General features: G+C 45.2%; 2 protein-coding genes and 2 pseudogenes across 2 annotated transcripts; 1 reads left to right on the top strand and 3 right to left on the bottom strand.

Annotated features, from left to right (window-relative positions):
- Positions 1–12,468: 12,468 nt before the first annotated feature.
- LOC147977583 (uncharacterized) lies at positions 12,469–13,749 on the bottom strand (annotated as a pseudogene).
- A 12,537-nt stretch (positions 13,750–26,286) lies between these two features.
- Positions 26,287–30,076, bottom strand: LOC125542245 (disease resistance protein Pik-2). Its single transcript, XM_048705202.2, has 3 exons — positions 29,252–30,076; positions 27,400–29,130; positions 26,287–27,298 (listed from the first exon to the last, which is right to left on the bottom strand). Exons 1-3 carry the CDS (start codon positions 30,037–30,039, stop codon positions 26,584–26,586), a joined length of 3,234 nt encoding a protein of 1,077 aa, XP_048561159.2. The 5' UTR covers positions 30,040–30,076; the 3' UTR covers positions 26,287–26,583.
- A 6,040-nt stretch (positions 30,077–36,116) lies between these two features.
- Positions 36,117–47,815, top strand: LOC125542246 (disease resistance protein RGA4). The gene is made up of 3 exons (XM_048705203.2): positions 36,117–37,282; positions 43,559–45,597; positions 47,406–47,815. Exons 1-2 carry the CDS (start codon positions 36,483–36,485, stop codon positions 45,585–45,587), a joined length of 2,829 nt encoding a protein of 942 aa, XP_048561160.1. The 5' UTR covers positions 36,117–36,482; the 3' UTR covers positions 45,588–45,597; positions 47,406–47,815.
- A 3,112-nt stretch (positions 47,816–50,927) lies between these two features.
- On the bottom strand, positions 50,928–52,417 carry LOC147977582 (uncharacterized; annotated as a pseudogene).
- Positions 52,418–72,089: the final 19,672 nt, after the last annotated feature.

Below are 72,089 nucleotides of genomic sequence, written 5' to 3'. Positions count from 1 at the left end.
ACACGTTCTTCGTGATATGCATGGCATCAATGAAGGAAATATGCCCTAGAGGCAATAATAAAGTTATTATTTATTTCCTTATATCATGATAAATGTTTATTATTCATGCTAGAATTGTATTAACTGGAAACATAATACATGTGTGAATACATAGACAAACAGAGTGTCACTAGTATGCCTCTACTTGACTAGCTCGTTAATCAAAGATGGTTATGTTTCCTAACCATGAACAAAAGAGTTGTTATGTGATTAACGAGGTCACATCATTAGTTGAATGATCTGATTGACATGACCCATTCCATTAGCTTAGCACCCGATCGTTTAGTATGTTGCTATTGCTTTCTTCATGACTTATACATGTTCCTATGACTATGAGATTATGCAACTCCCGTTTGCCGTAGGAACACTTTGTGTGCTACCAAACGTCACAACGTAAATGGGTGATTATAAAGGAGCTCTACAGGTGTCTCCAAAGGTAGATGTTGGGTTGGCGTATTTCGAGATTAGGATTTGTCACTCCGATTGTCGGAGAGGTATCTCTGGGCCCTCTCAGTAATGCACATCACATAAGCGTTGCAAGCATTGCAACTAATAAAGTTTGTTGCGAGATGATGTATTACGGAACGAGTAAAGAGACTTGCCGGTAACGAGATTGAACAAGGTATTGGATACCGACGATCGAATCTCGGGCAAGTAACATACCGATGACAAAGGGAACAACGTATGTTGTTATGCGGTCTGACCGATAAAGATCTTCGTAGAATATGTAGGAGCCAATATGGGCATCCAGGTCCCGCTATTGGTTATTGACCGGAGATTTGTCTCAGTCATGTCTGCATTGTTCTCGAACCATAGGGTCCGCACGCTTAACGTTACGATGACAGTTATTATGAGTTTATGCATTTTGATGTACCGAAGTTAGTTCGGAGTCCCGGATGTGATCATGGACATGACGAGGAGTCTCGAAATGGTCGAGACATAAAGATCGATATATTGGAAGCCTATATTTGGACATCGGAATCGTTCCGGGTGAAATCGGCATTTTTCCGGAGTACTGGGGGGTTACCGGAACCCCCCCGGGGGTTATTGGGCCTACATGGGCCTTAAGGGAGAAGAGGATAGGAGGCAAGAGGTGGCCGCGCGCCCCTCCCCTTCCTAGTCCGAATAGGACAAGGGAAGGGGGGCGGCGCCCCCCCTTTCCTTCCTCTCTTCCTGCTATTTCCCCCCTCTCTCTCTCCTTGTCCAACTAGGAGTCCTACTCCCGGTGGGAGTAGGACTCCCCTTGGCGCGCCACACCCTGGCCGGCCGCCTCCTCCCCTTGCTCCTTTATATACGGGGGCAGGGGGGCACCCCTAGACACACAAGTTGATCCTTGAGATCGTTCCTTAGCCGTGTGCGGTGCCCCCCTCCACCATATTCCACCTCGGTCATACCGTTGTAGTGCTTAGGCGAAGCCCTGCGTCGGTAGAACATCATCATCGTCATCACGCCGTCGTGCTGACGAAACTCTTCCCCGACGCTTTGCTGGATCGGAGCCCGGGGAATGTCATCGAGCTGTACGTGTGCTAAGAACTCGGAGGTGCCGGAGTAACGGTGCTTGGATCGGTCGGATCGGGAAGACGTACGACTACTTCCTCTACGTTGCGTCACCGCTTCCGTTGCGGTCTACGAGGGTACGTAGACAACACTCTCCCTCTCGTTGCTATGCATCACCATGATCTTGCGTGTGCGTAGGAAATTTTTTGAAATTACTACGAAACCCAACAGTGGCATCCGAGCCTAGGTTTTATGGTTTGATGTTATATGCACGAGTAGAACACAAGTGAGTTGTGGCCGATATAAGTCATACTGCCTACCAGCATGTCATACTTTGGTTTGGCGGTATTGTTGGACGAGGCGACCTGGACCGACATTACGCGTACGCTTACACGAGACCGGTTCTCCCGACGTGCTTTGCACATAGGTGGCTTGCGGGCGACAGTCTCTCCAACTTTAGTTGAACCGAGTGTGGCTACGCCCGGTCCTTGCGAAGGTTAAAACGGCATCAACTTGACAAACTATCGTTGTGGTTTTGATGCGTAGGTGAGATTGGTTCTTGCTTAAGCCCGTAGCAGCCACGTAAAACTTGCAACAACAAAGTAGAGGACGTCTAACTTGTTTTTGCAGGGCATGTTGTGATGTGATATGGTCAAGGCATGATGCTGAATTTTATTGTATGAGATGATCATGTTTTGTAACCGAGTTATCGGCAACTGGCAGGAGCCATATGATTGTCGCTTTATTGTATGCAATGCAATCGCGATGTAATGCTTTACTTTATCCCTAAGCGGTAGCGATAGTCGTAGAAGCATAAGATTGGCGAGACGACAACGATGCTACGATGGAGATCAAGGTGTCGCGCCGGTGACGATGGTGATCATGACAGTGCTTCGGAGATGGAGATCACAAGCACAAGATGATGATAGCCATATCATATCACTTATATTTATTGCATGTGATGTTTATCTTTTTATGCATCTTATCTTGCTTTGATTGACGGTAGCATTATAAGATGATCTCTCACTAAATTATCAAGAAGTGTTCTCCCTGAGTATGCACCGTTGCGAAAGTTCTTCGTGCTGAGACACCACGTGATGATCGGGTGTGATAGGCTCTACGTTCAAATACAACGGGTGCAAAACAGTTGCACACGCAGAATACTCAGGTTATACTTGACGAGCCAAGCATATACAGATATGGCCTCGGAACACGGAGACCGAAAGGTCGAGCGTGAATCATATAGTAGATATGATCAACATAATGATGTTCACCGATGAAACTACTCCATCTCACATGATGATCGTACATGGTTTAGTTGATTTGGATCACGTGATCACTTAGAGGATTAGAGGGATGTCTATCTAAGTGGGAGTTCTTAAGTAATATGATTAATTGAACTTAAATTTATCATGAACTTAGTACCTGATAGTATCTTGCTTGTTTATGTTTGATTCTAGATAGATGGCTCGTGCTGTTGTTCAGTTGAATTTTAATGCGTTCCTTGAGAAAGCAAAGTTGAAAGATGATGGTAGCAATTACACGGACTGGGTCCGTAACTTGAGGATTATCCTCATTGCTGCACAGAAGAATTACGTCCTAGAAGCACCGCTGGGTGCCAGGCCTGCTGCTGGAGCAACACCAGATGTTATGAACGTCTGGCAGAGCAAAGCTAATGACTACTCGATAGTTCAGTGTGCCATGCTTTACGGCTTAGAATCGGGACTTCAACGACGTTTTGAACGTCATGGAGCATATGAGATGTTCCAGGAGTTGAAGTTAATATTTCAAGCAAATCCCCGGATTGAGAGATATGAAGTCTCCAATAAGTTCTATAGCTGCAAGATGGAGGAGAACAGTTCTGTCAGTGAGCATATACTCAAAATGTCTGGGTATAATAATCACTTGATTCAATTGGGAGTTAATCTTCCAGATGATTGCGTCATTGACAGAATTCTCCAATCACTGCCACCAAGCTACAAGAGCTTCGTGATGAACTATAATATGCAAGGGAGGAATAAGACTATTCCCGAGCTCTTCGCAATGCTGAAAGCTGCGGAGGTAGAAATCAAGAAGGAGCATCAAGTGTTGATGGTCAACAAGACCACTAGTTTCAAGAAAAAGGGCAAAGGGAAGAAGGGGAACTTCAAGAAGAACGGCAAGCAAGTTGCTGCTCAAGAGAAGAAACCCAAGTCTGGACCTAAGCCTGAAACTGAGTGCTTCTACTGCAAGCAGACTGGTCACTGGAAGCGGAACTGCCCCAAGTATTTGGCAGATAAGAAGGATGGCAAGGTGAACAAAGGTATATGTGATATACATGTTATTGATGTGTACCTTACTAATGCTCGTAGTAGCACCTGGGTATTTGATACTGGTTCTGTTGCTAATATCTGCAACTCGAAACAGGGACTACGGATTAAGCGAAGATTGGCTAAGGACGAGGTGACGATGCGCGTGGGAAACGGTTCCAAAGTCGATGTGATCGCGGTCGGCACACTACCTCTACATCTACCTTTGGGATTAGTATTATACCTAAATAATTGTTATTTGGTGCCAGCGTTGAGCATGAACATTATATCTGGATCTTGTTTAATGCGAGACGGTTATTCATTTAAATCAGAGAATAATGGTTGTTCTATTTATATGAGTAATATATTTTATGGTCATGCACCCTTGAAGAGTGGTCTATTCTTATTAAATCTCGATAGTAGTGATACACATATTCATAATGTTGAAGCCAAAAGATGCAGAGTTGATAATGATGGTGCAACTTATTTGTGGCACTGCGGTTTAGGTCATATCGGTGTAAAGCGCATGAAGAAACTCCATACTGATGGACTTTTGGAACCTCTTGATTATGAATCACTTGGTACTTGCGAACCGTGCCTCATGGGCAAGATGACTAAAACACCGTTCTCCGGTACTATGGAGAGAGCAACAGATTTGTTGGAAATCATACATACAGATGTATGTGGTCCGATGAATATTGAGGCTCATGGCGGATATCGTTATTTTCTCACCTTCATAGATGACTTAAGCAGATATGGGCATATCTACTTAATGAAACATAAGTCTGAAACATTTGAAAAGTTCAAAGAATTTCAGAGTGAAGTTGAAAATCATCGTAACAAGAAAATAAAGTTTCTACGATCTCATCGTGGAGGAGAATATTTGAGTTACGAGTTTGGTGTACATTTGAAAATTTGTGGAATAGTTTCGCAACTCGCCACCCGGAACACCACAGCGTAATGGTGTGTCCGAACGTCGTAATCGTACTTTACTAGATATGGTGTGATCTATGATGTCTCTTACTGATTTACCGCTATCGTTTTGGGGATACGCTCTAGAGACGGCCGCATTCACGTTAAATAGGGCACCATCAAAATCCGTTGAGACGACGACTTATGAACTGTGGTTTGGCAAGAAACCAAAGTTGTCGTTTCTGAAAGTTTGGGGCTGCGATGCTTATGTGAAAAAGCTGCAACCTGATAAGCTCGAACCCAAATCGGAGAAATGTGTCTTCATAGGATATCCAAAGGAAACTATTGGATACACCTTCTATCACAGATCCGAAGGCAAGACTTTTGTTGCTAAATTCGGAAACTTTCCGGAGACGGAGTTTCTCTCGAAAGAAGTGAGTGGGAGGAAAGTAGAACTTGACGAGGTAACTGTACCTGCTCCCTTATTGGAAAGTAGTACATCACAGAAAACTGTTTCAGTGACACCTACACCAGTTAGTGAGGAAGCTAATGATAATGATCATGAAACTTCAGATCAAGATACTACTGAACCTCGTAGATCAACCAGAGTGAGATCCGCACCAGAGTGGTACGGTAATCCTGTTCTGGAAGTCATGCTACTAGATCATGATGAACCTACGAACTATGAAGAAGTGATGGTGAGCCCAGATTCCACAAAATGGCTTGAAGCCATGAAATCTGAGATGGGATCCATGTATGAGAACAAAGTATGGACTTTGGTTGACTTGCCTGATGATCGGCAAGCAATTGAGAATAAATGGATCTTCAAGAAGAAGACTGACGCTGACGGTAATATTACTGTCTACAAAGCTCGACTTGTCGCAAAAGGTTTTTGACAAGTTCAACGGGTTGACTACGATGAGACCTTCTCACCCGTAGCGATGCTTAAGTCTGTCCGAATCATGTTAGCAATTGCCGCATTTTATAATTATGAAATTTGGCAAATGGATGTCAAAACTGCATTCCTGAATGGATTACTGAGCTGTATATGATGCAACCAGAAGGTTTTGTCGATCCAAAGGGAGCTAACAAAGTGTGCAAGCTCCAGCGATCCATTTATGGACTGGTGCAAGCCTCTCGGAGTTGGAATAAACGCTTTGATAGTGTGATCAAAGCATTTGGTTTTATACAGACTTTCGGAGAAGCCTGTATTTACAAGAAAGTGAGTGGGAGCTCTGTAGCGTTTCTGATATTATATGTGGATGACATATTACTGATTGGAAATGATATAGAATTTCTGAATAGCATAAAGGGATACTTGAATAAGAGTTTTTCAATGAAAGACCTCGGTGAAGCTGCTTACATATTAGGCATAAAGATCTATAGAGATAGATCAAGACGCTTAATTGGACTTTCACAAAGCACATACCTTGACAAGATTTTGAAAAAGTTCAAAATGGATCAAGCAAAGAAAGGGTTCTTGCCTGTGTTACAAGGTGTGAAGTTGAGTCAGACTCAATGCCCGACCACTGCAGAAGATAGAGAGAAAATGAAATATGTTCCCTATGCTTCAGCCATAGGCTCTATCATGTATGCAATGCTGTGTACCAGACCTGATGTGTGCCTTGCTATAAGTTTAGCAGGGAGGTACCAAAGTAATCCAGGAGTGGATCACTGGACAGCGGTCAAGAACATCCTGAAATACCTGAAGAGGACTAAGGATATGTTTCTCGTATATGGAGGTGACAAAGAGCTCATTGTAAACGGTTACGTTGATGCAAGCTTTGACACTGATCCGGACGATTCTAAATCGCAAACCGGATACGTGTTTACATTAAACGGTGGAGCTGTCAGTTGGTGCAGTTCTAAACAAAGCGTCGTAGCGGGATCTACATGTGAAGCGGAGTACATAGCTGCTTCAGAAGCAGCAAATGAAGGAGTCTGGATGAAGGAGTTCATATCCGATCTAGGTGTCATACCTAGTGCATCGGGTCCAATGAAAATCTTTTGTGACAATACTGGTGCAATTGCCTTGGCAAAGGAATCCAGATTTCACAAGAGAACCAAGCACATCAAGAGACGCTTCAATTCCATCCGGGATTTAGTCCAGGTGGGAGACATAGAGATTTGCAAGATACATACGGATCTGAATGTAACAGACCCATTGACTAAGCCTCTTCCAAGAGCAAAACATGATCAGCACCAAAACTCCATGGGTGTTAGAATCATGACTATGTAATCTAGATTATTGACTCTAGTGCAAGTGGGAGACTGAAGGAAATATGCCCTAGAGGTAATAATAAAGTTATTATTTATTTCCTTATATCATGATAAATGTTTATTGTTCATGCTAGAATTGTATTAACTGGAAACATAATACATGTGTGAATACATAGACAAACAGAGTGTCACTAGTATGCCTCTACTTGACTAGCTCGTTAATCAAAGATGGTTATGTTTCCTAACCATGAACAAAAGAGTTGTTATTTGATTAACGAGGTCACATCATTAGTTGAATGATCTGATTGACATGACCCATTCCATTAGCTTAGCACCCGATCGTTTAGTATGTTGATATTGCTTTCTTCATGACTTATACATGTTCCTATGACTATGAGATTATGCAACTCCCGTTTGCCGGAGGAACACTTTGTGTGCTACCAAACGTCACAACGTAAATGGGTGATTATAAAGGAGCTCTACAGGTGTCTCCAAAGGTAGATGTTGGGTTGGCGTATTTCGAGATTAGGATTTGTCACTCCGATTGTCGGAGAGGTATCTCTAGGCCCTCTCGGTAATGCACATCACATAAGCCTTGCAAGCATTGCAACTAATAAAGTTTGTTGCGAGATGATGTATTACGGAACGAGTAAAGAGACTTGCCGGTAACGAGATTGAACAAGGTATTGGATACCGACGATCGAATCTCGGGCAAGTAACATACCGATGACAAAGGGAACAACGTATGTTGTTATGCGGTCTGACCGATAAAGATCTTCGTAGAATATGTAGGAGCCAATATGGGCATCCAGGTCCCGCTATTGGTTATTGACCGGAGATTTGTCTCAGTCATGTCTGCATTGTTCTCGAACCGTAGGGTCCGCACGCTTAACGTTACGATGACAGTTATTATGAGTTTATGCATTTTGATGTACAGAAGTTAGTTCGGAGTCCCGGATGTGATCACGGACATGACGAGGAGTCTCGAAATGGTCGAGACATAAAGATCGATATATTGGAAGCCTATATTTGGACATCGGAATCGTTCCGGGTGAAATCGGCATTTTTCCGGAGTACCGGGTGGTTACCGGAACCCCCCCGGGGGTTATTGGGCCTACATGGGCCTTAAGGGAGAAGAGGAGAGGAGGCAAGAGGTGGTCGCGTGCCGCTCCCCTTCCTAGTCCGAATAGGACAAGGGAAGGGGGCGGCGCCCCCCCCCCCCTTTCCTTCCTCTCTTCCTCCTATTTTCCCCCTCTCTCTCTCCTTGTCCAACTAGGAGTCCTACTCCCGGTGGGAGTAGGACTCCCCTTGGCGCGCCACACCCTGGCCGGCCGCCTCCTCCCCTTGCTCCTTTATATACGGGGGCAGGGGGGCACCCCTAGACACACAAGTTGATCCTTGAGATCGTTCCTTAGCCGTGTGTGGTGCCCCCCTCCACCATATTCCACCTCGGTCATACTGTTGTAGTGCTTAGGCGAAGCCCTGCGTCGGTAGAACATCATCATCGTCATCACGCCGTCGTGCTGACGAAACTCTTCCCCGATGCTTTGCTGGATCGCAGCCTGGGGAATGTCATCGAGCTGTATGTGTGCTAAGAACTCGGAGGTGCCGGAATAACGGTGCTTGGATCGGTCGGATCGGGAAGACGTACGACTACTTCCTCTACGTTGCGTCACCGCTTCCGTTGCGGTCTACGAGGGTACGTAGACAACACTCTCCCCTCTCGTTGCTATGCATCACCATGATCTTGCGTGTGCGTAGGAAATTTTTTGAAATTACTACGAAACCCAACAATCAAGGCTGTGAGGCACACGGTGGATCTTCCAGTACGGCAAGTCCCAGAAAACAGACCTCGTTTTCCATACCTTCAGCAGCAGCTCTGGCGCCTTTTGTTTCTTTCCCGGCTCTGGCGCCTTTTGCTTCTTTCCCGGCAGTGGGCAATCTTTCCAATTTTTCAACAGCTCGTCTATTTCCTCGCCGCTCCTCGTACGCGGGCGTTTTCGGGGTTCGGTTTCACCATCGAACAGATCCTTGCATTTCCTCCACGGGTCATCGTCGCGAAGCCACCTTCGATGTCCCATGAACATGGTTTTCGAAGACCCGGGATCTCTATCTAGCTGGCGATACGTTGTGTCATCCATGCACCTTACGCATCCAGAAAATCCGTGGACTACCTGCCCCGCGAGATATCCGTAACCGAGATAGTCGTGCACCATCGTGAGCAGTGCGGCTCTCATAGGGAAATATTCTTTCTCTGCGGCGTCCCACGTATTGGCTGGCGTTTTCCACAGCGTGTCTAGCTCCTCTTTCAGCAGCCCCAGATACAGATTGATGTCGTTCCCTGGTTGTTTCGGCCCTTCAATTAGCATACTCATGTGAATGTACTTCCTCTTCATGCACAACCAGGGGGGAAGGTTGTACATCCACACAAACACAGGCCACGTGCTATGTGTGCTTCTCTGGCTGCCAAACGGATTGACTCCATCGGTGCTCACGCCTAGCACGATGTTCCTTGGATCCTTCCCAAATTCTGGGTATTCGAAGTTCAACGCTTGCCACTGGCTCGCATCCTTAGGGTGACTCAGCATCTTGTCTTTTTTATTTATCTCCGGATCATTTTCATCATCTTCCCGCTTCTTCTCCTTCCTATCCGCGTGCCAACGCAGGAGCTTTGCTACCTTAGGGTCCGCGAAATAACGTTGCAGACGAGGAGTGATTGGTAAGTACCACACCGATTTTCAAGGAGCTTTCTTCCTCTTCTTGTATCGAGTGACGCCGCACACCGGACATATGGTAGACTCCGCGTGCTCGTCCCGATAAATGATGCAATTGTTCATGCACACATGGTATTTCACGTGCGGTAAATCCAGAGGACACACGATTTTCTTCGCCTCCTCGAAACTGGTCGGGCACTTGTTCCCCTTGGGAAGACGTTCGTGCCAGAATGACATGTTCTCGTCGAAGCATGCGTCGGTCATTTTGTGTTTTACCTTAATCTCCAGAGCCATGAGTGTTACTTTCAGGCGGGTATCCTCGGGCCTGCATCCTTCATACAATGGAGTAACCGCGTCTATCTCCAGTTGATCCAGCTTGGCTTTCTCTCGGGCGGCAGCTCTTGCGTTATTTGTCTGCTTGAGAAGCAACTCTTGAATATGAGGGTCCTGCACCCAGCCTCCATCGTCGTCTGCTCCGGCATCTTCATCTTCATGATCATGCCCTTCGTCTTGATCTTCCTCATCATCATGTACGACATCTTCTACATGATGACTATGTACAGCATCACCGTCGTGATCATGTCCTGGAGATTCTTCGTCTTCTCGCCCGCCCTCGCCGCGGTGGTACTTGTCTTGTTGCCCTTCCTCATTTCTTGCCCGGCCCCCATGGATGACTTCATAGTCATCTTCATCACCTTGCCACCGATAGCCATCCATGAAACCACGCAAGAGCAGGTGGTCCCGCACCTGCCCGGAATCCGGGTCCGCAATAAGGCTCTTCAGCTTGCATCTTCGACACGGACATCTTATCTCTGTCTCGTTCTTTTGAAGCATCTCGGCCTTCGCGAAGCTCAAAAACCTATTCACGATGCCTTCGGTCATCGTGCGGACCATGGTCGCCTGCGGGGTAGAGCAAAACGATATTTTAGAACCAAGAAAAAATTTGGCATGACCTTCCCTAAAAATAGGACCAAAAAGAATGCATAGTGCCAAAATTCTCGCCGAAATGGAAATGAATCAACATTCCGGCAAAATATTGGCAACTATCGCATTTCAAATACCGGTACCTGCAAACACAAACATATATGCAACACCACAAACACATGCAACACCACAAACATACATAGATCTAGCTAGGCCACAAAAAGTGCATGTGCACGTTGTTGGAGCGAGCTAGGGAGAAAAAAAGTAGATCTACATCATGAAGATAGCTTTCCCCTTACTTACCTATCAAAAAAAGATAATTTCACCACTTAATTTTGATGAATCTATGGTGGAAATGAGGTGAGGAGGAGGAGGCAGCCGAAAGCTTGGAGCAGGAGGTGGAGGGAATGAAGTGAGGAAAATGAGTGGGTAGGTGTGGGGCTGTCCAAAATATCTTGTTGGGGTCCCAGGTTACTAATGGCGCACCACCTGCAGGTGGTGCGTTGCAGAAAAATAAATAAATATATATATATTTATATATATATATATATATATATATATATACTAATGGCGCACTTTTACAGGGTGTGCCATTAGTAGTTTAAACTAGTAATGGCGCACTGTGAGATGGTGCGCCATTAGTAATTTTGCAAAAAAAAGAATAAAAAAAATTCAGTACTGGCGCACTCCATGTCTGGTGCGCCATTACTAGTTAGAACTAGTAATGGCGCACTTTGGTAGGATGCGCCATTAGCATGTATGTAAAAATAAAAAAAATTATCACTAGTGGCGCACCTATTTTCTGGTGCGCCATTAGTGTCTTCCACAGTAATGGCGCGTCACCAACTGGTGCGTCATTCGTATATAGTAGTGGCGCACTACTTCCCTGGTGCGCCATTAGTGTCAATCCTATTTATAGCCCTTTTCCTAGTAGTGAGAAGGGATAAGAGAGAGGAAGGATTCGGTTATATCCACCGAAACCATTTAAACATCTATCCCTAGTCTATCTCTACAATGCTACGTTTAACACTAACTATTCAAGAAACATTGAAGAAATTTATGATCAAAGCTTGAACTTGGTCTTATAATTAAATTCAGAGCACATCTTGCCTTTTTGAACTTCTGAAAGCATTCCTGATTACTTCTAAAGTATGAAAGCAAAGGCTCTTCCTTTTTTTAAGCCATCCAACAATTCGAAAGAGCAGCAGGGCAAGCTTCAAGAATCCACTATTTCTGGACAGTTCTAATCCGGCAAAAATAACCCAGAGGGTGTTATTGTTATCTCCCTCAATAACCATCTAGACATGCAAAAGGCCATCATATTAAACTGAGGGTGTTATTGTTATTGTTATTTCCAAAAACTTGTTCCATATCATTAAACTAAACTGTATGTTATTGGCACTTTACATGATGTATCATTCGGAGTTTAATTGATAGCATAGGCCATCAGATTACCAGAAGCTTTTGTGAACTATATAGTACTTGCTGGGTTAAGACTTGAGAGTCTACTTGTTAGATTTTTAACGATTAGTTAATGCATCAGTAGTATGTATAATAACACCCCCAAACTGCTACCTAAAACAAGAGAACAAAACACTAGTTCCAGATAATACATTCAGAATACAAAAATCGTGCCAAACAGTTCACAGGTGGCTCGATCAATGTCATTCATACACAGAGGAGACTGGTAAATTCAACAGCCAGCACACACGTATAGCTTTGCTGCTGCTTTTTTTTCAAAAAAAAAAATCATCACAAAGAAAGGAAAGAGGCAGCAAAGGTCGATTAATGCATGCAGGCACATACAACCGGCCGAGCTGCTTCTTGGTTCAGATAGTACATGGCAAACACACCCAAACAAGTCACACTCGTAATCACAAGTAGTTATCCATGTAGATGCACACAGGCACACATAAGCAGGCAGCCTTTACAATTCCACACAGGTACTAACAACCAAGCACTCATCAATGTCACACACAGATATGCAACCTGGTCGACGCTGCAATCGCAGACCACACACAAACGCATCGGCCAGGTTTGTGTACGTAGGCACAAACCTTTCCGCTTCTTATTTGAAAGCCACAGTGTATGGTGAGAGCCACCATAAGCTCGCACCTGAGGCATTGGCAACAATAACACACAATAAAAATCCAAGCAAGCACTACACTCCTGGGCCACCTACAGTACTGCCCTCCTGGGCTCTTAAGTACAAGAGTCTGAAGGCTGCTAGGTTTTGATAGGCTTGTTGGAGGCTTTTTCATGTCAGTGTTCCCTGACAAATCAAGTATTTCCACATTTGGCTTATCTATAAAGGAGTTATCAAACATGCCTTGATGTCTCCATTTACATGTTGGTTTTATTAGTTGGAGCCTCTGGAGGTTAGGTAGTCCCCTTGTAGGTCAGCAGCGTACTGCCAGCCCTGGACTCCCTCTATATTTAGCTCTCTGGTATTTGTCATGAGATCCATCTTTTCTTCAGTCAAGATTCCATTCCATTCAGTGTAACGTAGATCTAGGACCTGCAAGCTACACAAATATAACCACTCTGCATGATTCTCTGCTAAAATTTTTCCCCCAATGTACATTGGTCCAGTTCAAGGAATCTTAGTTCATGACACTTCAGGAAAGGAGGTGGCGCAAAATTGAAGGCACAACAACAGAGAACTAGCACATCAAGCTTATTGGAATGCTCAAACAAGCCAATTGGTAATGTTGGTGGGTAACTGGATGCTTCAAATGTCAAGGAGAATGATGATGCCGCTGCAGGTATTGTTTTCGTACGGTATGCTTCTGCATCTCTCGACGTGACCGAAATCCGGTGGTATGGGCCTTCTTCATACACATCATCATCTTTAATTACCAGAAAAGGAGACTCTGAATGTTTCATGAACATTTTAAGAACATGATCAAGCAGAGAAGCATCACACTTTCAATTTATCCCCAGATGCAATGCATTATTGATATCCCTTGCTCCCCCACCTTGTATGGTTACATCTCATATCCAAAGTGCTTAACTTGATGGCCGATAACAGCAGCTCACGAAAACACAAGTGTTTACATTGTAATCTCTGAAGTACATTCTGATCTGAAATATTTCTTCTGCAATGACTGCTGCCAATCCAGCCCAAAACCGGAGCAGTAGTGCAAGATATGCATGCAGGAGCAGGAGGCTTTGCGCTCAGAAGCTTCAGACAGCAGCAGCAAGTTACCTCCTCCTCCTCTCAGCTGTATCTAAAGGGCGCATGGTCCGTTGCTTCTTGTCTCTTTTCTAGTGAGGGAGTATTTGCCAAAGTATGAAGCAACGTATGTGCCCTGATTTGCTTTTTCTTTTGCTTTTCCTAAAGATGCGTGCTGCATTTGATTTTTCACGCTACCCAGTGGGGATATAAAGCCTTTGCCAATCAAAGTGCAGCAATTCATCCTCCTCTGTTTAAAGGTTTATAAAAAAAAGTAGGAGTAGTAGCATAGCAAACCCCAACAACAAAGTCGGTGTAGCCTCGCCGGACGCCTCACCTAGATGGATCTGCCGGAGAGTTGTTTGGTCCGAGGCTCCGGCTCCGGCCAGATGTGAGCAAGCACCCCAGGCCGCTTGATTCCTACCCTCCGTCTCCATCCTACGCCCCCCGTCGCGGTCGCCCTCCTCTGTTCCGCGCCGCCGACAGGAACTCCGGGCCCGTCCGTGGCATGGCGCCGAGTGGGGATGCGAAGGTTGAGGAGGAATGAGCGATGGATTTTTGGTGGTCTCGGATGAAATGGGGATCCATTCTTCAGACCAACAGCGCCAGATTTGGGGATTGAATCCACCGTTTTCATTCGGCAAACGTAACGAGCGAACGTGCGTTCCATAAGTGTGAGAGCAACTCTGGTACTCTACTGATCCAAAAAAAGAACTCTAATACTCTACTGATCCAAAAATAAATAAATAAAGCCAGCCTTAAAAAATCCCTTTTTTATTTTTTTTATTTTAACCATAAGAAAAACAAAGGATTCCTTATATGATGGAGTGGCTGCAAAATTTCGTTTGAAATGTAGTGTGGTAGATTTCTTATAAAAATTCCCGCATGATTCAATCCTATGAATCGAATAACCAACATAAAAAAAATTCATAACCCTCCACTATTCTATGAAAATCCTTTAAATCAAAGAGGCCCTAAAAGGGCGCAAATAATCTAAACCCGCACTGACAATACCCAATACCACTTTAGTGCCCATTTTTTTAACCAAAGGCAGACTCTCAGTCCCAAAGATTGGGAAGAAAACTCACCGCGGTGGGTAAGAAAACTAAAGAGGTAAATACACTAGGGGTGCCTCAACTTGTTTTGCACGGTCAGTTTAGTGCCTAAAGTTACAAAATACACGAAATTGGTGCTTAAACTTGTCCGGCTATGCAAACACGGTGCCACCTTCTGTATCTGGGCGTATGGTCTGCCCACGTGGCGTGACAACCCCACATGTCAGTGCCAGAGAGCGGGGAACGTGCTGGGTGGCCTGCGCTTGAGATTGTTTTTGCAGGAAACTCCTCATATTTAATTTAATCACGTAGGAAAAACCTATGTCAGTATAAGCGTATGACAGACAAAAACTAAAAAAAACGTGTGAGTCCACGCCAAACTCTGCTGAATAGGCAATCATGAAGTCGAACTGTACATATTGCGTTGTTATGCATAAGGTAATTCTTCTATAAAAATATAAAGGGGGCGCTTGCCTCTGGGATCTCGCCTTTTTTGTAACTTTGCAACACGGGCATATTGTGCCCGTTTTTTGAACTTCAAAGAAACGGATTTTTACAGTGCAAAAAATTCTGAATTCTTTTATATGTGCACATATAGAAGTGTAATACATCGTGTGAATTTTCATCAAAATCTGTGCTTGTATGTGAGAGATAAGAAAAAGACAAATACATGCAAAAATCAGCTCTTTTTTTCGCCGGATTTTTGTCTTTATTGCAGAGTATAATATAACATCATTTCAGACGAAATTTGACAGTCACTTATAGCACATGCATATGTTTTTATCAAATAAATAAATAAATGGTAACTTTTAAGTGACGGTTTTTACCCTTTCAAAAAAAAAAGTGCTCAGTGGCCACCGTGCTCCAAAAATCCGTTCTGGTCGCTATGTACCTCTTCAAGCGATTTTGTTTCCATATGGCGCTCGTCTAGGTCCACACAAGTTCTACTTCTACTTTTTCAAGCTCGTGGTTATAATTTTTTTTACTATTTTAAAAAATAAATGTTCGAAAAAAGTACAAACTGCCATAAACTTAGAAGAAAGTTTTAGTGCATTTGAAAAATGTTCAACATGTTTTGGGAAAAGTTTTCACATGTATTAACAAATTATAAGTGTTTTTGAAAAATATTTGCCATGCATTAAAAATGACAATGTGTATTTTACAAAAGGCTCAACATGTTTTTAGAAAATGTTCAACGCTTATTAAAATTGTTTTGAATATCCTTATATTTCTACAAACATGGTTGACATGTTTGGATACATTGTAGAATTTAATATTATTAGAAAATAATTTTTAATACATGTTGAATAGTTTACAAAATACAAAGTTGTCAATTTTTTAATAATTGGGTATTCTAGAAATAGAGTGAAGATACACAATAATTGTGTGTGCTTCTGATGCAGAATGAAGATATATGAATTTACACAATAGTATTTAATATGGGTTCAACTATTTAACTCAACATAAAATTCTGAAAAAGTTCATTTTACCTCTTCAAAGTACACACAAAAAGAAGAAAAAAGATTTGAAAATACAAAGTAATTTAATATTGGTAATTATTGTATTTTTATATGGGAAAAATTGTGTGTCATAAAACTAAACATGAACTTGGAAAAAATAAAAAATAACCAGTGGTAATAAATAAATAAATAAATGATGGATAAACGCATCAATCAGTCTACAATAGCTTTATTGCTAACATTCTTATGGAAAGCAAAGTTCAGCTGCATGGCTAGATCATGCCGGTAGTTGACCAGGAGGTGCCTCGTTCGAAACTCCTCTGTGTTTTTTTTTTCATTTTATTTCTATCTAGCATACCCTATACTTCAAGACTTTCCTGCATGATTAAATAAAATTCGAGTTTGGTTTCTGTAAAATAATTCCTCACGAGCGGGCACATGGGCCACTGCCACACTAGCATGCCACGCTGACAGCACGTACGTTGGAATACGGATGAAGGCACCGTATTTGCACGATCGGACAAGTTTGAGCACCAGTTTCATGTATTTTACAACTTTAGGCACCAAACTGACCACAAAGGACAAGTTTAGGCACCTCTGATGTATTTAACTCAAAACTAAATATGAGAGCAACCCTACTGGTCCATCCAAAAAAACACGCCCAGCCGAAAAATTGATTTTCTTTCTCCTTCTATGAAATTCAGCCTAACTAGAATCCAATTTTTTCGAGACGGACAAAGGACATGCCCCTCGGTCCCAAAACTTTAGGGAAGAAAACTCATGGCGGTGAGAAAGGAAACTCATGGTGGTGGGGGAGGAAAATACGAAGGAGAACCTGGGTTCCAGCGCATCCTATATGCAAAAAAAAATTAGTAATTCAAAAAAAGTTCAAAAAATTCCAAAAAAATTTTGGTATCAAACATGATCAAGTATTGTAGTCATATAAAAAGATTCGTTGGAGAATGACTTTTATTGCATCCTAGGTCGAAGATTTGGCAAAAAAACGCTATATACAAGCACTATACACGCTATATTGTCGTCATAAACTTGTCTTTTTTGCCCTGAAGTCAATATAAATCATTTCTTGTCCAAACTTTTTATACGAGTACAATACCTGATCATCTTTGATTCCAAACAAGATTTGGAATTTTTTGAACTTTTTTTGAATTACTAATTTTTTTGTGCATATAGAGTGCGCGGGTACCCGAGAGCATCAAGTTCCCGTCCCACCTGATATCCCTATATCTATTTTAATTATGGCCAACTGGATGATTCATATTGGATGAAATGACCACAATAGCCCTAGGAGGAAAGCCATTTTTGTGTATCGTCAGAACTACCAATCATTTTGTTCCTTTGAGTCAAGTTTCCTTTGAAACCATCTCTCGTAGCTCTGGCACCCCCGAGCATAACTGTTTTTTTTTGGCACTTCCAAGTGTTCTTTATCTAGTTGCGATATAGGTCTGATACTCCGAAGCAAATTCTTCCGCTACCTTCGAACTGTGGCTTTGGCATTTCTATAATTTCAATTGAGAGCTACTATATTTTCTCCGGGACTACCGAGCAATTTGTTTTACCCGCACTTCCAAGCAGTTTCTTTTTTGCAGTAAAAGAAACATATATTAGATTAAAGTGGATGGATTCAAGTGACCAATGTCGGTGTCAAAACCGGCAGATTTCGGGTAGGGGTCCCAAGCTGTTAGATCGGATCGATCGACAACAAGAGAGAACGCACACAAACTTTACCCAGGTTCTGGCCCTCTCTATGAAGGTAAAACCCTACGTCCTGCTCTTGCTTATGCTCTTGCTTATATTATGGAAGTATCAAGGTACAGTGTTGATCTACCTCGAGATCGTGAGTTGTGGTCTAAACCCTAGGGTATGGTGAATGTATGAATGGGTGTATGGATGGTCATCGTCTATCGACTAACCTGGCCTCGGCTTATATAATGTACCGGAAGCCTAGGGTAACAAGAGTCCTAGTTGGCTACGTCGGTGGAGAGGAGTTCTTATCTTGATCACTAATGGGCTGCCCGAACTGGCCCATTAGTGAACCGCCATGGGGGTCCTCGGTCCAACCCACCTGGTCGGGAGATGATGTGGTGAGTACCCCCTAGTTCAGGACGCCGTTAGTAGCTCTCTGAACCGGTCTTCACATTGGGGACGCTTGCTTGGTTCTTTCGAGTTGTTCTCCGTCTTCGGCGAACGGTCTTGAAAACTGGTTCAATAAATTCTTCCCATCTCTAATCTTGAGGATCGGCAAGGTGCATCCAAAGAGTTCACACGTCGGGCATCCGAGGATCCCCTTTAAGTTCTCGGCCTCTATCAATGCCTTGTTGTTTTTACGCCACACCTCGGGTTCAAAGTTTATCCCGTGCGACGGTGTTCTATTGCATTCGAGCTCCAATGTCAGACTGCATCCAAGGTGTATTTTTGCTACCGAGCTCCAACGTCGATCTACATCCGAGATGTCATAGATCATTGATGATCCACAAGTATAGGGGATCAATTGTAGCTCTTTTCGATAAGTAAGAGTGTCGAACCCAAAGAGGAGCAGAAGGAAATGACAAGTAGTTTTCAGTAAGGTAATGTATGCAAGTGCTGAAATTGTAAGTAGCAGAGTAGTTTGATAGCAAGATAATTTGTAACGAGCAAGTTACAATAGTAGTAGCAAAACTGCAGCAAAGTAGCCAAATCATTTTGAGGCAAAGGACAGGCCAAAACGGTCTCTTATGATAAGCAAAGCGTTCTTGAGGGTACACGGGATTTTCATCTAGTCACTTTCACCATGTTGGTTTAATTCGTGTTCGGTACTTTGATAATTTGATATGTGGGTGGACCAGTGCTTAGGTGTTGTTCTTACTTGAATGAACCTCCTACTTATGATTAACCCTCCCGCAAGCATCCGCAACTACGAGAAAAGTATTAAGAATAAATTCTAACCATAGTATTAAACTTTTGGATCCAATCGGTCCCTTGCTGGGGTTTAAGCTTCTTCACTCTCGCAACCCATCATCTTATTGATACTCCATAATGCATTCCCTTAGGCCCAAAATATGGTTAAGTTTCATGTAGTCGACGTTCACATGACACCACTAAGGGAATCACAACATACATACTATCAAAATATCGAACACGTATTAAATTCACATGATTACTTGCAACATGAGATTTCTCCCGTGACCTCAAGAACGAAAGTAACTACTCACAAATGATAATAATGCTCAAGATCAGAGGAGTTTTAAATAGCATAATGGATCTGAACATATAATCTTCCACCAAATAAACCATATAGTACTCAACTACAAGATGTAATGAACACTACTAGTCACCCACAAGCACCAATATATAGTTCCGGTAACAAGATTGAATACAAGAAATGAACTAGGGTTTGAGATGAGATGGTGTTGTTGAAGATGTTAATGGAGATTGCCCTCCCCAAGATGGGAGAGTTGTTGGTGATGATGATGATGATGATCCGGGAGGGAAGTTCCCCCGGCAGAATCGCTCTGCCGGAGGGCAAAAGTGCTCCTACCCAAGTTCCGCCTCAAGACGGTGGCGCTCCGTCTCAAAAGTTCTCTCCTTCTTTTTTTTCTAGGTCAAAATGACCTATATACCAGAAGATGGGCACCGGAGGTGGGATTGGGTGAGCACAACCCACCAGGGCGCGCCTGGGCTGCCTAGCGCGCCGAGGTGGGTTGTGCCCACCTGATGGCCCCCCTCTGGTAGTTATTTGCTCCAATATTCCTCAAATATTCCACAAAAATTCTCCGTGAAGTTTCAACTTGTTTGGAGTTGTGCAGAATAGGTAGCCTGACATAACTTTTCCAGGTCTAGATTTTCAGCTGCTGGAATTCTCCCCCTTGGTGTGTACCTTGCAAATTATGAGAGAGAAGGCATTAGAATTACTCCAAAAAGCATTATTATGGATAAGAACATCATAAATAATAGTAAGAAAACATGATGCAAAATGGACGTATCAATCACCTTGGTTTGAAAAAGTTGGAGGTGTTCAGCCGAGCTTAATACCGGAAATGCCTTCTATGGAGCCAGCCACTTGCATCCGAACTTTATGTTGGACTGTTTCTGAGATGGTGCACCACCTCGGCCGTGAGCTTATTTTTTGTGGATTTTTTTATTGGTGTAATTTATTCTCTTCCGAGATGTATAACCAGTAGCCCTCAAGGTGCGTGTCGGCCTAAAATCCAGGGTGCACCTGAAGGATAAAACAAAACCCCTGATCCCAGCAGCCCCTGAGACTCAGGTCGATTCGCGAAATCGGCCTAAGGATCAACTCCTAGCTCGGCAACATACTTAGGAACGGAAACATAGTGTACATACTCCTCCAGACACAGGTTGAGTGCGGTCAACCAACATGAGGATCCTAATCTCCTCGAAAACTGTTTTGCACTTTTTAAATTGTCTACATTGAATCGTCAATGCAGTAGCCCCGAGAGTTGGGTTGGCAATATGGCCGACCCTAGGATCGTAACTCCTTGGGAACTAGTTCAACTGTCGTGTAGATTTTGACAACACTAAGGTGCAGCTCGGTAGGAAAGATGCCAAACTGTGGGTCAGAAAAGATATCCTGAGCAAGACCATCACGCAGAACACCTCGATCAAGAGGATGTCCCGCCTCCTGAAAGGAAAACATAAAACGGGTTAACGGTTTTATAAGCTTGAAAAACCAAAAAAAAACTTATGTGAAAACTTCACGCCTGAATGAAATCAAGTTTTTTGGTGCCAATCCAAGTATTGGTCTTAAAATCAATATGTCTTCCGTTGTACTTTAACATGACACATCCCATCTCTAAACTTCAAGTAGGCTAGCCTTTGGCTTCAACCTGCTTATCCCAAAGGTTGAGTGCTTCTCAGAGGGCAGTTTAGCAAACTAAACTCTAGCGGCTTTAAAGAGAAACTAGGCTATCCGGCTATTGACCATACACTCTAATCGAGAAAGGAGTGGTGGAAAAGGACTTTGCAACAACTAAGAAGAAAACACATTTATTATAAAATGGCTCCTATGAATTTAAGAGCCCCCAGTTAACATGGGAAAAGGAAGTGTTTTTAACAAACTAAGTTTTAATAAAAAAAGTTTTTTGTTTAACACAAATATAATGCTTGGTCAAACCGAACCAAAATTGAAAATTTGAAGAAAAAAATGAGCATGAAAGCAACTTAGCTGGCTAATGTGATCAGTTTTGATGGCGCGGTCTCGGCTTTTGTCGAACGAAGACACAGTCCTCGACCTGGCCGAGGTCCTAGCCCCCAAGCCCGAGATGAACGAGCGAGGAGCTCGGCTTGACGAAGTGGCGACGCAGCACGGTCGATGCGTTGAGGTGAAGCACCCTGTCCAGCTAACATGATGAAGTTGGTCGGCAGGTGACACCGAGGTCCCCGTAGTAGGTTGATGAAGAGATGGCAAAGCCCCCGGTCCAACCGAGGTAACGAAGCAGATCGGCAAGGTGACGTTGCGGCCCCCATGGCAGCCGAGGTGCCGAAGCAGATCGGTGTGGTGGACACCACCCCCCCTCCACAGCCCCCCACCCGACCCCTCCCGCCCCTCAAACCCTAGCTCGTCGTCGTCGCCGCCGCCGCCAACCCCTGCTGGTATGTCCGTTCCTCCTAGCTTAGATAATAAAGTTCATGTTACCCAATGATTCCCATATCGTCGCCGTTCGCCCCGACCTGTCGATCCCGGAGCAACACCTCGCTGCGGAAGCCGCGCGAAGACATTGACTATGTTGCCATGCCGAAGGCTTCATGTCAGTGGGGTAGCATATTACTGTATCTCTTCGACGGCCCTGCCGCTGATCTCCTCCATCACGTGATCAAGGATTTGTGATCCTCGTATGCAATCGAGCTCATTTTGTCATTTATGAAGGACATGTTTTACGGCGGCGGCTTGGAATCCTCAATTGCCAAGTCAAATCTCATCGACCACGACCACGAGGAGGGCACCCACAAAGGTTCTTCCAAAGTGAAACAACCCATATGTGACATCAGAGAGCGCACCATGGGTCTGAGTTCTTCCAACTGGAAGGATCCCATCCATGACATGTGAGGCAACATCCTATCTCAGCAAATCTTATCTTTTCTAGCTTGCCAACCAGTACCCTTTGTTGTTGTAGCATTTTCCATGCGGTGTTTTAATTGTGCCGTTTTAATTATTTCAGTTATAAAAAAATGTATTGTTCAATAGGGCTATATGATGTTTAAGTATGAATTGTCCACTTTAGTTTCACGAATGGCTATATTTGGTTGTTTATAGTGAGTAGATGCCATGTTTATCTGTATTTGGTTGTTAGGTTGGTTGCAGTGAGCATTTTTCTAGTTATCGAGCAGATGCCTTGTTTATCTATATCTGGTTCTTAGGTTGGTTGAAGTGAGCATTTGTCGAGTTATCAAGCAGATGCCTTGTTTATTGTATTTGGTTGTTAGGTTGGTTGCAGTGAGCATTTGTCCAGTTTTCAAGCAGATGCCTTGTTTATCTGTATTTTCTTGTTAGGTTGGTTGCAGTGAGCATTTATCCAATTTTCAAGCATATGCCCTGTTTATCTGTATTTGCTTGTTAGGTTGGTTGCAGTGAGACTCTGTCCAGTTTTGAATGGCTATATTTGATTGTTATACTGATCATTTATGCCTTGTTTATTTCAATCATTCATAATGTGATGTTCATTATGTGCAAGTCGGAACTGTGCCACTCGATTGCATCAATACAAGTTTAAACGGCTATATTTGGTTCTAGTTATGCCTAGTGTAGTTAACACATGCCCTTTATTTCAGTTTTACACATTTATCCAGTGTGATTTTTAAGCATTACCTACGTTCTATTCATTTTCAACAATACCAGTTTGAATTACAATATTTGATGGCTGTTAAGCCTGTTGTATGTAACATTGCCTTCCATTTTATATCTTCTTTAACAGCATGCTGAAAGCAACACATTCAAGTTATCATTTGGAGATGATGTTGTTTATCTTTGCTATATTTTTTTGATGTTAAGGTTGATGTATTGATCATGCTTTTCCACTACTTATGCAGGACAACAACGGGTGTGCCCACCATTTTCTGCCGAGGTTAGTTTCATTCCTCGGCTTGTACTCCCCCCGTCGTTCCATAATGTAGTGCATATGAATCCATGCATGGACACTTGTTAGCTTCTAATATTGACTTATTGCTTGTAGGTACATATGCCCTTGGCAAGGATCCACGCATATACCATTTTTGCGTGTGGGCAATGAGATATTCATGAACAAGCATCAAGTGAGGAAACTGATAAGGATTATTAGCAAAAAGATACGAATGATGGCAAGAAAATTATTTTTTATGCTCTATCCAACACAATAGTGAGCTGTATGATGATAACTACAAACTCTGCAGCCTTCTCTTTTTACTGCCCATAATGAGTTGTTAGACAACAATGTCTGAAACTTTTTCGTTCGCAATGGTTTCCGAAGCAGTTCACTCAAGATTACCTCAGAAAATACGTGATTGGTGGACATGCAATGAAGGTTAAAGTATTTCATCCAGACTACAATGAGCATCGAGAAGTCCTCATGAAGACAGTGAAGGATGGATGGGCAGCCATCAAAAGGGGTTGGCCTAGAGTCGTGCACGCATCACGCACGGAGGAGGGCACAATATGGGCATTCCGCTTCACCTTCTCCAGCAACCAGAATGTCTTTCACCTTTCTCCTTACAGTCTTTAGTATAACTATGGTTCATCATTCTTTACTTGGTGCTTCCGTAGTTCTTCAGTATACGTACATGTCCATCGAATTATGCATTCGTGGTTGAACCTATATTTGTAATAAACATGGTTGGATATGAAATAAGTGATTACCTACTTACAAATTCAAAATACGTGATTTTTAAATTTGGGATTAAATTAGGAATTACACTGCACACGGTTTGCAAAAGCGAAACGTCTACGATAGACGTGGAGATCAGACACGTTTCTCGGATCCACTACGTGTGCAATCAATCTCTACTGCACACATGATCAGCCAAGAAAAATGCGTGCGATTAACAACAGCATCGCACATAGTTCTTTCATATTAAATGTTTGCGAAAGTCACCTTATCACACAGGCTACACAATTATGGACTGTTTATGATGTTGTGCGCATCATAAACGTTTGATCATAGAAGAACACGTGCGATAGGTCTTCATCTGATGCGGGTACGACGGATGAATCGTGTGGGATGTATTCAAGCTTCACATACAGTTTTATAGGGACAACCATATGCGCTCTTACATCGAATCGCATATAGTCGAGGAAAAGTAAATGTGTGTGATTATCTGCTTCTATAATCGTGAACTGTTTGTGATGGACCGCGCATCGTAAATGTAGCACCATAGAATACCGAGTGTGATGGCAATGTAAGCACAAACGAGTTGCAAGGATGAAGCCTTTCGGATATTCAAGATATCAGAAACAGTTTTATAGGGATAATTGTATGCATCAAGGCTCCCTATCTCCGACAATTTCTAGATCGTGTGGGAAGGATCCCCTATCGCAGTCACTCACTTGGCGATAGTTCAAAACACCGTCGCAAAAAGAGGTTAAAAACCGTTTGTATAGCAGCTCGCTGTAGCAGTGTGGGTTCTTGAGAGTGGGGATCTTTGTGGATTTCAAGCAAGTGACTTTGCTTTACTTGTTACTCTTGGATGGTGTGCGCTTGCTAGATGGTTAGGAGTCACTCAGAGAGCCTTCAACCATTATATTGTTAATGAATCAAGAGTTTAGAAATGAAGATTCCCTACTTCATGAAAATCTACCTCAAGTGCGGCTTCACCTTTGTGGTCGATAAGCCATGGTGGAACAGGTTGGCTTGCACTTGGTTGGCCATTTATGGTCTTATGGTCTTTGTGATTTGAAGCCTCCACCAACGTGGAGTAGGATATGGCCTAATTATCCGAATCTGGGTAAAATGTCATCGAGCCCTTCTATGTTTGCATCCATGAACTCTACTTCGTGCTACAATCAGTGGCGGAGCCAGGACTTTCAACATGGGTATATAGAGTAAAAAAATTGTTGCCAACAATGCAAAAAATAAAAAAGTTCATAATAATAATAATAATAGTGAAACTATAAATTATTCTTTGTAGCAACCGTGTCTCTACTAATTCAGTTACATTGCAACAACAAGGAGAAATGATGGTGTTTTCCTTTACTTGCATGAAAGATTTACCCTCAAGAAAAGTAACCAAGCAAGCACATTTAAATATTGTTCCTCAATGGTGGAAAATCTTTCAAACTTCTATATGCCCACGAGGCTATTGTCTTCCTTGCCAGCCTGATACCTGAGTTTCTTTACACGGGTCACCATCGACTAGCTACTTTTCCAGTACTATATACATACCCCCTCCGTTCACAACCTAAGGAGCTTTTCAAGGGTGGAGTGATTGTGCAGGTCGTATTTGAGATGCACCATGTAGTGACTTTGGGTTTGGGTGCTCTCGTTTCTGGATCAGATGATGTTCCTTAGGTTGTTTTTTCTAGTTTTCTAGACCTCATAACCCTACCTCCCAGCTCTGGTGTTTTTTTGTGTTTTTTCTCTCTTCGGTTTTCGACCCAGTTTCCCTTATAAACGGGCCACTTCTTCCACGGTCGAATTCTGTTCGGCCGTTCTTTGGCAATAAATACCCCGCTAATGGTTGTTTCGTAAAAAAAAACCTCGCAACCAATCACTATGGTTTATTGATGCCTAGGGCGATCTCGACAACATGCCAAATAGTTTTAGCAAGAAAACAGTCAGAGAAGCGATGTTGCATAGTGCTCATTACGGTTACAAAAACTGCATTTGAGGCTTCCTATCCAAGTCTGTACAGATGCATATGAGCGAGATATATATCAGATGAACCGTAATAAATCTTTCAGGAAATTTAGCTACAAAACAGATGTATATGAGCGAGGGGCGAATTCTGTACAGATTCAGATATATCTGCATTCTTTTTTTTTAGGGGGGTGGGTGGGTTGTTTTGAGTAAATAGCAGTACAACATATGCACGATGGTTTATACGTACGTAGCATACAGGAGGCCTTAATATGCCACAGACACAAACAATGTCGGGGCTTACAGTATTATTAGGACTATTAATCATCACTGCTGTCTGACTGACACACATTGTAAGGAATCAAATGGCCTCATTAGGCAATAATTTGTCCTAAAGATGAAATCCAAATCAAACAAGCGAAAGAAAGGATCAAATCAGCTCACGGAACAGTGTACGCCGGATGCATGATACAGCCGGCGACCAAGGATATGAATGCCGGGGGGAGCAAGCGCCGTATCATTTGTCCACAAGCAGGGCCATCTGCAGCTGAATCTTCTGAAGCAGCTCTTCCTTGTGTGCGCCACGAAGCGTGTCCTTAACCTCTCGCTTGTTCATGAACAGGAACATCGGCGCACCATCAACTTCGTATGCCTCGGCAATATACTTCATATCATCAATATCAACCTCGAGAAAAATGGCATCTGGAAACCTGTTGGCGAGATGAGCAAAAAAGGGAGCTATGATGCTGGATGCCCCGCACCAGCTCGCGGTGAACTCAATCACGAGCAGCTTGTTGTCCTGCTCGATCATCATGGTCCAGTCATCCAGGCTGCGGATCTTAATCACCGCCGATGGCTGCTCCTTCACATTAGAGAGCGGCCCTAGACGCCTCACCAAACGGCCTCGACGTTTTCTGTTGAATTCCAGTAGGGGATTGTTGGGGTTCTGAGACACTTGGTCTCTGATGTGGGTCTCCGCGGCAGAAACTGTTGTTGAAGTAGGCTCACAGTAGATGGTGGCACGGACCTGCACAAGACAAGAGAAATGCTGGATACCAAGCACAAAGTGATCTGTATCCTCCGATGACTGGAAGTCAATGAGAAGCCTTCGGAGGTGCGGCATGGAGCCTTCTTCAAACTGCAGCCCTGTCCAAGCGCCATGCTCGCAGACGTACCAGAACACCTTGAGGCGCTGAAAGCCATCCTTGCTGCTCACGGACAACCTTGCTGGGCTGCAATATGCATGAATACGTACAGTCAGTCACTAAGCTAATTAACTAAGCATTTGCCTAGAAAAATGCAATGCATGCGATAAAGAAAACACTTTACTCACCTTTGTGGTTCACCGGTGAGGCCATATACATGTTGTGGCCGCAGTGAATGCAATTTTAGGAGGACTAACTTTGGCAGCCCCCCGAGGGCGCTGACACCTTCTGCATCTACTATTGAAACTCCGATATGCAAGTGAGTGAGGTCAACAAGGAAAGAGATCTCCTGTGGGACTTTTAGGGGGCACAATAGCCAGTCCAATCTTAGCTCAAATTTCCGCAGGTAACGTGGCCTTACATGGCTCCAGCAGTCAACAAGTAAGTCGAGCAGACGATGAGGGTATTCATCAAGAAAAAGGAACTGCAAGTTTGATTTCCCCACCTCCTCCACCAAATGCTTGATTCCCTGCCGTTCCGCTTCTTTTGCAGTACTATTATACGTAATCCTAAATCTCACCCCAAGCATCCGCAGCTGCATCAACTTGCTAACAAGCCCTGCCACATTGTCAGCAAGTGAGCCATCACCACCCAGACAGACCGTTGATAGTTCCTCCAAATTTTCCATTTCCCCCATTCCTCCTCCCTGTCCCCGTATTGTGAGACCATTTGCAAGCAAACACACCAACTTGGTCGTGCCCTTAAATTCTGGTAATTCATTTACCTCAGTCTGCCTTAAATCTAAGGTAGACAGGTGGTCAAGTTCCATAATTTGTTGAGGCAGCTCTGTGACATCGGCCCCGCCAAGTGCCAAGTACCTCAGCAGAGACAAACTTCCAATGCTTCCCAGTTGTTCGTTTTGCAAGCTGACATCACTGAGATCTAGCACCCGTACAAGTTTGAACTGATCTAAAAGATCAGGGATCCTTCCAACATCCCCACAGAATGCAAGGGATCTCACCTGAGATAGGTGCAAAGAAATTGCTTTGTCTTGGTCACAAACTGAGCTTTCTTCACTGCTTGAGTCCTCCTCCCGACTCTTTTGTTCCAAAGAACAATAATATTTACTGCTAAGCAAGGTGTCACCTTCGTCTTGTTCGCCGCAGTCAAGGCAGATTCGCCGGACCCTTTCATAAGGAAATAGTCCACACTTCAACTTTCCACCTTCAGTAGTAAAGTTTTCTTCGGCTGACAAGGATTCCATGAAATCAAGAACAACACCATGAACAGTACAACCCGTCGGCTCATCATTATCATCATCAAATGCCGGTTGAATCAGTCTCCTATTGATAAGCTCATTGAAGTAGCTTTCCCCTGTTTCCCACAAGCTTTCTCCATCTCTTTTAGCAATTAATCCTTCAGCTTCCCATCTTCTTATCAAATGATCTTTCTTGATGGTACGATTTCCAGGAAAAGCACTCAAGTACAGAAAACAAGACTTCAAAGGAAGTGGTAGATCATCATAGCTGATCTCCAGTACCTTTCTCATCCATTGTGGTGTGGAATGACATTGGTCAGGTGGCAAGCATGCAGATTTCCTAGATAGTAATGCAGCTGTAATAGTTATGGCCAATGGCACGCCGCCACCACACATTTCCAACATGTCATCAGAAACTTCAAGCAGCCTATGTTGTTCTGAAACAGGTACTTTACTATGAAATAATGTTTTGGAATCTTTCTCGCTAAGGCGCTCCATCGGATGAACAAAATCACTGGGATGTATGCAACATGATTCTGCTACATCCTTGGTACAAGTTGTAATCAATATCCTATCAGCAGACTTGTCTTTATTAGGCAAAGCACAACTGATCTTCTTCCAAGTCGATATGCTCCGCATGTCCACGAGCACAACAAAATAACTAGCAAAAAGAACAAAATGGTAAAGTGAACATCAGTACGTATTGGCTGGTATGGCTTGATATCACAATGCGAGAAATATTCAGTTAGTACGTAATAGTAAGATAAGATATGGTTCAGTACCTCTTTGTTTTTAAGAATGCCCAGAGTTTATTGATGACCTTCTTCTCGTCCCATGCTTCCATGTCCTCAGAGTTGTAGCCGTTCCATAAATACTCTTCGCAGTGCCAATCCGGCATTACTTGCTTGAGTATACTGATCAGGGTCGTCTTCACGGACGGGTTCCGGCCGAGATGCACGAAAGCCCCGCAGCTGAACTGCCCTTGGAGTTGTCGGTATATTCCCGTGGCAAGAGTTGACTTGCCAATTCCTCCGGTTCCCACGATGCACACCACCTTACGCCGCTCTTCTTGGACCATCAGGTGGTTAACAAGAACATTCCTTGGTTCATCCCTGCCCACAAGGCGGCAAGGCGCCTCCCCATGGAGCAGTTTAGGATCCATGGCAACTGATTCTCTGGTTTCAGCATCATCTTGTAGTGGACAAGTAGTACTAGTACTAGGCGTTGTGCTGCTGAGAAGGCCGTACCTTGTGCAGCGGTCCCGTGCACCTTGGATCTGGCCCTTGAATTCTTCGATTTGTTCCTCCACATCGTCCAGCTTGGCCTTGGAGGGATCGCCGTCGATCCAGTCCTCCATGTCGTAGACCACCTCCCGGACTTGCAGCATCCACTCGTTGATGAGGGAGTTCCTCATCCTCTGCCTAGCAAAGCTGTGCAAGACATCGCTTAGGCTCATTAAGCTCTCTCGCACGCCTTCAGCGAGGTCAGGATACTGGTTCTCCAGTACTCCCAGCTTATCGAGGAGGGAGTTCATCGCTCCCGTGGAAGAGCTCACCATGGGATCACCCATGATCCCCCGCAGCCACAGCCGCCCCCCCCCCCCCCCCCCCCCCCCCCCAAAGTCAACACAACGATGCACAAACTGGCAACATGAGGCGAATGGAACTACGGGTACCCATGGAAGAGCTCACCATGGGCAGCAGGGGGGATCCCTCGGCAAATGGGAGCCATGCTGTGCGGCTGCGCCGGCCGGATGTGAGAAAAGGAAACGATGCCTCGCACTCACGCATAATCTTTTGGGCTTAATTTCTAGCTTCTCACATACGACCCCTCGCCTAGTCTCCCAAATTCGTTGGGACGGCTTGTGGGAGAAGCTGGGCAAGGGAGACTAGTACGTTTGGTTTCACGTCAAAAACGGTTATAGCCTCGCTGGGCTAGGATACGTGTTTGGTTTCCCTAAAATAAACTCTCTTTGGAGGGCCAGATAGCCTCGCTTGGCCAGGAAATGCTTGCTCGCCAGGGAGAGCCAATTCGGCTCGCTCTCGACGGCAAAACACATCGCACGAAAAGAATCGCTACCGATAATTATGGCAAGAGTCCATGTATTACGGAGTGTATATATGGCACGGTTTGATTTGTTATGGAACGTACGTATTAAGTTTTATACTCCAGCAAAAGAAAATAACCAAACAAGCAGCCCAGGCAAGGCTGGCAAAGCCGAGTTGAGGTAGCTGGGCTAGCTCAGCGATAGCCTATCCCAGCAATGCAACCAAATGTACCCAATGATCTGTTTGTTTGCGCTTCTGCTTTAGTTTTTGGTGTTTTTCTAGCGCTCTAAAAAACACTTCTCCCATTTATACATAAAGCGGAGAAGCACGTTTGTAGGTGCTTCCCTCCAGAAGCTGTACGAAGCACCTCCGAACGTGCTTCTCAGCTTCATGTGTAAACAGAAGAAGTGCTTTTTAGAGGGCTACTAGAAGCATCAAAAGCTGAAGCAGAAGCCCAAACAAACAGGGAGACTGTGAGTTCTTGAATCCCTGTGATGCACACTTTCTTATCTCGTGTGAAAGATCCCGTGCCATGAGCGGCCTTGTGATGGGGCGATTGTGCGGTTTAATTTGCTTGGGTTTAAAAAAATTAGGGCTGTTATCTTTTTTATAATATTTTTAAAGATTATCACCGTCGGTTTGTTGCTACATAATTTTTTTAAAGATTATCACCGCCGGTCCATGGCTTGAAGCGATATTGAAAATGATTATCACTATCGGTCCTATGCTAAATTATCACCGTCGATCTTTTCTATAATTTTTTAGAAGATTATCACCGCCATGGACAGGCGGTGAAAATGATTATCACCAATGGTTTTGTGCTAAATTATCACTGTCGATTTTTTCCACGCGAATGCGAAAACTGGCCGGTGAAAATGATTTTGTAATCTCACTCAGTTCCACATAATATCTCATATAAATTTGTGCACTTATACCAAGTTCCCTTTCGCTTCTAGTGCGTTTCTAGTGACAGACCATTTAGAATGGATTAAGAATAAATAGGTGTGAGAAGTATTGGCTGGGTGCAGGAACCAAGAAGAAAAGTGAGATGTATTATGAAACTAATGGCAAAATAAATAAATTATATGAGATGTTGATATAAATCCCGTTTATGTAATGGAGGGAGTAGTGTCCTGTCCGTGGGCTGCTAAACTTAGCTAGTAAGTAATATAATTAGGCAGTAGTGTTCTGTCCATGGGCTGCTAAACTTAGCTAGTAAGTAATATAATTAGGCATAGGAAAGAGTTTTAGTATTAACCAGCGTCCCCTTCGCAACATTTGCAGGGCCAAATGTCAAAGATACTTACCAGGACACTGATCTGGCTTGATTAATTCTGAATATGCCTATGGTATTGTGTAATGTCATTTTAAGATCCAAAATAATTACTCTAAGATAGGAAAACATGTTGGTAACCATAACAAAAAAAAATGATTGGATCCCTAACTTATCCTGCATGTAGATCTTAATATAGGCAATCTCCAAATCCAGTTATAGCTTAATTTAGTCCAATAATCATATTAGTTCCTACAACCGATTGAAGCCACAAACCGGTTCTGATCCTATACAGAGGTGACCCCAATCGGTTTGAATCATCAACAACATCTATTTTGTGTCACAAACTGGTTGTGATATCTCCTAGAGGCACTATGAAAGATTTGTAACATGAACTGGTTGTAATAGGTAGCATCATAACCGATTCTTGGCTAGCCTGACCTCTATGAACTACATGCATTTCCATAAACGGTCCAGACGTCACAAACACGCATGAACACTCACCTCTATGAACGCACACATGCACACCCTATCCCTATGAGCACTTCCGAGATACTGAGTCGGGTCGGCGGGTCTTGAGAGATTGACGAAGTCATCACAGGCGCCTCGCTGTTGACGGATACATCACCTACCACTGAAAGCAAAGCGCCAGTTAAATCCAGGAAATGTGAGCACCCATGCCAAGTCTAAGACTTGAACCTGGATGGGTTGGTTCCACCACAAAGAACCACACCATGCAAAAGGCCATTTCTATTGTAGGCGCTTTGAGGTAACGTTCCTGAAGGTGTCGAAAAATCTAAGATGCTGACTGACGTTCGTGAGAGGCATGGATAGATTAGAGGGTGTTTGTTTCTAGGGACTTATTGGTTTAGGGACTTAAAAAAGTCCCTATAAGTCCCCATCTAAACCAAACAGGAGGGACTTATAGGGACTTAAAGTGAGCATTTGGGACTTATGAAATAAGACTCTCAAGGAGGGACTTATAGGGACTTATAGTTGTAATATGGTCTTTTAGTCTATGTTAAGTCCGAGGAACCAAACAGGTAAAGACTTTTTAGGGACTTAGGACTTATAAGTTGGGACTTAAAAAAGTTCTAGAACTTATGAAACAAACAGGCCTTAGTTCAAACATGCCATCACTTTGAATGCTTCAAAGTAACTTTCACAAGGCATCGAGAAGGCAGACATGGCACGCTTCAAAGCAGCTTTACCAAAGCATCGAAAAGGCAAAGATGCTATATTGATCTGGACTCTGGATGCTCCAATAAAATGGAACTCATTGGAATGCTCCGTCTCGAACACTCAAATAAAACACAGGGGCATCGAAAAAGCAAAGATTATTTTGGTTTGGACCCCAGACGCTTGAATAATCTGAAGGAAATATGCTCCGACTTGACGTTCATGTTCACATAGATACCCGAAAAGCAAAGATGATGACCACTAAAAAAGAGCAAAATGATGTTCCGTGGATACTCATCGGATCGTCTAATTACTAATTGAGAAGTGGAAGGGGCATTAAAATAAACAAAGATGCTGTCAGTTTCAACACTCCAACGGTAGGTGTCAAAGCAAAGATGCGTGGACAAACGCTCCGACCTAATGTGTGATTATTTGAGTGCGTGGGGAAAACAATGATGTGAAGAGCGTCGCACGGGGGAATTCATGTGGTGCCCTCTGTGCTACCAAACCATTAAAAACCAATTAAAATATAGATAAATTATTAAGCCAATGTATTGTCTCGTTATGGATGTTTCATATGCTTACGTGAAAGAGACAAGGTGTATTGGAAACACCATGCACATTGTTTCATCTAGATGGAACCCTTCTCATATCTCCCTTCACTAATTCTTTGCCACATCATAAAAAATGCTGACATGGCATTGTATTGATGATAATGAAACTCCTACGGAGAATAGCCTAACTAGCAGAATTTTTTTGAGCCCATTGTCATAGACACAACCATACGGTAATTAGTTGATTTGTGATTCCTAAGACACAGCATTATGAAACCAATTTAATGGTTGTATCATTATGTCTTCATATAACCTGACGGGAAGTAGTATAATGAAAAATTATAGTTTTAACTTTCATGAGGGGTGCTGGTCTCAAGGAAAATTAAAGTTGCCCTCGATTGGGACGCTCCAAGCTAAAGTAGTACACAATGGCATCGAAAAAGCAAAGATGCTACTCCTCGGAATGGGCATCAAAAAAGCAAAGATTCTGTTGGTATGGACTCCGGACACTTGAATAATCGAAGGAAATATATGCTCGGACATGACGTTCAATAAGCTGCCATCAATAAGAACGCTTAATGTTTACGTTCATATGGATATCCGCACAAAGCAAAGATGACGACCGCTAAAAAAACAAAGATGATGTCTTTATGGTACTCATCAGATTGTTCAAATAATTGAGAAGTGGGAGATGTATGAAAAAAACTCAAAGACGATGACCGCTCTAAAAATCGATGATGATGACCGCTCAAAAAAAAAATCAATTAAGAAGTGGGAGGGGCATGAAAAAAGAAGAAGATAATGACCGCTCAAAGAAAAAGAAGCAAAGATGAAGTCTTTTTGGATAATTATCATATCCTCTTCAATCTTTCTTTCTTTTTTGATGAAAAACGGTAGGGAAGGTCCTATTGTGTAATCTTTGCTACTGTCTCAAATCAATTAATAACTGGGAGATTTGTGGATACTTATTAGAGCGTCCAATCAATTGAGAAGTTGGTAGGGCATGGGAAGAAAAGATGCTGTCAATGTGGACACTCGAACGGTGGGTGTTAAAAGCAAAGATGCGAGGAGAAAAGCTCTGACCTAAAGTGTGATCATGAGGGGTGCGTCGGAAAACACTAACGCTGTCGTTGTGACCTCACATCATGAATAATGTGGCGGGGGCCAATTCACGTGGTGCCCTTTGTGTTACCAAACCATTATAACTAATTAATGCATAAATAAAATAATCAGCCAATCCGATCCGTTCATGGTTTATATACTATACTCTCCTCACTTAACCCAGTAAATTAAAAATGCTATCATCATGGATCAATGTCTAGATCCAAATGCATCTTCAAGGGCTAGCTACTCCCAATGTATATAAGGCTGGTCATACTGAGGAGTAACTTATATTAGAGCATCTCCAACAGCCGCGCTAAATTTGGTTGGATGAACTTGTGGGCATGATTTTGAACTTGTGGGCATGAACTTTTATTTTATCAATTTGTTTGTGTCAAATTTCACATGTTCATTTTTTTTCAAAATATCATATATGCAAAATGCCCGGCGAGTCGCGCGCGCTGTATTTTTGCGCTCTGCTGGAGCGGCGCGCGCGCGCTGCATTATAGCGCGGCTGCTGGAGCCAGCGTAGGCGGGCGCGCAAAACCAGCCGCAGTGCGCGCGGTAAACAGGTTTTTTGCGCGCGGCGCTTAGCGCGGCTGTTGGAGATGCTCTTAGTGTCATGTATATGACACTAGTCTAAGTTACTATTTTTATAGTGCAAAGTAACACGGTAGTAGTATCATAAATGACTTAATTTATTAGCTTGTAGACTCATCCTTTTTCGGGAAGCGCTATGTTATTCTAAACACGTCTTTCCTCATTAACTACATGTCACATAAGCAAAAATCTCTTGGAGTGCGTTATGTTACTATCTAAGTTACTGCCACTATGACTAGCCTAGGACTAGCCACAATGAAGAGTAACATACACTAGTAACATATACAAATCCCTAGACTATGTTACTACCTTCATAGTGGGTAGTAACATAAGTGTGGTGTCTTGCAAAGCTTCATTTATTAGGTTATAATCTCATATTATGTTGGGACATGTGATGTTATAGTAACTAGCTAAGGGTCTGTTTAGTTGGTGACTAGTGTGGCCAAGCCAAAGTGTGGCTAGCCACACAAATATGGCAAGCCACACAAGTGTGGCTAAGAAATTGGACGTCAAACTTTGGCAAAAGTTGGCAAAAAAATGTCTCTATGACAAATGGGCCATATAGGTAATAAAGTGTGGCAAGCCAAAGTGTGGCAAAAACCAAACACATGCCAACTAAAGTATGGCTGCCAAATTTTGGCTTAGCAAACTGTGGCTGGGAACCAAACAACCCTAGGTTACTCAAACTACCTCTTTCTTCATTAACTCATTGCTACATAAGTAAATTTGCTGAGTTGGACTCGATGTTATTGTCGAAGTTACTCCCACCGTGAGTAGTCTAAACATGTCTAACAAAGATTTTTTTAACAATTATTGTATAGATAGAATAATAAGCTACTCCAGTCCTTTCGTAGTATACAAGTCTCCCCGCACCCCTAGCAAATAAAAAATGCTCTCTCTTCCCCCGACTCTTTTCCCCAACCGCATCCCATTGTCTCTCCAAGTCGCGCGCGCGCACACACACAGCACTGATCTACCTAGGCCACCAAAAAATCTCCACCAGCCAAGCCGCCGCTTGCTGCTGCTGCTCCAAAGTCTCTCTTCTCGTCATCTCCATTTCTCGACTGATCACGGCAAGCCAGCAGCGGGGACCGGGGAGGCATCCAAGGCGGGGCTTGGCTATCATATCTGGCGGGCGCTCTGCTGCGGCGACGCCGGCTAGCGACTCCGACGGCGGCTCCGCCGCGGCGAGCGACTTCAACGGCGCTAGCTTCGTCCATCGCTTCATCAACTCCACCAGTTGACGTCCATTCCCAAAATGATAGGAGGAGAGGTGATTCAAGCAGTGACCTTCGCCAACTCTGTGCTTAGCAAGGTGGCTGATCTGATCACGAGAGAGAAGTCCGTGAAAGGTGCAGTCAAAAGAGGCCTCAATGACATCAAGCTGGATATGAAACTGGTGATCGCCGAAATCGACTCGAATGAGAAGAACCACCAAGGGGCGACACATGAGAGCAAGGTTGTGCTACTGAAGGAGTTGGCTTATGATATCGAGGACTTCATAGATCGTACGTGGGTTCCGGGTGCATCTGGCCCTCTCCGCTCGGTAATTGGCCTGGACCCTCGACCTGAAATAGTGCAAAGAATCGAGCATTTCAAGGGCAGTATCCAGAAAGTACGGACCTGGCAACCTGATGCCGGATCCAGCAATGGCGAAGACAGTGCTGCAACACGGTCGTCCTGTCCTTCAGCCACACCTCCTAATCCTTATAGCCAAGATCTAGATCATGAGGATACCTTCAGGAGCATCTGCAGACACAGATGTGAGCTGGGAATGTTGCTGTCAGCAGCCGAAGGGCAAGAGCTGAAGGTGATCTCGATTGTCGGTTGCCGTGGCGTGGGGAAGACTAGTCTAGCAAGAGCAGTCTACGACGACTGTCGCGACAAATACGATTGCGTTGCTTGGGTGATTGCATCCGAGTACCCCAATCTGGAGGACCTTCTGGCGAAGCTCCTCAAGGAGGCACAAAGGACGGCTAAGCCTACATCTACAGCTGCACAAGGGAGCATCTCCGATACTGAGCAAACAAGCCTTCGAAATTTCTTGAGTGACAAAAGGTATCTCTCTCTCTCTCTCTCTCTCTCTCAAAAGTATAGACTTGGTCCCTCAAGATTTTTTGGTAGACATTTGGTCCTTCAAGTCTTAAAACCAGATAAGTTTCGTCCAAAACCAGATTTTGACCGGGTTTGACCATGTTGACCCGGGTTGATCGATGAACAGTAAATTCGAAAAGTTCCAACAAAATATGAAATTTTGTGGCAACCAAGATGCTTTGGTGCTCTAGGTGTTTGTGTGCTGTTTCGACGTTCTAGGAGCTCGTGGTAAAAAAAACAAACAACAAATTTTGACTCACAAAAAAAAGTAAAAAATTGTTTTTGTTTTGCTAGAGCTCCTCGGATATTATTAGACCACAAATATTTACATGCACCTAGCGCACCCAAGCATCTTGGTTGTCACAAAATTTCAGATGTTTTTGAATTTGTTTGCTAAATTTTTGTAATTTATTGTTCAACGGTCAAACGTGGTCAAAACTAGTCAAACCCGGTCAACGTGCTCAAAATCTGGTTTTGGACCAAACTTATCCGGTTTGGAGACTTGAAGGACCAAATGTTTACCAAAAATTCTTGAGGGACCAAGTCTATACTTTGGGGAACTTGAGGGACATATACATATATATATATATATATCTTAAGCTTTTGGATTGAAATTTCTTTTTTCTGATGGAGACTTGAACTGTAAATTTGAAACATCTTAATAGGAGAAATTTACTTTTCAACTCAATGAACTTAAACTTCAACAGAAAGTTTTCCAGCTTGAAACATGACATTTCGGAAATTTGCAAATTGAAAAATATATTAAATATAAAAGGATATGTCAGACCTTTCACCATGGTGGCTACAGAATAGAGAAATATGCTAGAATTTCTCTAATAAATATGAAAGAATAGAGTTCACTTGCGGTTGCTAAACCATGCCTGAAGTCTTGTCCCGATCTCTAAACTCTCGAGTTAACAATCTGGATACCCCAATATATATTTAAGTGATTTACCTAGGGTTCATAACCTTCCACCTAGCCTCCTCGAACAGAAATATATGACATGTTAGCTGCGAACCGCTCAAATACATCGGAGACCTATATCTGTAAACTTAAATTTGAGGAACTAGGATGAGACTTTCGAAATAGTTTGGGACCATGGGTGCATTCTAGTAAAAGAGAAAAATCTAGCCTAAGATCCGCTTCACATAATCCCAGAAGACATCCTGCTTTTAGTCCCTCCCCCTCTGCATGACATAGATATGTCCTTTAAATCATGTAGCCCAATTGCTCCCTCCCGTAACACACATAACACTGCCTCAGCTTCCTTAAGTAGCATCGCACCTTATGCAACATTTGTTGGAAAGTAATCTCTGAACAGAATATTGCTATCTCCAAACTATACATGTATCTAATTCTCTCTCACATAAAAAACTAAAGTTGTTTTCTCTATAAATTTCTGTCCCTTAATCCCATCTATTAAGCTGCATGAAGTTACTAATTCAATCCCAAAGTTTAAGCTAACAGAGAAAGATGGACAATTCACTTATACTTCAATACTCTCTCTCACGTGTAGGCTCCATCAGGTTTTGAAGTGAAAATAGGAGTAGGCTACAATTGTTTTCTTTTATTCGAATCTGAGCTCGAGGCCTCTACCTATGATATCATATTAAGTTGCATGAATTGGCCAGTTCAACCCAAAAGTTTAACGACAACATATCATATTTATTGGAAGCCAATCTCGAAAATTTGAAGAAATATCAGTGTCAGCGATACGAGGAATAGGGTCCACTGCCGAACTTGATGCTGCGTCACCAAAGACGTGGCGAGTCAAGGGCATGTGCACGAGCGCCTGCCCCGAGCACTGGGATTGCCCGTCTTGACAAGGGGAGCCCCGCATCAACCCAGGGATCGCCCCCCGAGCACCGGAAGAAATGTGGCTCCCACTCGGGGCACCAAGTGTCGTTCCCAGGCACAGGAAGGATAAAAGGGCCAAGGGTAGGTGCTCGGGGCTCCCGGAGCACCACAAAGCTCTCGGGCGATGGGGTGACCAACCTCTGCTCGGGCACCATCTCCTGGACGATAGGGGCAAGAGTCGGCCCTCTTGGAGCGTCCTCAGCGGTCGGGACAGTCTGAGCTTTCACGGGTGCCCTAAATATAATAAATAAAAAATTCCCGAGCTCGTGTTAGACCCCAAGCACACTAATTAATAGACAATACAAAAGAAGAGTTGGTTGACTTACGGTGTCGTGGGCCTCTTGTACCGCTAGCGGGCGGTTAGGATCTCGTAGCCCGAGTTCGTCTTTGTATACACCTCCTTTTTCTCGCTCATGGGCATGCGCTTGGAGGCGTCCGACCTCTGCTCCTTTGGGTCCCTAAGTGGCGGAGCTTAGGAGCTCCCTTGCCTAGAGCCGTTGCCTAAAGCTAGGCTGTCACCATTGCCTATCGGCTACACGGCGGTGATGGCCACGAGGTAGGAGGGGAAGGGTTCCATGTCGCCTTGCCCTTCGGATCTAAGTGGTCCTCACAGATGGAGTGGGTTCCCGAAGTCATTGCAGTGGGCCCTCGTGGGCATCGCAGGCTCCCGGGTTGTCACCGCACCCGTCGCCCTAGCCCTGTCCGTCGATATAATCCCCCTGGAATCGAACTCATGGAGGGTCGACGGATCACGTTGCATTGTGGATTCTTGCAGAGCACAAGACCTGGGCTGGGCAGCGGCTCGCTTGGGCTGAGGTTCCTCGCTAGGCCGACGTGCGTCCGGCTGATGTCTACGTCGCTGGTTCAGGCCGGGTGCCCCCTCTCCTGCAGCGGTGCCAGCCATCGTCGCCGTCAGACCAGCGTGACTGTGCGAGCACTAGCCGCACCTGGTTGATGCCTTCGAGCAGCAGCTCCCACTGCAGTCCAGTTTTTCGCCTACGCTGGCCCGGAAGGGAGCAGTAGTTACTTGTGTAGGTCAATGATGATGTAGCACCACTGGTTGTGCCAGTCGTCCCACTTGCTCTTCGTGTCCTGCGGGATGTATATACCTGGACGCGAGCCAACTCGAGCCGGCTCGGGCCGAGCCTGCCCAAAGCTCGCCGTTCCTCGGGCCGAGTCGAGCCGAGCTCAATGCTCCGGCGAGCCTCAAAATGGAGCTCGGCCCGGGCTTTGCCCTAGTTCGGTGCAGCTTGGCAGGCTCGCCAAGCCTGCGTGCTCAAGTCACTGCCATGTGGGTCTCCACATGGATGGTCACCAATGGGAGGCGAGTAAGACGGTGGCGGCGCTCTGATGAAGCTGGGTCGTTGCCGATCGTTCAGGAGGAAGACAGCGCGACGCTCCTCGTGGACACGTGCGTGCGCCGAGAAGAAGACGGATGGTGAGGTCGCCGGCGGCAAGCGAGGAAGACGGCGGCGGCACTCCTCGTGGACGTATGCGGGCACCGCGAAGAAGGTCCAGAGCACGGCCGCGACGATGAGGGGAGCGAGCAAGTGGTCGACGAGGTGAAGGAGGAAGGGCGGACGAGCGGCGAGCCGGCGTCGGCGTCCGGCATGCTGCTGGCGGCGGTGTATCGTGCGGGCGTGGAGATGTGCATAACTGGGCCAAGGCAGCGTGCTGGCTATGGGCTGCGTGAGACAGCGTGCTGGGCTGCTTGCTAACTTGCTAAGGGCTGCGCTGGGCTGCTCTGCCGTGCGAGCTTTGGGCTCGCGAGTCAGCCCGAGTCGAGCCTGGCTCGGCTCGAGGTGAAAACAAGCCCGATTGTGCAACTCGGCTCGGCCTTTTTGTGTTGCGGGCCGAGCCTGACTCGCTCCGAGCCGATGCAAGCCCGGGCCGAGCCCAAAAGCTCGAGATGTACTCATCCCCAAGCTTGTTCTTTAGGAGGATAGTTGCAGCTCGTGGTGGCCTCGATCTGGTCTAAGCCCTTTCTCTTCCCTGCAAACCGCAACACAAAGAAATAGTGAAACAACGCCACTGACAGCATCGCTCTCGCGGAGTTCGGGAAGAGATGGACCAGATAGATCTGGTACACCGTCAGCACCAATATCGCTGCTATGAAGCTTCTGAAGATTATCGTCTCCTCCGGCCTTGGCTCCAACGGATATGTTGCCGGCCTTGCCATCGCCACTCCTTCCTGGCCCTCAGGGACCAGCATCTTCCGCATTCTTGTCTATGCCCTCTTCATTGAGGGGGCGAGACATCACGAGGTTTGCTTTGCCGGCTGAGGTGGATGAGGGAAGAGCGTTGCCCTGCGTAGCTGGCATCTCTTCATGGCGGTAGTATGGCATGCAAAGCTGGAAGAAAGAAAGTGAAGGGACTCAAGTTGGAAGAGAAGGCAAAAAGGCGTAGGGAGAAATCAAGTCTAAGGGAATGGCTTGTGAAGAACCGAGGTTGAGGGCAACGGTTCTTGGTGGTAGAGTGCGCCTCCGCACGACGCACATAAGTCAGAGTGGTTTCCTCAAAGTGCGTGTGTAGTGGGCCGACATCTTCAAAGCACGTTCCCCTACTACACGCAGAAGTCGGAGCGGTTCCCTTGAACCACACACAGAGTGAGTCGGTGTTGGCGTTGGCCCATTAAAAGTAAGCCTCATCCCTAGTTTCATCCCCTTCAGGATCTTCACCTGATGACAGGGTCGGGGGCTACTGTCAGCGATACGGGGAACATGACCCCCTAAACTGCCGACATGGGACAAACTTGACACTACGTCACCAAGGACATGGCGAGTCAAGGGCATGTGCACGTGCGCTTGCCCTGAGCACTGTGGCTGTCCGGCTTGACAAGGGGAGACTCGCATCAACCCGGGGGGTTGTCCTCCGAGCACTCAAAGGAACGTGGCTCCCACTCGGGGAGCCAAGTGTTGTTCTTATGCACATGAAGGATAAAAGGGCCAAGGGTACACAAAGCTCTTGGGGCTCCAGCTCCACACCAGAGCCAGCTCCCCAATCTCCGCGCCGTAATCTCGAAGGTCTATTTAATGAGGGTCTTTCGGCATACCTACTCCATGTCTGCTACAAATGATGATGCCGGAATCTTGGGTAGGTTCCATTCCCTAGTTGACAGGCTTTGTCAGCTATCTGTAGTCTTGGGACCCACCTACGGAAATCTCCGGCTACAACGACAATCCTCCAACTACCGGCATGGGTCGCCCATGGAGGACACGTGAGCAACAATACCACCCCGCTTTTTACAATACGGCCATTGTAGTGCTCTGAGTCTATAACGGGAGAATGGGGGCCATAAAAAAGGTTTCGGTCTTTGAATTTCTAGTAGACTCGGTCTCTCGTTGTAATCTTCCATACAATCATTCATACACAAAGAGCGGGATATATAGGGTATTACACTTAGAAGGTGGCCCGAACCTGGGTAAACACATCATCTTATCTCCTGTTTGTGACTTCATGTAGCTTTTAAATGATTAGCCGCCGATCGAATTCCAAGGGGATCCACCCGGATCACCATTGCCGATGCTTGTTCTCTGACAATCAGTTTCTTAAAAATTATATCATGTATTCTCTCCCATGAATCAGTAAAGTTTTAGAAACAAGAGAATGGCTTATATTTTTCGTAGTATTTTATTATAACCATATATATTATTATTTTGTGAGATTTAAATAATATATTTAATAGTAGACATTAGAATTGGGTAACTCTGTTTGCACTTCTATTCAGAACCAAATTTGGTAGTAAAATGACATATACTGAAGTATGGCCACGCAATTGTGCAAGATATATATTTGGCTACTTTAATTAAAATAAAATATGAAAAATATATTTTGATGTGCAATTCAAAGTTTTCTTCCGCTGGTATGATGATGATTATACGTTTCTGCAAGCATGGTATACTGGAGTATGAGGACTGTCAGCTGATTAGTCTTTTTCTTCCGCTGGTATGATGATGATTATACGTTTCTGCAAGCATGGTTTCTCCTGGGTTGGGGGGTGGTGTTTTTAAGTAAACATCTATATTTCTGCAAATGATACTATGATGCACAAATGGATGTGTGGTTTGTGTTAAGTTTTTAATTTCCTATTAAATCTACCATGACTATTTCATATATGAGGATTTTAATTGTCCTTCGAAAGGTACCAAGTTTGATACCTAGATATTAAAATTAATTTAGCACTATCTAGATTCTAGAGGTACCAATTTTGGTTCCCTTTATGCTGAAAGTAATGGTGCCTCCAGGTATGTTTCCAAGGCTGATAAAGAAAATGCTTTTCATAATTTTCATAAATATATATATACACATACAGATTTTTCCTGATTTAATAAAGAAAATGGTTGTTTCTAAGAGTAATGTTTACATTGTGCTTGGTGAACCAGGTACTTTGTTGTTATTGACGATGTGGACCGTCTAGAAGTGTGTCAGGCTATAAAACGTGAATTCCCTAAAGATGGCCACAGTAGCAGAATAATTGTGACCACAAGCATGCACTCTATTGCGGCTGAATGCAGCTCGGGCAGTCATGTGTATACAATGCAATGTTTGGACAAAGATGAGTCAGAAGAAGTATTCTGGGGATCCGTTGGTCAAGAGAATCAGACGCCAGCCCTACGGCGGGCTTCAGAAGGCATCATCAAGAAATGTGGGGGCTTACCTCTCGCGCTGATCAGCGTAGCCAATTATTTGCGTCGGCGAGGCCAAACCGAGAATCATGTGGCAGGAGGACTCACAACAGAGCACTGCAAAAGTACTGCCTGCACGCTCGGAGACAAGATACTAAAAGGTCATGATGAGTTCTTGGAAATCAATAGAGCTCTTCTCCAGTGCTACAACAACCTTCCAGACCATGACCACCAGAGCTGCTTGCTTTATGCCAGCGTGTTCCCCAGAGGCCGCCCAATTAACAGCAAAGTTCTGCTTAGAAGATGGATGAGTGAAGAGTTTGCTGCACATGGCACCGTCAGTAATGAAGAAAGTGTCAAAAGTTGTTTAGAGGCCTTCATTGAGCGGTGTATCGTTGAACCAGTAGAGATAAAAAATGCTAGGGTAGCCAGGTGCAAGGTTCACAGCATAATGCTCGAGTTCATCATCCACAAGGCCGTCTCAAAGAAATTTGTTGCTCTGGTTGACAAGGATGAGCTCGTGTCCAACAATGGTACTATCACCAATGTTCGTGTCCGCCGACTCTCTGTTCAGGATAGCACCAAGGAAGGAGTTGATGATGCTGTGTGTTCTGCGAGGGGTATTGACTTATCTGTTGTGAGGTCACTAACAATCTTCGGAAGCCCTCTTCTTGACCTCCAAGACTGCGAGTTACTGCGAGTTCTGGATCTTGAAGGTTGCAAAGGGGTAAACAATGATACTGTTCTCAAAGCCATATGCAAGCAGCGGTTTCTCAAGTATCTCAGCCTGAGGGGCACTGATGTTGACCATCTTCACCAAAAAATAAAGCACCTAGTGCATTTGGAAACACTGGATATTCGAGACACATTGGTGGAAGTCGTGCCCATTGAGGTCATCAGGCTACCACTGTTAGCTCACCTGTTTGGCCGGTTTGAGCTACCCCATGGAATCAAAGAAGAAATATCAAAGCAAAGCAAATTGCAGACTCTGGCTGGAGTCGTGGTTACCGAGGCAGACAAAAGTTTTGAAAACATTATACTTCATGCCCGAAAACTGAGGAAGGTTAAGATCTGTCAAGCAACATCATATTCCTCCAACAGCCGCAATAGATGGATGAATCCACGTAGCAATTCGCCGCTTAAGGAGCGCTTCACCGGTAGCAAAGCTCTCCAGATTCTATCAATTGATTCAAGTGACTTGGCTAAAGAGTTCATAAGGTTCCTACAGGCTCCCTGTGCAATTACATCTATCAAACTACGGGGGCAGCTGGACAGATTACCTGCTACTCCTGCCTTAAGGGAGCTGTGCGATCTAAATAGGCTGCTACTTATCTCAACTGGTTTGAGCATTGAAGACTTATCTGCACTGCAAAGTTTACCTTGCTTGGAATATCTCAAGCTAGCAGAAGATGGGCATGGGTTTCGGGGCAGGAGCTTCGTTGTGAAGAGTGGTGGATTCCCAAGCCTGAGGCGACTGTGCTTCGAAGCCCCAAGGCTCCCACAAGTGAAAATCGAACAAGGATCCATGAAGTCTCTCACCATACTTGACCTACTTTGCCCAGATCCAGTTATTCCAGAGCCTCGTTTGGGAAGACCTTGGTGTTTCCTTCAGCTAGAGACCAGGCTTGGCGTGGAAGGTGTATCGTATCTTGAGAATCTCAAGGAGGTGATCCTCCACCACTCTATGCGGGAGTCAGAAGTGCAAGCTTGGAAAGAGGAAGCCATTAGGCACAACAAGAAGCCATCTGTGAAGAGGCAACCACAACCAACCATCCATGCGGCATAACCATGAATACGTACGTGTTTGTCACCTTAATTTAATTACCTGTCTTTTTAATCTCGTTTGTTCAGTTCAAAGTCACCTTTGCCTGTCACCTGTCAACCATGAGGCAAGGTGACTCGATGTCACCTTTCCTTTTTGATCTTGCGGTGGATAATCTATCTATCATGTTTGATAGTGTTTGAAGGGGGTCTGGTCTGTGGCCTTGCCAAAGATCATAAAGATAATGACGTGTGCATTTTGCAATATGCAGATGACACCATCCTTCTCTTCCAAGATAATTTGGAATAGGCCAAGAATGTTAAAAGAATTCTAAGTCTCTTTGAAATCATGTCGGGCCTGAAAATTAACTTTCATAAGAGTGAAGTGATATGTGTAGGTTTGGAGGAAAATAGAATTAAACTTTTCGAGGACATTCTCACTTGCAAAAGAGGGAACCTTCCGTTTAGATGTCTTGGAATTGCAGTGGATGAACACAGACTAAAAAACAGTGACTGGAATCCTTCTATAAATAAAACAGAGAGGAGAATGGGGGGTTGGTTAGGGAGGTTTCTCAATATGGCCGGGAGAATGACCCTGATTAATTCCTCCTTGACTAGCCTGGTCCTCTTCATGCTTTCATTTTATGGGCTACCAAAAGGAGTAAAAAAGAGGTTGGACTGACCCAGAGCTAACTTTTTATGGAGTGGAGAGGAAAACAAGCATAAATATCACTTGGTTGCTTGGGAGAAAGTATGTAGACGAAAAGATCTGGGTGGTTTAGGGATTTTAGACAGGTTAGTAAAAAAACAAGGTGACTCGCATTTTTGGCAGGGGCTGCCGAAATGCAAAAACTTGTTCCTAACTTGCTGCAGATTTAAGATAGGTGATGGGAAGAAAACTAGATTTTGGGAAGACGTGTGGATTGGGAAACAAAAATTGTCGGATGCTTTTTCTAATTTGTACAATGTCTCACTCAATCAAAACATTACTGTCTGTGAAGTTATCTCTTCCAACTTGGCCATTCTTCAATTTAGAAGACCGCTGGTGGGGGAAAGAGCAGCTCAATGGCTAGAGCTGGTGGAAATTTGTAGGAAAGTCAAGTAAAACAATAATAATGATAAGTTGCATTGGATACCTGACGTATCAGGGGCGTTTAGTGTGAAATCCTTTTATTCTGTTTTACAAGTTGGGGAAAAATGTCCCAACAGCTTCCTATGGAAAGTTAGGGCCAGTTTTTTTCGGCGATTCTCCCAGAATCGCCCTCCTCCCCAGCTTCTCCCAAAATCGCCACTCCATAATTTTTTTACAATCCTATCTAGTTAAGGTCTAATTAGCTAGGATTGTAAAAAACATATGAAGTAGTGATTCTGGGAGAAGCTAGGGAGGGGGGCGATTCTGGTAGAATCGCCCAAAAGAACTGGCCCTTAAAATCCCTCCGAAAATCAAAACATTTATCTAGTTAGTTATGAAAAAAGTATACTGACTAGAGATGTTTTGTTATATAGAGAAGGAAAATGTGAAGAGAAATGACTTTTTTGTAATGGAAAAGAATCAATCAACCATTTGTTCTTCCGATGTCTGCTTGCCAGATACACGTGGAATGTGGTCAGTCATTGCACTGGGTTCCGATGTGACTTCGGTGATATGGACACATGCCTACATGGTTGGCTTGGGGGGTTTGGGTCAGAGAATAAGAAAAAAGTCTTTGTAGGGGTGGCAGCTCTAATATGGAGTATTTGGAAAGCTAGCAATCTAGCGTGTTTTCAACACATTTGGCCTGCTGATCCTAGTGTAATAATGTTCAGAATGTCACATTGGATTAATGAATGGAGTTTTTTGCAGGTGAGGGAGGATGCAAAAGTGGAGTTACAACAGGGCGCAAGGTTGCTGGATCGAGTCAGCAGTGATGTTTTCCAGTCAAGACAGGGTGGGCGAGCTGGGTGCCTAGGCTGAAGAATTGCTGAGATGAGAAATGGAAAATCTATGTAATCACAGGGAGGAAAAAGTGGCGGGTTTTTATGTTTCAGGATAGTTTGCGAGTGTGAAACCTGGATTTTACTCGTGTAATAAGGTTGACTGGGGGAAGAGGGGGTACTATGTCAAATGGTACATAGAGCCAGAGGGGGTTATGCGTTCTCGTAGTGCGCATAGTAGTGATTGAAAGGGAAAGGGGTGTGTTTTGGTTGTATCAAATACTGCATGGTTTCGTTAATGAAATCGGGGGAAAGATCCCTTTCTTTAAAAAAAAGTTCAAAGTCACCTGTAAAAATGTTGAACTTAACCCTCTCGCCTGTGTGTTTTTTTTTTGAGGGCAAGCATTAACCTTTATTAAGCAACGACTTGGGCTAAATCGCCCATTACAGCGTCAGCTACAAGAGCTGGAACATCATCATCGGATACAAGCACTCCCCCAGAGGGGAGAGATAAGCCTAGTTTGGCTAACTGGTGAGCCGGCATATTGGCCTCACGTCTACAGTGGAGCACAACACAAGAGCTGTCGCCTGTGTTTTCAGTTAGCTGTTTAGTTGTAGTTTCCTTCAGTTAGCTATTTCTTCAGTTAAGAATAAGCAGGTCCGTGCCGTGAGCTTGTTCAGGCATGGATCAAGTTAGCTTTCTGTTAGTTGTTAGCGGCCACAACTGTAACCGTGGGATGGCACGATGTAGCGCAGGGATGGCCGCCTCGTTGAGGCTAGCTGTTACCTCTGCCGGCAGTGTATGGATTTATTTGATGCAGTCGACAGCACAACTAAACCTATAGCCATGCAATTCTATTATCAAATATCTCAAACGAGCACTAAGGAAGTTGACACAAGCAACAGCAACAAGAATTGTGGTATAATACGCTCACTATGACAGATTTGAGCAACTGGTTCTTGTGAAACCAAACAGGTAAGCAAGAGACCACGCGAAACACTTGGTTAAGCGTCAAAAACAGCCAATTCAGAAGTAAGCCAATGGTGAAATACGATAGTCTGCAGTCGAATTAGCACTACCTAGGTTAAACATGTCACCTGGAGGTGGCATCTTTCTCCCCTGCTTGCAACAGCGATCTAGCACGCAGAGCGCCTCCTCGGGCTCGGCGACTCTCCGCAAATACATCGAGCGATGAGGGTAGCGAGGAGTCCCCGCCGCCTCCATCGCCGCCAGAGCTAGGGTTTGCTCGGCACATGTCCTATCTTACTAGGCTATGGGCTGCCATTCTGCAATGAAACCTTGCCAATTCATTGACCTTTGGTAGCGTCGCTTTCCTTCCAACAGAAAAATGAGCCCATAACTTCGAACTGAAAAAAGCGCGGCCCATCCATACTTTTGCCTAGTATATGCACAGATATCGTCCAACGACTCCAATCTTCATTTCTCAAAAAAAAAAAAACCCGACTCCAATCTTCTTTTTGAAGATCAGTACAGATGCAAGCGTTCATACATACGCGCATACACTCACTCCTATAAACACACGCACACACTCTACCTCTATGAGCATCTTTGAGAGATTGAGCCGCCATGTCATCTTGAAATTTACGAAGTCACTGTAGGCGTCTCGTCGTCGACGAGAACGTCTCCTCCCACTGAAAGCGCATCGTTGAAAATACTAAAATAAATTCAGAAATAATGCAAGCACCAGGAAACCCTGGTGGGCTGGGGATACTACGGTCCCTCTAACCATCCAACCACAGGTTGGTTCGCAACGACTCCAATCTTCAGCTACCACGAGTCTACAACTAATCCGCTTAACAAAGAGAAGAAAAAAAAATCAACGCAATGCACCGTACGAACCAGGAAGTGATACAAAAATGCACTCCAACAAAGACATGCACGTTCATAGGCTTACCTTGCACACTTTTAAATCCCAAGTGCCCCATTCTATATGCCCATGAGGTTGCTATCTTCCTTGCCAGTTCGACATCTGAGTTTCTTACACAAGTCACGGTCGGCACCTTTTATGGATCGGAGTGAGTAGCTAAGGGCCTCTTTGATTCGCGGGATTGTAAAAACATGGGAATAGGAAAAACATAGGATTGAAATGTCATGCTCATCTCAATCCTATAGGAGTTTAGGTTGTTTGATTGCATCATAGGAAAAACGAAGGATTCTTTTAAAGAGGTTTGACTGGATGCCAGAAATCCTATGGGAAGTAGTACAAAAAATACCTTAGGAAAAATTCCTGTAGAATTCAATCCTATGAATCAAACAACCAATATAGAAAAAATTCCTAAGGATTCTAATCCTCCAAAATTCCTATGCAAATCCTTTGAATCAAAGGAACCCTAAATGCACACATTTTCCTCTCGCCCATTTCGGTTGCTAACCAACCTAACCCATGGGTATAAGAGATTCAAACAAAGCACGCAACCGATCACTGATCATTGGGCACTTGGGTAGTGTATACGCAGAGATGTCAATTTCACATGCGGCGCCAGGTCGGATCGGACAGTTGACCGACTCACTGCACACGAGCACTCTCTCGGCGCCGAGAAGGACAAGGAGTGACCTCGAGCACAGTCAGCTCCGTGATGCTACACGCGATTTTCATTGCTCATCACCTCGATCTTATTCTCTACCGGGGACTAGTCATTATCATATCAGCTTCTGCTCTCTTTTCTAAAATAAAAATAAATAAAATAAAAACAGCTTCTGTAGCTGCTTCGCATGGAGTGCACGAGCTTTTAAATCTATAAGGGCGGATCGTCTGCACATTTCCAGATCTTATAAATCCCCGTGTTGTATATGTGAGAGCCTCGGCCCCGTAGGAAGGAGGCATATAAGCCTGGAAGAGGAGGGTGCGAGTGATGTCGTTGAGTGTGCGAATAGCACGCTCAGCCTTGCCGTTGCGGGCAAGACATATGTAGGTGAATGCCGTTGCGGGCAAGGAACTCGACAAAGGTGGAGTTAACGAACTCAGTGCCATTGTCGGTTTGGAAGGACATGACCGGGAGATTGAATTGTGTGCGTGCATATGCTACAAAGTTAACGAGGATATCACATGTGTCGGATTTCCGGTGGAGTGGGAAGGTCCACATAAAATGAGAAAAATCATCGACAATAACCAAGTAATATTTGAAGCCAGAGTTACTAGCAATAGGTGATGTCCACAAATCGCAATGATGCAATTGGAACGGAACGACACAAACTGTGGATGATCTAGAAAATGGTAGACGCACGTGCTTGCCAAGTTGGCATCCATGACACACTTGAGTACTTTTATTATATGAAATAGCAAATTCTGAAGATAAATGTGACATAGAGTCATGACCCGAATGTCCTAAGCGACGATGCCATAGCTCCGATGCGGTGGTGGTGGCGACGAGTCCAAACGGCGAGGTGGTGGTGTTGGTGTTGGCGAAGAACTCGTAGAGTTGACCAGGGCTACTGCAGCGAATAATCTCGCGCCGAGTGTGAAGATCCTTAATAGAAAAACCACACGGGTCATATTCAACGGAAACGGAGTTATCAATGGTAAACTGATGAGTAGAAAGAAGATTTTTGATGATATCTGAAACAACTAGAACATTGTTAAGGTGGAAAGTGTGGCTAGTTGTGCGGAGAGTAACGTGGCCGGTGGCGGTGATGGGAAGAGGATCGCCATTGCCAACGGTGACACGAAGAGAAGGAGGAGGATGGGAGGGGTGGAGAGTATACAGGGTCGGAGACCATGTGCGAGGTTGCGCCGGAGTCCATGATCCATGCGCCCGGCGTGGAAGGGCCGGTGGCTGGAGAGCCGGCAGTGGCGTTCAGGGCGGCGACGAGGGCGGAGCAGTCCCATGCTGGGCCGGAGGTGTAGGGCGCCGCGGGTGGAGGCGGGTTAGTGCCCCATGCCTGGCCGTGCAGCGGCGCCAGTTGGGTTGTGTAAGCAACCTGACCTGGGGGCACCCAGGTAGACTGACGGGACGGTGACGCTGGAGATGCGGACCGCGGGGCCGGCCCGAGGAGGCCAGCGCCCCCGGCAAGAGGAGCCGGCGCGGCGTAAGGGCGCCAGGCGGGCTGCATCTGCTGGGTCTGGCCGGTGTACGGGTGGAAGCAAATCCACGGGCCGGGTGCCGCGCGGGGGGGGGGGGGGGGGGGGTGAGTGGTGTTGGAGTTGGCTGCACCCCCGCCGGCGTTCTTCTTCTTCGACCAGCGGCCGCCGTTGCCGTTGTGACCGCCCGAGTTGCCGTGGTCGCCTGAGTTGCCGCTGGTGGAGGACCCGGCGGTGTTGCCGTAGAGAGCGACTTGAGACGACACGGAGCCACCGGGAGCGGCGTTGGCGAGCTGGTTCTCCCATAGAAGGAGGATGGAGCGCGTCTGTAGGAAGGTGGGAGCCGGAACTTGCATCTTGACGAGGGTCGTGATGTCGGAGAAGCGCGGGTTGAGGCCCCGAAGGCAGGTGAGGACCAAGGTCTGGTCGGTCACGGGCTGCCCCACGTCCGCTAGCGCGTCGGAGAGGGCCTTCAGGTGGTGGCAGTAGGCGGTGATGATGAGGTCGCCCTGGACGATGGCCCGGAACTGCGCCTCGAGGTAGACGGCCCGGGTGAGCTAATTGTCGAGGAAGAGGTTCCGAATCAGCGCGTAGGCGTCATACGCGGTCTGATCTTGGGCCATGATGGTGTCCAGGATGTCGTCGCTGATGATGGTGACGGCGAAGATGTGATCCATGAGCTCGTACTTGCCGAGGAGGATAGTGATGAGCATGCGCCATTGGCGTAGTTGGACTGCTGCAGGTCGAGGACGACGGGGACGTGCGTCTTGACGCTAGCCACGTGGACGGCCTGAGATGCCGGCAACGTGAGGGCGGGTGATGCGGCAGCGGCGGTGGAGTTGGTGAGGGCCCTGGAGGTTTGCGCCCCGAGCATGGACGACGAGGATGCGGAGGTAGACATGGCGGCGATCTGGGAAGGGAGGAGGGACCGCGGCGGCGCCTAGGGTTTGGGGCGGCGGCGGTTGAGGCTGGAGCGCCGGAAGCTAGGGTTTTACGAAAGAAAGGCTGATACCATATAAACGAGAATCAGTTTGAGGGAAGACGCCTCTCAAAGAGCGATCGGCTCATATATTTATAGCAAGATTATAAGTCTTGAAGACCAAGAAAGGAACCTATACGCGTATATGTACAACCCGTATGCAAACGGGAATATGTGTTGTTAGCTATGCAAAGTCATACTTTAACAATCAGGCTTGGAGAGCGTGGCCATATCGTTGGAGGTCCGGGATGCCGAGGCCACCGAAGGCAAGAGGGCGGCAAACCCGGCCCCAATTGACTAGACAGTGGCCACCATTGGCCGTCTTGCGGCCGTGCCAGAGAAAAGCGCGGACGAGACGAGTGATCCGTTGGAGGATCGATGGATGCAGCGCCATGGCAATGAGAACATGAGTTTGCATAGCGGAGAAGACGTGTCGTATGAGCGCCAGTCGCTCACCACGGGAGAGCATGCATGGAGGCCCACGTATAAGGGCCAATCGTCTGCACATTTCCAGATCTTATAAATCCCCGTGTTGTATATGTGATCGGTGTGTACTTTCTTACATGATGTCGCTTTCGTCCTTGATGGTGGAAGCCCGTGAATTAAAAGGACCTGTGAATGTACTATATATGAGATACTGAAGATGCAACAACCTTCACTCTGAAAGTGGCGAACACACGCAGCAGCAGAGACGGTTTAACCACCACGGGATCGAGAGACCACATCGACCGTTGTTTACTGGAGTACTATACGAGGCTGGATTTAGTTTGAGACATTTAGCAGCAGGTGGCCAGTGCCAATCAGGTCTTAAGTCCTAACAAGTGTTGCAAGACCCTGTTTTTTTTGTACAGTCAATTAAGTTCAAAAGACATGCATGATGTACGGCAGGGGGATCAGGATTAATCAAGCACGCACTTTTTTAGCATCAAATCAAGCACGCACATGCTAAGCCGGACAGGCCCCTATGCCTATGGGGAAGAAACACGTAGCCGCGTTGATGTGTGCAACCACACGCTAGCAGCTAGCGCGGCACATAAACAAATTAGCCAGACGTACGCACAGCCTGATATGATCGTGCACACGATGGATGGATCGATCGCATTGGAGTATATTGTCATGGTGGTGTCACGGCAGATGCCATAGGATAGATTAAGATGGGAGGTAATAGCACCCCAAATCCACAAACTTGCACAGAATGTGGTGTTTTAGTCCAAAACTTGCAAAATGTTACTGAGGACTCCACAAACTTGATACCCTATGTGATGTTTTGGTCCACAGCCACTCACAACGTGACATGTGGCAGTCCAGGGGTGGACCGGTCAGCTGTGGCAATTTTGCACAAAGGCCCCTGGCGTTCACTTGATTCAACCCGCACTACATCCCACCTGAATTAAATGCAACAGGAGTTCGCAGATACGTTCGATCTCTCCCGCTGTCCTGTCGGGGGAGACAGTGTGTGTGGTGATTTCTTGATGACGGTTGTCATGGCGCCGTCGTCGCCGGAGTTCACCGGCGGGATTGAGCCACCTCTTTCCGCTCATCTCATCCGGCCGTTCGGCGTCATCCCACCGGACTATGGTGAGCTCCTGTCCCCTCTTCCGCCTCTTCCTTGTTCCACCCGTGCTCTGTTTCCTTGTCGCCGGTTTGTCGTCGCCGTCCACATCAGCCTCGCCGCGTCTGTGTGTCTCACGGTGGCGTGCTTGTTGGATGTTGTTTGTTTTTTCTTACAGCAGTAAAGCTAGGGTTTTTGCGTAGTGGGTTTTGGCCGAGTAGATTAGGTTAGGTTTTAACCTCGCAAAGTCTTGGGTTTGGCCTAACAAGTGGTTCCTTCTTTCTCGTTCACATGTTAGCTTGTTAGACGCGAGTTGTTCGGTCCTCCATTCATGTGCATCGGAAGCAAATCTGGCAATAGTGGATTGTGTTCATTGCCACCAAATTGAGTTGTCCAATGCTAATGCTTACTTGTGCAATGGTGTTAGTGATGCCACCAGTTGGTTGTGTTCAATGGCAGCAACTTCAGTTAGCCCAAGTCTTGCTTTTTGGACATTTCACTGAATTTTTTCAGTTAACTATAGTTATCTGAATTTTTTCAGTTAACTGTAGTTATCTGAATTTTGTCAGTGCACTGTAGTTATTCACAATGTTTTCAGTGCACTGTAGTTAATTGAACATCTTATTTAACTGAACTTCTGAGCTAACTGAATTTTACTGTTAATTTTATACATCACTGTGCAATGCTTACAAATTACACATCTTTGATGCAGTGTGTGATTCAGCAAATGGACAAAGGGTGGACACTTCTTTCTTTACACTTGAACTTGAGCATGGTGGACTTTTCTGTGGCCCAATCAGTAATTTGGAGTACTGGAACCCTTCAGTGGAAGTTCTTGATTATGTTGATGCTACCACATTCTCATATTCTTTCCTTGAAGACCACCTAACTTGGTTGGGATATCCAGTGGATGAGCACATACTTTACTGGTGCTTGCCTGACAAATCAATTGCAGATGGTTTGGTCAGAATTAAATCTGATGATGATGTGCAACACATCATCAGAGCTAGTGTCAATCATAAAGTGCTTGCTCTTATGGTTGACCATGCAGATTTTATCAGCAATTTCAGGGTTGAATCCATATGCACATTGCCATCAATTCTGTGCCCTATTGCAATGCACACTGCAAGTGAAGCATCTTTCCACCAGAGTGTAATTTCTGTCAATGAAGATGAGCCATTTTTAGAGTTTCCTGCAACTGGAACAGAACCTGAAAGCTTGGTTATACAAGGTGTAGATCACAATTTGCAAACTAAAGATGGAGCAACAATAATTGAAGACATAGTTGTTTTTGACTCAGATTCCAGTGACAGTGATTATGACATAGATGAGGGGGATGATGATCTTTATGATGACAACATTGACTTTAATGTTGATGAAGAAGCTGAGGAAGAAGAGGATGATGTGGAGGTAGATGACTATTTGCTTGATGATGAAGATCTTAATCTGCCCATTGAGGAAGCAGAGCAGTTGAGGTACAAGTTTAATGCCTTCAATTCAAAGGTGGACATGGCTGCCCCTGCCTTCAAAGTTGGGATGGTCTTTGCTGATGTGAAGGAGCTTAGACTTGCTATTACTGCATATTCTGTTAAGAACAGAGTTCAGATCAAGAAGTTAAAGAATGACAAAACTAGAATAGAGGCTGTTTGTGAAAGAGGTTGCCCATGGTGGCTAAAAGCTGGGAAGGACAACAGGACAGGTGGATTTGTAATCAAGGCTTACTATGGAGAGCACATTTGTCAGAAGAAATAGAAGATAACGCAGATGACAGCTAAGTTTCTGTGCTAGTATTTCATAGATGAGTTCAGGGATGACCAGAAAATGTCACTTGGTACATTTTCAAGAAAAATCACCAAGCCATTCAATGTGACCCTTAACAGATGGAAGCTAGCAAGGGCTAGAACTGCAGCCCTGAAAGAGATCCATGGTGATGAAGAACATCAGTTCAGTAGGCTATGGGACTATGATCATGAGTTAAGGAGTACAAACTCTGGCTCTACATTTCTGTTATCAACTGAGCTTAAGAAAGACCCAATATTTCCAATGGGCAGGAAGTGTCTGAAGACACTGTACCGGTCTTATGATGCATGTAAAAGAGGGTCACTACAGAGATGAACATTGCTAGACAGACAAGGGCAAGAACCATAGTTGACAGAGGAAAAGGATCTGAAGCTACTGGCAGAGGAAGAGGAAGGAAAAGGAGAGGAAGAGGAGAAGGAAATCCAACAACAAGGAGAGGAAGAGGAGCAAATGCAAATCCAGTGCTTGGCAGAGGAGCAAATGTAGTGCTTGGAAGAGGAGCAAATCCAGTGCTTGGCAGAGGAGCAAATCCATTGCTTGGAAGAGGAGCAAATGCAGATGCAGTTCCAGCAAGAGGAGGCAGAAATGTGCACTCTTGGAGAGGCAGGGGAGGAAGAAATGCAGGTGCAGGTACAGGAAGAGGAGCAATCCCAAGTGAGAAGGCATGGTGGCTGATGTTTGGAGAAGATATTAGCAACAGCCTAATTCCTGATCTAAATGCTCCCCTTGATGCTTGATTTGGTGGCAGTTCAAACTGTCACTATTTTTGTTAAGGCCTGAAGCAATGTAAAACATTGAGTGGCCTTTTTGGATGCAGAAAGGAGCATCTAGTGCCTCATTATTTGATGGCTAACAGTGGCATTAAGTGCCCTTTTTGTAACTAAAAACTGTGATGGCAAACATGTGGCATTAGCTGGGTTTTAATGCTTTCCAAAATTCAGTTAACTTCTGTCATTTAGCAAAGTTCAGTTTAATTCAGTTAAGGCTGTCCAAAATTCAGTTAAGGTTGTCCAAAATTTAGTTAAGTTCTATCAGTTTTCAAAGTTCAGTTTAATTCAGTTCATTATGTCCAAAATTCAGTTAAGTATGTCAGTTTGCAAAGTATTTGCTGCCACTGTTACAGCAAACTGAATGTACTTAGCTGCAATTATTTGGCCCACAGATAACTGAATTTTGTTTAAGGTAAAAAACAAAAAATGTTCGGCCTGGGTCTCGAACCCAGGACCGTGCTTTGGTAAGCTAGGAGCAATGCCAGTGGAGTAGTAGTCGTGGTCTGGTGTATTTGCTGCCACTGTTGTACTAATACTGATTTTTACAACGGGCCGACGATTCAGTTTTCACACCTGTCTTAAAGACGGCAACCCACCACTCTCGTCGCCCATTACCACTCCCCACTTCCCTCGTCTCCTCGTTTCTTGCGCTACCCACCTCCATCTCATCGCCACACCCAAAAACCCTCGCCGAGGTCGAAGCCGCCGCCGCCGCCATGGACGGCAGCCTCGAATGGCAGAGGGTCATCGAAGATCTGGCCGGTGACGACCAGGCGGCGCGGGCGGACCTGCAGGAGATCGCGCGCTGGTTCCCGAGCATCCAGATGATGAGGAACCACGCGCGCGGCCTCATCAAGGCAATGACGGACGGCGAGAAGCGTCGTGCCATGCCCAGCGGCAATTTTGGCGTCGTCGGCATCCATCCGGCGAAGATCCTGCAGTTCGCCATGGGGGAGACGCGGTCGGATGATCCGGACCAGCGCGCGCGCTGGTGGATGTACCGGTCCGCCAGGGCGCCGCCGCAACAGCCGGATCCGAACCGTGTCGCCTCCAGGGCGAAGCGCGTGCGGGAGGTCGTCCTTGCCCTCCCCGCGCCAATCAACAGGGCGTATTGGGACAGGTTCCAGCCTGAGCTCCTCCTTCCCGACGACGTCTCCGACGCGGATTCGTCGTCCGACTCTGAGCACAAGCACCTCACCTCCGACGCGGACTCTGGCTACGACCCGGAGACCGAGTCGTCTGAAGAGTGGGAGGTGGACGTCATCGTCCTCTGTGACGACGAGCCGGATTCATCGTCCGACTCTGAGCACGAGCACCTCACCTCCGACGAGGACTCTGGCAACGACCCGGAGACCGAGTCGTCTGAAGAGTGGGAGGTGGACGTCATCGTCCTCTCTGACGATGAGCCGGATGAGGTGCAGATGGCACCACGGGCTGTGCACCTCCCCATCGACGTGGACGCGCTGCCGGATGTGCCTGACCTCGTCGTCGTCAAGCAAGAGGAGGCGGATGAGGTAGACAAGGTGCCTATGCAGGAAGACGAGGCAGACGGCAGGAAGGGGAAGAAGAATGCAAGCAACAAGAGGCCTACAGATGGGGTGGTGCGCCGCTCGGAGAGGCTGAAGATGTTGAAGAAGAATTGAAGCAGAAGCCTTGAAGAAGATGTGATGCAGTTGAAGAAGAAGAGTTTAGGTATGCTGATATTGTACAACAGCATATAAGTTAAGTATTTAGGCAATGTTTTTAAGTGTGCTCATATATTCAGAGCATATAAGTTATTTTATGATGCTATGGTGTTGTTAAGTATGATGGTGAACTAATGTGTTGAACTAAGATGTTTAACTACGATGGTATGGTCAGTTATGCGAAACTAAGGTATGAATGTTGCTGTTTAGGTGTTGATGTTGGAAATATGCCCTAGAGGCAATAATAAAAGGATTATTATTATATTTCCTTGTTCATGATAATTGTCTATTATTCATGCTATAATTTTACTATCCGGAAATCATAATACATGTGTGAATACATAGACCACAATGTGTCCCTAGTGAGCCTCTAGTTGACTAGCTCGTTGATCAATAGATAGTCATGGTTTCCTGGCTATGGACATGGGGATGTCATTGATAACGGGATCACATCATTAGGAGAATGATGTGATGGACAAGACCCAATCCTAAACATAGCACAAGATCGTATAGTTCGTTTGCTAGAGTTTTTCCAATGTCAAGTATCTTTTCCTTAGACCATGAGATCGTGTAACTCCCGGATACCGTAGGAGTGCTTTGGGTGTACCAAACGTCACAACGTAACTGGGTGACTATAAAGGTATACTGCGGGTATCTCCGAAAGTGTCTGTTGGGTTGACACGGATCAAGACTGGGATTTGTCACTCCGTATGACGGAGAGGTATCTCTGGGCCCACTCGGTAATGCATCATCACAATGAGCTCAAAGTGACCAAGTGTCTGGTCACGGGATCATGCATTACGGTACGAGTAAAGTGACTTGCCGGTAACGAGATTGAAGGAGGTATTGGGATACCGACGATCGAATCTCGGGCAAGTAACGTACCGATTGACAAAGGGAATTGTATACGGGGTTGCTTGAATCCTCGACATCGTGGTTCATCCGATGAGATCATCGAGGAGCATGTGGGAGCCAACATGGGTATCCAGATCCCGCTGTTGGTTATTGAGTGGAGAGCCATCTCGGTCATGTCTACATGTCTCCCGAACCCGTAGGGTCTACACACTTAAGGTTCGGTGACGCTAGGGTTGTAGAGATATGAATATGCAGTAACCCAAAAGTTGTTTGGAGTCCCGGATGAGATCCTGGACATCACGAGGAGTTCCAGAATGGTCCGGAGGTGAAGAATTATATATAGGAAGTGCAGTTTCGGCCATCGGGAGAGTTTCGGGGGTCACCGGTATTGTACCGGGACCACCGGAAGGGTCCGGGGGTCCACCGGGTGGGGCCAACCATCCCGGAGGGCCCCATGGGCCAAAGTGGGGAGAGGAACCAGCCCATAGTGGGCTGGTGCGCCCCCCTTGGCCCACCCCATGCGCCTAGGGTTGGGAACCCTAGGGTGGGGGGGCGCCCCACCTGGCTTAGGGGGCACTCCACCCCTTGGCCGCCGCCCCCCTAGGAGATCCCATCTCCTAGGGCCGGCGCACCCCCTAGGGGGCCTATATAAAGGGGGGAGGGAGGGGGCAGCCGCACCCTTGAGTCTTGGCGCCTCCCTCTCCCCTGCAACACCTCTCCCTCTCGTAGTAGAACGGCGAAGCCCTGCTGCGGTGACCCCTGCATCCACCACCACGCCGTCGTGCTGCTGAATCTTCATCAACCTCTCCTTCCCCCTTGCTGGATCAAGAAGGAGGAGACGTCACGCTGACCGTACGTGTGTTGAACGCGGAGGTGCCGTCCGTTCGGCGCTAGGATCTCCGGTGATTTGGATCACGTCGAGTACGACTTCCTCATCCCCGTTCTTTGAACGCTTCCGCGCGTGATCTACAAAGGTATGTAGATGCAATCCGATCACTCGTTGCTAGATGAACTCATAGATGGATCTTGGTGAAACCATAGAATTTTTTTGTTTTCTGCAACGTTCCCCAACAGTGGCATCTTGAGCTAGGTCTATGCGTAGTTCTCTTTGCACGAGTAGAACACAATTTGTTGTGGGCGTAGATGTTGTCAACTTTCTTGCCGCTACTAGTCTTATTTTGCTTCACCGGTATTGTGGGATGAAGCGGCCCGGACCGACCTTACACGTACGCTTACGTGAGACTGGTTCCACCGACTGACATGCACTAGTTGCATAAGGTGGCTAGCGGGTGTCTGTCTCTCCCACTTTAGTTGGAGCGGATTCGATGAAAAGGGTCCTTATGAAGGGTAAATAGAAGTTGACAAATCACGTTGTGGCTTTCACGTAGGTAAGAAAACGTTCTTGCTAGAACCCTTTTGCAGCCACGTAAAACTTGCAACAACAATTAGAGGACGTCTAACTTGTTTTTGCAGCAAGTGCTTTGTGATGTGATATGGCCAAAGTTGTGATGAATGATGAATGATATATATGTGATGTATGAGATCATGTTCTTGTAATAGGAATCACGACTTGCATGTCGATGAGTATGACAACCGGCATGAGCCATAGGAGTTGTCTTTATTTTTTGTATGACCTGCGTGTCATTGAGAAACGCCATGTAAATTACTTTACTTTATTGCTAAACGTGTTAGCCATAGTAGTAGAAGTAATAGTTGGCGAGCAACTTCATGGAGACACGATGATGGAGATCATGATGATGGAGATCATGATGATGGAGATCATGGTGTCATGCCGGTGACAAGATGATCATGGAGCCCCAAGATGGAGATCAAAGGAGCTATGTGATATTGGCCATATCATGTCACTATTATTATTTGATTGCATGTGATGTTTATCATGTTTTTGCATCTTATTTACTTAGAATGACGGTAGTAAATAAGATGATCCCTCATAATAATTTCAAGAAAGTGTTTCCCCTAACTGTGCACCGTTGCGACAGTTCGTTGTTTCGAAGCACCACGTGATGATCGGGTGTGATAGATTCCAACGTTCACATACAATGGGTGTAAGACAGATTTACACATGCAAACACTTAGGTTGACTTGACGAGCCTAGCATGTACAGACATGGCCTCGTAACACAGAAGACCGAAAGGTCGAGCATGAGTCGTATAGAAGATATGATCAACATGAAGATGTTCACCGATGTTGACTAGTCCGTCTCACGTGATGATCGGACACGGCCTAGTTAACTCGGATCATGTTATACTTAGATGACGGGAGGGATGTCTCTCTGAGTGGGAGTTCATTATATAATTTGATTAGATGAACTTAATTATCATGAACTTAGTCTAAAATCTTTACAATATGTCTTGTAGATCAAATGGCCCACGTTGTCCTCAACTTCAGCGCGTTCCTAGAGAAAACCAAGCTGAAAGACGATGGCAGCAACTATACGGACTGGGTCTGGAACCTGAGGATCATCCTCATAGCTACCAAGAAAGATTATGTCCTAGAAGCACCGCTAGGTGACGCACCCATCCCACAGAACCAAGACGTTATGAACGCTTGGCAGACACGTGCTGATGACTACTCCCTCGTTCAGTGCGGCATGCTTTACAGCTTAGAACCGGGGCTCGAAAAGCGTTTTGAGAGACACGGAGCATATGAGATGTTCGAAGAGCTGAAAATGGTTTTTCAAGCTCATGCCCGGGTCGAGAGATATGAAGTCTCCGACAAGTTCTTCAGCTGTAAGATGGAGGAAAATAGTTCTGTCAGTGAGCACATACTCACTATGTCTGGATTACATAACCGCTTAACTTAGTTGGCAGTTAATCTCCCGGATGACGCGGTCATTGACAGAATCCTTCAATCGCTTCCACCGAGCTACAAGAGCTTTGTGATGAACTTAAATATGCAGGGGATGGAAAAGACCATTCCTGAGGTATTTTCAATGCTGAAATCAGCAGAGGTAGAAGTCAAAAAGGAACATCAAGTGTTGATGGTCAATAAAACCACCAGGTTCAAGAAAGGCAATGGTAAAAAGAACTTCAAGAAGGACGACAAGGGAGTTGCCGCGCCCGGTAAGCAAGCTGCCGGGAAGAAGCCAAAGAATGGACCCAAGCCCGAGACTGAGTGCTTTTATTGCAAGGGAAGTGGTCACTAGAAGCGGAACTACCCCAAATACTTAGCGGACAAGAAGGCCGGCAACACAAAAGGTATATGTGATATACATGTAATTGATGTGTACCTTACCAGTATTCGTAGTAGCTCCTGGGTATTTGATACCGGTGCGGTTGCTCACATTTGTAACTCAAAGCAGGAGCTGCGGAATAAACGGAGACTGGCGAAGAACGAGGTGACGATGCGCGTCGGGAATGGTTCCAAGGTCGATGTGATCGCTGTCGGCACGCTACCTCTACATTTACCCACGGGATTAGTTTTAAACCTCAATAATTGTTATTTAGTAGTAGCTTTGAGCATGAACATTGTATCAGGATCTCGTTTAATTCGAGATGGCTACTCATTTAAATCCGAGAATAATGGTTGTTCTATTTATATGAGAGATATGTTTTATGGTCACGCTCCTATGGTGAATGGTTTATTCTTAATGAATCTCGAGCGTAATGCTACACATATTCATAGTGTGAATACCAAAAGATGTAAGGTTGATAATGATAGTCCCACATACTTGTGGCACTGCCGCCTTGGTCACATAGGTGTCAAACGCATGAAGAAGCTCCATGCAGATGGACTTTTAGAGTCTCTTGATTATGAATCATTTGACACGTGCGAACCATGCCTCATGGGTAAGATGACCAAGACTCCGTTCTCAGGAACAATGGAGCGAGCAACCAACCTATTGGAAATCATACATATTGATGTGTGCGGTCCAATGAGTGTTGAGGCTCGTGGTGGCTATCGTTATGTTCTCACCCCCACTGATGACTTGAGTAGATATGGGTATGTCTACTTAATGAAACACAAGTCTGAAACCTTTGAAAAGTTCAAGGAATTTCAGAGTGAGGTTGAAAATCAACGTGACAGAAAAATCAAGTTTTTGCGATCAGATCGTGGAGGAGAATACTTGAGTCACGAATTTGGCACACACTTAAGAAAATGTGGAATAGTTTCACAACTCACGCCGCCTGGAACACCTCAGCGTAATGGTGTGTCCGAACGTCGTAATCGCACTCTATTGGATATGGTGCGATCTATGATGTCTCTTACCAATTTACCACTGTCATTTTGGGGCTATGCTTTAGAGACTGCCGCATTCACTTTAAATAGGGCTCCGTCGAAATCCATTGAGACGACACCGTATGAATTATGGTTTGGGAAGAAGCCTAAGCTGTCGTTTCTAAAAGTTTGGGGATGCGATGCTTATGTCAAGAAACTTCAACCTGAAAAGCTCGAACCCAAGTCAGAAAAAAATGCATCTTCATAGGATACCCTAAAGAAACTATTGGGTATACCTTCTACCTCAGATCCGAAGGCAAGATCTTTGTTGCCAAGAATGGATCCTTTCTAGAGAAAGAGTTTCTCTCGAAAGAAGTAAGTGGGAGGAAAGTAGAGCTTGATGAAGTACTGCCTCTTGAAGCAGAGAGTAGCGCAGCTCAGGAAAATGTTCCTGTGGTGCCTGCACCAATTAGAGAGGAAGTTAATGATGATGATCAAGATATTTCTGATCAAGCTCCTACTGAACTTTGAAGGTCCACAAGGACACATTCCACAACAGAGTGGTACGGCAACCCTGTCTTGGAAATCATGTTGTTAGACAACGGTGAACCTTCGAACTATGAAGAAGCGATGGCGGGGCCGGATTCCGACAAATGGCTGGAAGCCATGAAATCCGAGATAGGATCCATGTACGAAAACGAAGTATGGACTTTGACTGACTTGCCCGATGATCGGCGAGCCATAGAAATTAAATGGATCTTTAAGAAGAAGACAGACGCGGATGGTAATGTGACCATCTATAAAGCTAGGCTTGTCGCTAAGGGTTATCGACAAGTTCAAGGGGTAATGTGACCGCTGTGTAGTGTTCCTGAAGTACCTGAAAAGTAAGGAAATGTTCCTGAAGTACCTGAAAAGGACTAAGGAAATGTCTCTCGTTTATGGAGGTGACGAAGAGCTCATCGTAAAGGGTTACGTCGACGCTAGTTTCGACACAGATCTGGATGACTCTAAGTCACAAACCGGATACGTGTATATTTTGAATGGTGGGGCAGTAAGCTGGTGCAGTTGCAAGCAAAGCGTTGTGGCGGGATCTACATGTGAAGAGGAATACATGGCAGCCTCGGAGGCAGCACATGAAGCAGTCTGGGTGAAGGAGTTCATTACCGACTAGGAGTCATACCCAATGCGTCGGGCCCGATGACTCTCTTCTGTGACAACACTGGAGCTATTGCCCTTGCCAAGGAGCCCAGGTTTCACAGGAAGACCAGGCATATCAAGCGTCGCTTCAACTCCATTCATGAATGTTCAAAATGGAGACATAGAGATTTGTAAAGTACATACGGACCTGAATGTAGCAGATCCATTGACTAAACCTCTCCCTAGAGCAAAACATGATCAACACCAGAATTCCATGGGTGTTAGATTCATCATAATGTAACTAGATTATTGACTCTAGTGCAAGTGGGAGACTGTTGGAAATATGCCCTAGAGGCAATAATAAAAGGATTATTATTATATTTCCTTGTTCATGATAATTGTCTATTATTCATGCTATAATTTTATTATCCGGAAATCGTAATACGTGTGAATACATAGACCACAATGTGTCCCTAGTGAGCCTCTAGTTGACTAGCTCGTTGATCAATAGATAGTCATGGTTTCCTGGCTATGGACATGGGGATGTCATTGATAACGGGATCACATCATTAGGAGAATGATGTGATGGACAAGACCCAATGCTAAACATAGCACAAGATCGTATAGTTCGTTTGCTAGAGTTTTCCAATGTCAAATATCTTTTCCTTAGACCATGAGATCGTGTAACTCCCGGATACCGTAGGAGTGCTTTGGGTGTACCAAACATCACAACGTAACTGGGTGACTATAAAGGTATACTGCGGGTATCTCCGAAAGTGTCTGTTGGGTTGACACGGATCAAGACTGGGATTTGTCACTCCGTATGACGGAGAGGTATCTCTGGGCCCACTCGGTAATGCATCATCACAATGAGCTCAAAGTGACCAAGCGTCTGGTCACAGGATCATGCATTACGGTACGAGTAAAGTGACTTTCCGGTAACGAGATTGAAGGAGGTATTGGGATACCGACGATCGAATCTCGGGCAAGTAACGTACCGATTGACAAGGGAATTGTATACGGGATTGCTTGAATCCTCGACATCGTGGTTCATCCGATGAGATCATCGAGGAGCATGTGGGAGCCAACATGGGTATCCAGATCCCGCTGTTGGTTATTGACCGGAGAGCCATCTCGGTCATGTCTACATGTCTCCCGAACCCGTAGGGTCTACACACTTAAGGTTCGGTGACACTAGGGTTGTAGAGATATGAATATGCAGTAACCTGAAAGTTGTTCGGAGTCCCGGATGAGATCCTGGACGTCACGAGGAGTTCCGGAATGGTCCAGAGGTGAAGAACTATATATAGGAAGTGCAGTTTCGGCCATCGGGAGAGTTTCGGGGGTCACTGGTATTGTACCGGGACCACCAGAAGGGTCCCGGGGGTCCACCGGGTGGGGCCACCCATCCCGGAGGGCCCCATGGGCCAAAGTGGGGAGGGGAACCAGCCCATAGTGGGCTGGTGCGCCCCCCTTGGCCCAACCCATGCGCCTAGGGTTGGGAACCCTAGGGTGGGGGGGCGCCCCACCTGGCTTGGGGGGACACTCCACCCCTTGGCCGCCGCCCCCCTAGGAGATCCCATGTCCTAGGGCCGGCGCACCCCCTAGGGGCCTATATGAAGGGGGGGAGGGAGGGGGCAGCCGCACCCTTGAGTCTTGGCGCCTCCCTCTCCCCTGCAACACCTCTCCCTCTCGTAGTAGAACGGCGAAGCCCTGCTGCGGTGACCCCTGCATCCACCACCACGCCGTCGTGCTGCTGGATCTTCATCAACCTCTCCTTCCCCCTTGTTGGATCAAGAAGGAGGAGACGTCACGCTGACCGTACGTGTGTTGAACGCAGAGGTGCCGTTCGTTCGGCGCTAGGATCTCCGGTGATTTGGATCACGTCGAGTACGACTTCCTCATCCCCGTTCTTTGAACGCTTCCGCGCGTGATCTACAAAGGTATGTAGATGCAATCTGATCACTCGTTGCTAGATGAACTCATAGATGGATCTTGGTGAAACCGTAGAATTTTTTTTGTTTTCTGCAACGTTCCCCAACAGTTGAAGTATCCAATGTTGTAGTTAGTTAGTTATGAATATTGTTGTCAGTTAACAATTTGAATGTTTGCATGTGGTGTACTGATGCATGACATCCCATGACTAGGGTCCATATGCAACAATTTGTTGCAACCAACTCTTTCCCAAAATAGTATGCACATATTCAGTTAAATATTCAGAACTCTGAAAAATTCAGATAACTAAAATTTTGTGCACTCAGATAACAAATTTAGTTTTCTTCTGACTTTGATAACAGATTTGAGTTAGCTTAGTGCACTCAGATGACAAAACTCAGTACTATTAACTATGACCAAATTCAGTTAACTCCCAAAATTTAGTTAACTGTCAAAGTATAGGTAACTGTCAAAAATTTCAGTTAACTGTTAAAAAATTTAGTTAACTGTCAAAGTACAGTTAACTATGACCAAATTCAGTTAACTCACTAAATCAATAATAAGACACTTCAATTAAATAAAAGTACTTAAATTGAAGTACATACTTCAGTACACAAATTAGTCAAATTACTGAATACAAATAAGTCTGGAACTTCAAGTGCAAGGTCATACTGGACCTGCTACTAATGATTACAATAACCAGTGCATCACTCAAATTCTTCAAGCATCTCTTTCAGCTTCCTTATCTTTCCCTTGGTGTCTTCCTTATGTTTGAAAAGATCACCAATCATGTACTCTAACTTCTTCTTCTCTTGCTCTAGCACATTCCTCTCCAGCACCAAGTTGTCCCTCTCTGCACCAGACTGTCCCTCTCTTCCATGATACTGTCCCTCTCTTGCTTCATGAGGTCCCTCTCTTTCTCTGCCTTGGCCCTCACAACTTGATGAATGTTTGTGAATGATTTGTCAAACATCTTATTCTTATCCAAATCTTCCTTCATGTCAGCCAGAGCTAGTTGTGTGTTGCCTAGTTGGGCTAGAGCTTGCTCTAAGCAAAATCAACCTTAAAAAACCTCAAGTCTTTTTCCATCTTTTCCTTCTCCCTCACAACCCTAAGATTTTCTGCAGCATTAACTACATTGTCCTGGAGCCTAAGCTTGTTCTCATCTTCATACATGCCCCAAATCCTAGCTAGGCTCATCTTCAAAGGGGCAGGCCACTCAGGGTCAACCCACTCCAGATAGCTGCATTTAGGTATCTTCTACAAATTTGCAACAAAGAAAAATATTCAGTAAAATGAAAAAAAGTAGTTATATACTAGGTCAACTACACTACAAATGTTCAGTTTACATGAAGAACAAACAGTTTACTTCATTTGGTTTTGTCAGCTTCCACACATTCAGAGTTACAAACAACAAGATTCAGTTAACTGACAGATATAACTGAATGTATTCACTTAATTTAAAGAACTGCAAACAAACAACAAATTCAGAGTTACAAACAACAATCCACAATATTCACTTAATTTAAAGAACTACAAACAAAACAAAAACATTCAGTTAACTGACAGAAGCAAAAACAACAACATAAGCACTGAATCTAGCTGTCAACACAACTGAATCAAACTGACCAAATGAATCAAACACTGAATCTAACTGCCCGAACTAAACTGCTGAATCAAACTGACAAAATGAGCTACTAACCTTCTGTGCACAAGCTAGGAATCTCCTCCCACTATCCACTAATTCAAATGCCACCAGCTTCTCACACACACATTCATGCTCACATCTAGAACTCAAATCTGTGGCCAGGCCGCTCCATTCCACACACAAGATGGTGGCAGGTAGCTAAAACAAAAGTAAATCAGCTTCATTTACTAACTAACAATGCACACCCAAAGAAACCCTAACTAATCATACCATAGAAAGAGATCTAACCTACACTTCACTGTGGACTAACCCAGCGTCGGACGAAATGCCACAATCGCTCAAGGAAACCATGGCCACGAGCTGTGCAAATGTTCAAGGCAGGGGATGGGGGAAGGGACCTTGCTGCCGGCGACAGAGGAGGGAGAGAGAGAGCTAGAGGGAGAGCTAGAGGATGGAGAATGGCGAACAGGAAGGAGAAAGGGGGACAACAACGGTAGGTGGTGGGGTGGGGGAACGGGAGAAACGGGACCAACGACGGGGTGCAGTGCGGGTTGAATCATGTGAACGCCAGGGGCCTTTGTGCAAAATTGCCACAGCTGGCCGGTCCACCCATTGGACTGCCACATGTCACGTTGTGAGTGGTTGTGGACCAAAACATCACATAGGGTGTCAAGTTTGTGGAGTCCTCAGTAACATTTTGCAAGTTTTGGACTAAAACATCACATTCTGTGCAAGTTTGTGGACTTGGGGTGCTATTACCTCTTAATATGGAGCCGATGGACTAAGGAGGATCCGGAGGAGGGATGGCCGGCGCGGTGTAGAACCATGCACGAAATGAAAGCCCTCGTGAGGAGGTAAAGCTCGTACTCCTGCCTAGACTTGTATTGCCAAGAGATTACAATGTGCTCCTTGAGCTGTATTCCGAGAGGAGGAAGAAGGAAGAAGTTCTCTTAGAGATCGATCAACCCTTCTACACGATGGCCTTGGGCCCTTATTTATAGAACAACAGTGTCTTCCTGACAAGTGGAACCACTGGTACTGTGGCCATGCTCCCAAGCCCGTCGGGTATGATCTGTGGTCCCCTCCGGATTGCCGGGGAGGGGACAGCACCACTGTGTACTTTAAGTATAGTGACGTCCGCCACACTATAGCTATGCTCCGGCTTGTGCCTTTGTACTTCTACGGCGACGTGAGCGCCAGTCTTCTTTCCGTGATTAAAGGGATGTGACTTACTTTTGATCGGGGTGACAGGATATGGCCGTTGGTAAATACATGCGGCAAATTTGACAATTTTGACGTGTGGACAAAAACATTTCACAAAATGAATTGTTCTGAAAAAAATCACCCAGTTGACGGTTTTGAGTGGCGTCGGACACAAAGGCGCCACACCCTGCGGTGCAGCGCCTAGATCGCTGGCGTTGCACGTCTGTCCAGCGTAGCACCCCGGGCCCCGCACCGAGCAATGCAGTGCCTCAGAGCTAGACGCCACACATGTAATGTGTCGCACCTATTCCGTAGGCGCTGCACTGTGACTTACATGCAGCCGCCACATGCTAGCCCTCCCGCACCCATCCCATTCTTCCAGCGGTTACAGAAGCATCGCGGCGGCGGCTGGCTCCTCTCCCCTTCTCAATCCCCTCTTCAAAATATTTAGATATGATGATTTGGTCCGTGGAATTCTTCACCATTCCATCCTACAAGGTACTCTCCTCCGACCCCCTTCTTTCTATCCAGAAAATGTATCTTATTTTGAAGATTTGTGGAACCCTTGTTTCATTGGATTAGAATCTTGCATGTATATAGATTTGTGGGATTTAAGATTTGTAGATGATTTGTAATTATTTTGTAAACCTAGTATAGTTTATTTCTATTGAAAAGATATGCTTTTATGATGAAATCCTAGATTCGTATTGACAAGAATGCTTTGGATAGATATGTTGAGATGTTATTCACATGAAACCCGGTAAATGCCTTTGGCTCCTAGGTGCATATGCAGCCATTGTCGAAATACACATTTCGAAAAGTTAAAAAAATCGGAACCAAAATCCTGCGTGTATATCAGGACATTTTATGTGTGTGCACAAGGTTTCGGTGAAAAACGACGTTTTTTGTGGCTTGAGTAAAAAAGACAATTTCTGATGCATCATTCTAACTATTCACAAGGCATTTCTTTATCTTTTTTACAGAAGCCACAAACAATGTCGTTTTTCACCAAAACCTTGTGCACGCACATAAAATGTCCGGATATACACGTGGGATTTTTGTTCTGAATTTTTCAAAATTTCGAAATATGTATTTCGATAATGGGTGCATATGCACCTAGGAGCCAAAACACCGTTCCATGAAACCATTATAGAACTCTATATTGTTTTGGATACATATATTAGGAAGCATAAGTAGTTAGCTAATGTATGTTTATTGTTTGAAATTTGTAAGATGGTTTGGCTTCTCGATGATCACTATGACACTCGACACTGGGCCTACTTGATGTCGGTGGATAAGCGGGTAATAATCAAAGTGGCTAGTATTATGAATTTTGTGTTTATTTCAAACACAAATGCCTCATATGTAATATTCCGATTTGCTTGTTTGTACGAGCTTCAACCTCTAAAGATTCAGTCTCACAGGGTCAGACTTGGGGGGGGGGGGATGCGCTATGATCAGCGGTACACACCGTACATAAGGGAGACACGACTTCTCCCTTTCATTCAGTTGGTCAGTCGGTCGACGTAGAACCTCAATGTTGCAACAATTACCGCGTTTGTTTATCATTGGAGGCCGAAGACATGGAGTTTCCATCTTCAGACCGGGGAGATGACTGTTACGCTACAGGATATTGCTATGATCGCCGGTCTTCCTATTGAGGGGAATCCTCTTTGTATGAGCACCCATTTTGATGGGTGGCGCGAGCAGATACAGGCCCTTATCGGTATGGTTCCTGCAGAGCCTCCGGTACCAGAAGGATACAAGAAGAAGTAAAGAGTCGCAACCGGTGCTCCTTTCACCTGGATTGCATTGAACTTTAGGTTTTGCCATGAGGATGCTACTGATGATGAGGTTAAGATATATGCTCGTGTCTACATGTGGTACGTTATATCCAGGACTATGTTTGCTGACGGCACAGGCAAGAATGCCCCATGGATGTGGCTGAAGGCGTTGACGGTCTTCGATAGCAAATGGAGTTGGGGTTCGGCGACACTGGCTTACTTATATAGATAGGCAGGCAGTTGTTTCTTTTCACTTCATTGCTACATTATCAATGCGATTTTCTTGTTAATTCAACCATGTTTTATTTTATGTGCAGTTGGATGAAGCCTGTTGTAGGACCTCAAAGGACGGATGTATTGCTGGTTGTATGCTCATACTTTCTATATGGAGCTGGGAGCGATTGCCGGTTGGACGACCGAAGACCATGAAGTATGAGCCTTGGGATGACAAAGACGACCCACTATAGTACCCCACTTGGGCTTACAAGTGGGATGTGTTAAATGAGACAACGGATGATCCCTCGCTCATGTACAAGCAGTACACGAGCGAGTTGGACATGATTATGGCTGAGCAGATGAGTTGACATTGCATCAGTCATGCTTAAGCAATACTCAACATAAATGTTGCCTTGTTGTATGCTATGTTCCAGGCGGAATGGGAGCCGTATGGAGAAGGGGATACATTTGGTAAACCTCTAGAATTCGTGTTGAATCCGATGTGCCTTCGGGATAGGGATCTATGGCATATGCAGTGCCCACTCATATGCAACTGGGCGGTTGAGCTTCACATGCCATATCGGGTGTTTCGCCAGTTTGGTTTGTTCCAGCCGCACCCGCCGGAGTGGGAGGACACGAACAAGTTGCTACACGGGTAAGAGAGAATGAACCTTGTGCAGTTAGCAGCTTCTCGGCGGTTTCAATGACCGGCCGATAGTGTTCGAAAGCCTCACGCATTGCTTGAACGCCCAAAATGCACGGCCAAATACTCGGATGGTCCTTCCATCTTGAACCGTTGTTTTTCCCCATGAGGCTTGACCACATGAACC

This window comes from Triticum urartu, chromosome 3A (genome assembly GCF_056163025.1).
Source record: "Triticum urartu cultivar PI428250 chromosome 3A, HENAU_Tu73, whole genome shotgun sequence".
Lineage (NCBI taxonomy): Eukaryota > Viridiplantae > Streptophyta > Magnoliopsida > Poales > Poaceae > Triticum > Triticum urartu.
Note: the sequence above shows the minus strand (reverse complement) of the source record. Positions and strands in the feature narration are given on the sequence as shown.

Bases quoted from the DNA above. Each gene is read 5' to 3' on its own strand.
- LOC125542246 (XM_048705203.2), top strand. From the start codon at position 36,483: ATGATAGGAGGAGAGGTGATTCAAGCAGTGACCTTCGCCAACTCTGTG. The intron at 37,283-43,558 runs GTATCTCTCTCT...TTGGTGAACCAG, and splicing joins AATTTCTTGAGTGACAAAAG to GTACTTTGTTGTTATTGACG.
- LOC125542245 (XM_048705202.2), bottom strand. From the start codon at position 30,039: ATGGGTGATCCCATGGTGAGCTCTTCCACGGGAGCGATGAACTCCCTC. The intron at 29,131-29,251 runs GTACTGAACCAT...TCTTTTTGCTAG, and splicing joins GCATTCTTAAAAACAAAGAG to TTATTTTGTTGTGCTCGTGG. The intron at 27,299-27,399 runs GTGAGTAAAGTG...TGCATATTGCAG, and splicing joins CTCACCGGTGAACCACAAAG to CCCAGCAAGGTTGTCCGTGA.